This window comes from Stegodyphus dumicola, chromosome 6 (genome assembly GCF_044657685.1).
Source record: "Stegodyphus dumicola isolate Sdum_Otavi_A_Nest chromosome 6, ASM4465768v1".
In the NCBI taxonomy this organism is placed as follows: Eukaryota; Metazoa; Arthropoda; class Arachnida; order Araneae; family Eresidae; genus Stegodyphus; species Stegodyphus dumicola.
Window position 1 is genome coordinate 197726087 of NC_140773.1, and position 72089 is coordinate 197798175.

Below are 72089 nucleotides of genomic sequence, written 5' to 3' on the forward strand. Positions count from 1 at the left end.
TGTAGCCACTTGCTAGTCGTGAAAGCGCAGTCCAGAAGCGCCTGTCACATGTAAAGTTTAGATCCAATCTCCGGTCTACTACTCAAATACCAGTGATAGGCGGAGTGCGCTTACCACTCTATCATATTTTGCGACTTTTACATAAGAATAAATCCAAAAAGTCAGGACGGAGAAGTAGGAAGTAAAATGAGTACAACCCTCCTTTGCCATTTTGTCCGCTGTTTTATTGTCGTAAATATCTACATGAGATGGGATGCACTGGAGATGGACATCATGGTGCAGCGAAATCAGCTTTGACTTGTGTTATGGAAACACTGATTTTTATCGCTCACTGAGATCTAGTTGCTAAGATGCTGCAGGGAACTACGGCTATCAGATAGATAAGATCCTTAGAACGCGAAATTCTTTTTCACATAGAATAGCTTCGAGTCCTACATCAGTTGCTATAAATTCTCTTCTAAAAATCAAACAGAAATCCGGGTTACAATGGCAAAAAGTCATTCTTTCCTGAGGGGTATCAGTATAAATTTCCCTGCCTGCATTATTAGCAATTTTGCTACCATAAGTGAAGATAATGATGGAATTTTTTGGGTGTGTTGTTTATGATTTAAAAGGCTAACTGCATAAGGCAGTCGATGACAAAATCTTTTTTGTTGACAAAAGAAAGTCTAAAATGGACACCTGGGAGTCTCTCCGAGGGAGGTACTCAAGCAATATTATAGACAGTGGGGCTCAACGTCATAATTAGGTATGTGCTGAGACGCGATTTGACTGAAGGGGTTCGTTTTCTTTAATATTTTATGGTTTCTCCACTTATTAAGGTACTCTGATATTTTTTTGTGTCGGCCATAACTAGAAAGTTTGTTATAGTATTTCACAAGACCAACCTGTCTTCTAAATTGAAAAATTCAAATTCTGATTGAGTCGGCATCGAAAAGGGCAATTTTTGAAGTCGGCATCGAAAAGGGTAATTTTTGAACTTGAAGTTATGCCTCAGACCATTAATGATACGCGAAGCATTTAATTGGACTTTTTCTAATTTCTTCAGGTTAGTATCAGAAGCACAGCAACAAATTGGAAAAACGAACTCACAAATGGGTCGTATTAACGCCAAATAATGTTCTAAGGAATAGCATCAACTCCCTAGTCTCTGCCTGTGATGTATGAATGTTCAGCCATTTTCTATTTTTCATAACAATATACTCAATATGTTTGTGACTTGTAAACGCAGAATCTAAAATGAACACCAGATATTTGGGGGTGCTTCTCGTAAGTAAGTTCCCGTAGCTGTATACTACGTGATTGTCTTTTTTTTCTCTAATTAGATGAGACTGTGAAAATAATCTGCGAGAGTTTAATACTTACAAAATTACTTAACAGATTTGCACACAAATTATATACATGTACTTGTCATTTATTCACGGTAATTGTAAAAGTTCCTTTTGATATTGTTCGAAAGAATTTAAACAAAGGTGAAATTTTTTTTTAAAGATAACTTAGGCAATAATTATGGTCCTCCTAACTTTTTGTTGTTTAAGAGTTTACCTACATTTCTCACAGTAAAAAAGAATATAAATTCGCAATGATTTCCATTCCAGCCTTATTCTGCCAGATAACGAGTCAATCCACTGCGTATTACCAGTGTTGAGCCTGTGTTACATAGATAAAAGTTCTCCAAATCTTATAGTTTTAATGAAATTAATTAGAGATTGGACGAATCCAAAAGTTTCTCTGATCTCTCAAAAAGAACGCCGGATTTGAAAAGCCCGTTACTTTTATTTTTTGCTGTTGGCAACATTGCTTTTGCATGCTTTGTTATCACTGATCATTGAGGTTATGTTTTGATACTGTGCTTTTGTACCGGTTCAACAGTAGACATCAAAAGCCCGGGACGCCCTCGAAGTGGCCGGAGTGAGGCAAATGTTGCCGCTGTGCTTGATTCGGTCACTGTGAGTCCGGGAAAATCATGTCGCCGTCGTGCTGAAGAAATGAACATGTGTCCAGAAACAATGCATAGAATCTTAACGAAAGATCTATATTTACACCTGTACAAAGTTCAGTTAACACAGGAACTTAAATCAAATCAGCGGATTATGGAAAACGACGACAATTTGTGCAATAGATCCTGGAAAAAGAACGAGAGACACGTGGTTTCACAAAGCGCATCACTTTCTCAGATGAAGCTCACTTTCATTTAAACGGCTTTGTGAATAAACATAACTACAGAAAACGCAGATCAGAGAATCCAAGAGTAATTCACGAAAAAGACATGCATCCTCAGTGAGTTACGTTTGGTGTGCAATTTGGAGTGGGGGTTTAATCGGTCCTTATTTTTTTGAAGATGGTTAAAGAAGGGCTGCTACGGTGGATGGAGGTCGTTATCGTGCGATGCTCACTAATTTCCTTTGGCCCCGGTTGGATCAAATGAAGATCGAAAATTTCTGGTTCCAACAAGACTGTGTAACTTGCCACACTTCAGGAGACACAATCCCTCTGCTGCGTGAGAAGTTCTCATACAGACTAATCTCGCTACGAGGAGACCGAACCTATCCACCTCGATCTTGTGACCTGAGACCTTGTAACATTTTCCTATGGGGGAACACTACAAAAACAAAACCCGTAATCTGTTGGAACTCAAACAAGAAATTCAACGGGTTCTGAACGAAGTTGATGGGGAAATGTGTGAGCGAGTGATGGTTAATTTCATGGACAGAACGATTGCTTGTGGGCCAGCAGGGGGGGGGGGGGGGTCATACGCCCGATATTGTGTTTCACGTATAATCTCAACATCTCCTGAAGAGAATGGTGTGTTTTGTTTGCTTCTTTCAAATAAATAAATCCGATTTATAGTAGATTCAAATCCGGCGTTCTTTTTGAGACACCCGTTATATACTATCCTTTTTATATATATAACCTTATGCTCAAAAAATTAATTAATGTAAAATTTCAAATTTCCTTTTCGATTATTATTTTTAAAATTACTTCTTGTAGTTGTTAAGAAGATACAAATCGAATTTAGTAAATGAAGTTTATAATTGAACTTTTGAATCTTTAAGTTCCTTTGCTCAGTATTATTATTTAAGAAAATATATTTGAATGCAATTTTTTTTGTTTTTTCATTTCCTAGTGTTTGTGAAAATTAAAGTAGGTGCTGAGGAAGAAGACTTTTTTTAAATAACGCAGATAAACACTAAAAATGAACATTCTGTTTAGGAAGTTAAGAATGCTACATTCGGGGTTAGCACCAGAGCCGTGCCTACTTTTTTCCCCACCCCAGGAAAAGCTGTAAATGTACGCCCTTGTATACAATGCAAGATTATTTATTTACCTATTTGTGTGTGTGTGTGTGTGTGGGAGGATATATAAATAACACTAAATGATGTTTGAAATCCTAACATTATACAAACAGGCGCAATATATACGTATATATATGTAAGAAAAATAAAGAATATTTAAAGATTAAATTAGCAACGCAAATTTCCCTTCTCAGTTCTAAAAATTGCAACCTCTCTCTGCACTGCGTCATTTCTAGATTAATCCATATCATATGACTCTTACGTAATCCTGGTGATGTAAATGGAACTAAAACTCAGCCAATAGTAATTTTACAAAAATATTAACTATCTAATCGAAATGCATTGACAACCAAAACTAACTCAATCTGAATTAAGATTTCCCCCTGAACATGATGAATTTGCTTTTATCGCTTTGGCCTAGATGGACTGCTGTCTGTTTGCTGCTTCCTTCTTGCTACAAAGTTATCAAAAATATAAACTTCTTGGAAAAGGCACAATTAATGTGCCAACTTGATAGTAGCCATAAAATGTTTACTGAAGAAAAGTTGAGTTAAATATACTTCAAATGCCAAATTTCTTATTCATTGTGGATCGTCGTTTGAGCATTCTGCGACATCAAAATTCTAACTGTTCATTACGAATACAACCGCCTGCGTTCTACTACAGAATTTCTTACACACATATATATATGCATTATTGCATATATACATATAATAATACATATAAAACAAATTAACTATATTTATGAACATTAAAAGTAACTATTTCAAGTGAAAATACAATAACTCTTACAATAATATTTAATTATAACATATTCCACAAAGTAAAACATACATAATGATTAAAAATTTTCAAATGCTAAACATTAAAAATATGCTTTTTGAAAAATGGCAAATAATATTAAGTAGTATGAATAAAACATCTGCTCCAAATTTTATGGCATAACCTTTTCAAGCATATTTATAATTAAATTTTTTTTTTTTTGCTTTTTTGCAAAATCATTAATAATTTTTTCAAAATCTAATTGATTACTTAACTCTTCTACAGAGAGTATGGCCATGTTTGAAAGTTTTTTTGCCTAGTGAAGATGTCATATAGTTCTTTATTATTTTAAGTTTGCTAAAGCTTCTTTCGCCACTAGGCTACAGTAACTGGCAACGCAAAAAAATTTTAATGATGCTTCCAAATTCGGATAGGACTGAAATAAATTATAATCGTGAATTATTTTTAAAAGTTTTAAGCTTGTAGCTGCTTTTACGTCCGAAATTATTGAAATAGCACGGTTTTTAAAACTAGATATTTCTGACTGAATTTCTTCAGCGTTCATTTCATTCGGATATTTAAGTGCTAAGTTATAAGCTACTACCTTTAAATATAAAATCTAATGACATTAATCGTTCACCAGTTAGAAAGTGAAAATCGGAGGAGCAACTGAAATGACGATAAGAAAAAAAACCTTATCGTCATTTCAGTTACGAAATTAAAACGTCGAACACTTCTTTAATTTCTATAAAAATATATTTTTCTGAAAAACTACAATTTATATCAATTGATTCCTCACAATTTAATTTATTAACTTTTCGGTTTCGTTTCTCTTCAAATTCTGTGATATATTTATTCATCTCTAAAGCTGAAGTTCTACATTTTTCAAAAATGCATTGAGAAATATTTTCTCTCATTTCCTGTAATGAAGGACATAGTTTCTTTATTAAGCGTGCGACTTTATAGACAGTTGTAGTTTTCGACTGTAAGGCTTTATTTTCTTTTTCGATTTCTTGCAGTATTAAATTCCACACAGATAACAAACACAAAAATTTTAAATTGATTTGCTTCAAAATGCTGTTATTTTCAGCCCATTGCAAAGATTTGTGATTTAATGCCGTATCTTTCAATAATCTATGTACTTCTGTTATTTGTAGGTCTAATTCTTTAACAGCATTTGCTCTTGATAACCAACTTGTATCCGTATGATCTTTTAATGTAGCTTTCAAAACAGACATAAGTGCATCCCATCTACTCGTTGACGATACAAAAAAAAAAAAAAAAAAAAAAAAAAAAAATTATAAATCCTTTGAACAGTGCCAAAAAATATTAACATACTTGAATTTGTTGAAGTGGCATTTTTGCATACTTAATTTAAACTATGATCTGAAAAAGGAATATATGTAGCTTGATCATTTCTTTGACAAATAATGGCTTGCCCGCCTTTGTATTATCCAGCCATATTGACCCCGTTATCATAACCTTGTCCTCGAACATTTTGAATGTCGATACCATCCTTTTGTAACTTATAAATGATTTTATTTGCCAGTTTTCCACTGCCAGTTTTCTCTTTTGTTTCTATAAAATCTATAAAGCTTTCTTCAATAAATATGGATTCGTCCCTTAAATATGTACACGTACCTAATAATCTGACACAGTTGCTCATGATGCGAAACATCTGGCGTACAATCAAGTATCAAAGAAAAATATTTCCCTTTTTTGATCCTAGAACGAATTTCAAATCGAACATGATTACCTAAGAGTAATATAAATTCATCTTGTACTTGATTAGACAGGTAAGAAACGGATTCCTTTCTGTAATTAGCTATATGATAGGCAATATTTCTATCATAATGACTTATTAGTTAAATTTAGCAACATTCCTGCATTTGAACTGCCAAAAATTTCATGCGTACCTCTAAGAGGTGAATTGTGTTTTGCACAAAATAAAATGATGTCTAATATAACGCGTAAGATATGTCGCCACTTTTATTTTTCTGATTCTATTACTTTATGCAGAAAATCATCTATGTAACCACCTCCTTTAATTTTTTTTTCAAAGCATTTCCATCGAAGACAAGCATCACTCTCAAACGTAGAATTTTCGTGATCGGCAATTCGGTTTAAGGTTTTCCAATCTTTGAAACCTCTTTTTGGATTAGAAATAGTAGAATCTGACTTACATTTAGTAAAAAGAATGGGAAATGCGTGAAAAACAGAATGACGACAGAGGTCTTTTTTTGAATAAATAAGCCAGTTGCGATGTATTACCTCCCCATTAGAACACTTCTTAAAAAATCATTTTCTAGAAAATCTTCTGTCATCCTCTGAAGTAGATTCTCTGAAATCAGCATCTTGTCCTTGATCTGGTCCATATTCCATAAAGAAAAGTTTTATTTTGTCTGAAATTGTTGGCCATGATGGAGGATCATTGAAGTTAATCATTTTAATGGTTACTTTATCCTCCTTGTTTCCAGAAATTTAAATTAATTTTTTGCTTTTATCTGACTCAAAGTGGATATATTCTCCAACTTCAACCACATTTTCTTCTGAGCTATCTATTATTATTTTCTTTTTGTTGAATTACTTATTTCATTTGAATTTCCTGTGACTGTAAAGCGCAGCTTTGATGAACGTAATTTCTTAATTTTTTCCTTCTTTCGTATTCAGCATAAAATATCAACAATAAAAACAATAAAAAATTATTGTTGAATGAAATTTACATAATGTTAAAATTAGAAAAATATAAAACAAAAAATATTATAAAGTATTTAAAAATATTATCAGGCCATAAACTTCTTTCGACGTAGCATTTGATATTTCTGTTTGACTATGAAAAAGATTCTGTTTTGAAACGCATTTATAAACGCTTTATTTAGCTAATTATAGCGTTCCATTTTCCTCCCTCGCAGATTTTGGATCTTTTCCGTTATAAGAGAAGATGCAGCAGACATTTTCTCCAGAAAGTTATATTTGCCAACTTGATATTTTCAATGAGAAAAACATACTGAAATAAACTGATTATGAAATCAGTTTATTTCAACCGCAGTAAAACTTGTTTTTAGGGTTACGAAGTAAACGAAGAACAACGGATTGCCATACTTTAAAACATTATTCACAATGCTTACTTTGAAAACAGTAATATAGTCAGTCATACGAGATAAGAATTTAACTGTGCTAGCTGTAGAAAATTATGTCGGGTTGTTATGAAACGAAAAATATCACATACTTTAATACGAGCTATGGTTTCGTTATATAAAGTTTGCAATATTGTTTTACCACAGTTATGTTATTAATACATCAAAATCCATTACAATTCTTAATTTAAATTACTAATCCTCTGTACATTGCAATATTAATGAAACCTGAGTATGGTTATTATACTTAAACCATTTCGTATTTCTAAAATTATACGAACATGTGTCCGTCATTGTTTTAAATTCTCTTATGTGAAATGAATTTTATAGTTATTTCAATTTTTTTAGCCTTTAACGTAGTTCCACAAATAATCCTCTTCGGCATGTGAAGTAAAATTGCGACTTTCATGTTAAGCACTTAAAGAAATATTTCTGATCGCGGAAATTCTTCTTAACAACTACTAAGTAATAATTTCTACATTTCTGGTCTTTCGATTAATGTTCGCGTTTAGACGTGGCAGAGGGGTAACATAGGCAATTTGTTCAAAGAGTTTATTGTAATGATCGGATTAACTGCATTTAGTCTTCTGTACCTTGAACATCAGAACATCCTCCACGAAAGCATCGCTTCTAAAGCATATAGTGTCGCGAGCATCATTATAATAGATTAATCAATGAAATCAGTCTTTAATATTCACAGAATCTTTCGTCAGTTAAACTATCCACCCCCGACGAAAAGTTTATTTGAGCTTGAGCAGAAATTTATATACCATCTTTTTTAAATATGCCAAGAGTTTGGCTGTCAGACCTTTTTTTTCCTAACAATCTCCCTAACAATATCGCGGCAATAAAAGCATAATTTTAAAATTAAAAAGATTTTAAGAGTCTTCATATTTCATCTTTACTTTTATTGCGCATCATCAATTAACTCAAGAAACTTCTATGCGCTAAATTTCGCGACTATGGCAGGTGTTTATCATTAATTTTTATTCTCAGCAGAGAGTATTTCTTAAATTTTTTTACCAAGCAGCTTTTTAGAATAGAACAGCTTTTATATCGATCCCGTTACAGTCAGCGGAACAAAACTAATTTTTTTAAAAGATATTTGTTACGTCAAAATCAATTAATTACGTTAGAATTAGCCAGAACAGTTTGTCTTAAATCTTCCACAAAGTACTCAGTTTTAAACCTCCCTTTTTAGTTCTCTAAAACTGAAAAATTTATTTTATTGTTTCAATACAAACAATAGAATTATTAAAAAACATTTATCTTACCTTATATATTTACTTGACACTTATATATCACTTGACACTTATATATACCTTATATATCACTTGACAAAGAATAAACCAATTTGTTTAATCCTTCCACATCTGCTTCAGAAATAACTTTAACTGGAATAATCCATATAGTTCCCGCGCAACATGAGTGTGAATAAAAGCCAAAAACTTCGATTCATGCGCCTCGTTTATTGGAAAAGTTTATATAAAAAAAGTGCAGTAACTAATAATATGGTACATGCCGCCCAGTCGGTATAGTGGCCAGGGAAGCTGACTTTGCCGAAGGGCCTGGGTTCGAATCCCGGAGAAGGCATGGGTGTAACTGTCCGTCCCCTCATAAGAAAGGCGATGATGGCCCACCTATTAGGTGCCCCCATAATAAAGAGACCACCACATCCGGACTTGTATAGATTAATGGTTTGGGTTACATTTGTAATTGTTCACAATCTGCCATTGGGGGCAAAAAATAATAATATGGTACATTTCATTTTCAATCACCTTTGTTTATTCTTCGGATGCTATCCCAGAAGGCGTTTATGAAACTGCAAAATTCAGCAGTTAATCTCGCCTTCTATGTTCAGTTAGTGGACTTTGGCAAGTTTGTTATGAGTAAGTAAAGAGCTTAAGTCAAACTAATGAGAGACAGCAAAGAACAAATAATGTCAGCAGCATAATATTTTCTATGAAAGTTTAGTTTATACAATTCGTTACACAATGTGTAATTAGTTCCTTAAAGCTACTTTCAATAACAAATTTTAATGTTAGAAAATATTATATACACTACTGTGAAAGCTCATTACTTTTGATAATAAACTAATGCTATTAGTTTTTTTTTCTTTTTTTAGCTGGATTGTTTATAAGACAAAATTCTTTTAATATTCACTGATGTATTCCGAAATTAAAAGTTAAAAATCCTAAATTTTAAAAACAAATTTCTGAATTTTTGATCGAATAGCTAATTTGCGCCCCTTCCATTTGTTTACCTGAGGCAAGTGCCTCACCCTCGTCCCGACCCCGGCTACCACTATTCAAGTCTACTTAAATTGCAACAATAGCATTCTTTTTCAGTGAACGTTTCTACAGAATTTCAATCAAAATTAATCTTTCCGAAGTTTGGGATTTAATTTAGTTCAATTCGAATTTAATTCCAGTCTACAGAAATTGCTACAAGGGCATTCTTATTCTGATGAACTCTTCTAATGGACACCAGTAAAAATTAATTTTTCGGAAGTTTGAAATTTAATTTTAATTATAATTTAATTTAGCTCAATTAAAATTTAATAATTTCAAAATTAATTTCAGTATACCGAAATTACAATAGTCATGTTTTTTTTTTTTTAATGAACTCTTCCACTGAACATCTGTAAAAATAAATATTTCGAATTTAAACCGAATTTAAGTATTAGTATTCAAATAATTAATAAAGCGAGCCGATTTGAGTTTTCAATGTTTCGAATCTTTATTCTGATTTATATCATTCGAGATTAAAACATCCCGTATCTAATTTTGATTTTTAATCAATAAATTATACTTATAATTATAATAAAAATACTTACAAATTAATTACTGTACAAACTTGTACTATTATTTTATACACTTCTATATAGTAAAGCGGTTTCCCTCATGTTTAATGTGGATTTGAGCCAAATTTCCTTAAAAACCCTCCGCGAAGGCATCCTTCCCCATAGCCCTAATGTGCTTTGCCATAATCAAACAAACGAAACCGAACCTAAATCGTGGAGACATATTGTTGTATATAACCTATATCGTTCAATAACTTCGATCTACAAATTAATTTTTTTCAAGAATAACTAATGATTTTACATTTGTTAATTGAACGTCGAAGATGAGGGAAACATGGAATTATTTTTCAATTTTTACTAGACGTTAAAGCTTAAATGGTTCTTTTCAACAACGTGGAAAATCCTTCATTCTTTTGAGCTGATAAACTAGTTTCGCTTTTTTTCCGTTACAAAACAAGAGACACACTGAACAGTTTTCTTTAGAAAGAATATGTGCAAAGCTTAGACATCCACTGAGAAAACTTTTTATCATAAGCTCATTTTGACTAAATAAAAATTTTCTAAACATTTTAGTAAAATTTTTCTAAACATCAGCAATGTATCTCTTAGTTTTTGCGTATTGAAATAACTAAGAGCGAAATAAAGTGTAATGATTAAGAAACATTTTATTGACAGCATTTACTCTGAAAACTAAAACTCTGTTTAAGATAACACATTTAATGTAATGATGGCCCATGTATCTTTGTCGCATATAATCTGTCATTATCCGTTCGCACATATATCTTTCTCTAGAAGATTTGTATACCATATTGTCTTAGAAAGGCAAAGATCCCAAGTTCCTTCATCGGATAAATTTTTCATCTCTCAGGAAAAAACAGGACCCCCCCCAAAAAAAGAATACATAAAATAAAGTTATGGTCATGGCATGCATTTTATCAAAAGATTTATTTTCCCACTTTATTGGCAAAATATTGAAATCATACGCATTTTTGAAATTTAGAGATTATTTCAAGGCGTGCATAATTAATTCTGCTTTAAACTTAGTTTTTCTTTTCACCACTATAATTGCTGCTACATTAGCAAACCAATGGCTTTGTAATGTTGAAAACGATTTATGTAATAAGTTTTTAACCAAATCGTTTGTACTGATTATCACCAGAATGATCTTGGTCATCCGCAGGAATTACGCTGATACCGATAGGTGGTTGCTTTTGTTCTAGAAGGAGGGAGAAAAAAAAGAAATAAAAACATTATATCCCTTATTCATAAATTCAACAAAAATAACGCCATAAAACTGCTACTTCGCTTTTATAGAACAATTAAAAATGTACCTAATATCTGGGGAAGAACTTCCTCAAGAATGGCCACTCTAGTTTGCAAATTTTCTATGTCCAGTTTTGTCTTCTGCATGCTCTCTAACACGACCTTAATGAAACAATACGAAGCTTTGATATAATTTTTGGACAAATTGTGTTACTGCATTCTGAGTATATCATACAAGAACAATTATTTTGAGCTATATAATTATCAAAAACTTCCTTCGTATTCGAAAATGATACTTTGTCCTAATTTAATTACCATATTTTTATAATAAACTGTCCATCTGTGAAATGTATCCAAGACGTTGAGAGCTAAAACAAGTCATAAGACACAATGCCGCACTTTTATTTAATGAAATATTTATTGTTACGAAATGTGCAGGCGCGGTGGCTGGTCCGCAGTCAGGGAGTGTGCCTCATAGAGGGCGAGGTAGTTAGTCAGTCTGTGAGATTTCGATCGAGTTGACAGCCGGGCAGCGAGTGCCGAGTGTCTCTTAGTGTATCGCGGTTAGTGCATCATCGAGAGAATGTGTTAAGCTCCGGGAGCGACAGAACCGAAGAGTCGGGAGCTGTGCTCTGTGTGTCGTCGAGTGCATCGTGAGTTGTAGCGTGGAGAGTCTCGAGAGTACGTGGAATTACGAGAACGACCAAGCAGAGTCGGGTGCTCTACTCTAGTGCTTTGCCGTGAAGCTGTCTTCACCGTTATAGCCTGATAGCGTGAAGGCTGTGTCGCTGATTGTGTCAGCGTGTTTATAGTAGATCTTCGATGACTATGAAAAGGAACTTGGAGCTGTCCTGATTAATATTGGCTAAATAAAGTATGTTTCGATACTTCATCCAGTGTCGCCGTTATTCACTCCAAATCCGTACGAACTCGTGAAGAAAATAACGTAACAACTGGTGTCAGAAAAGAAAAACGCAACAATATTATTGAATATTACTAAAATTATATGCAGTAATACCCCGGAATTGATCGGAAGTTGACACAACAAAAAGTGCTCAAGTCGGGGGTCTAACTTTGCATAAAAATACGCATAAATTTTAGCTAAATTGCTCCATGGGCTGAAAAATGCTTGTTTAGAAGAAAAATATATAATAAAAGAATACAATTTACATGCAGATTTCTACGAACTAGTATTAAAATGAACATCTCAGTCAATTTTTGTTGGATTAAAGTCAACTTTTCGGTTTCTTTCTTTCTTTCTTTTTTTTTTTTTTTTTTTTTTTTTTTTTTTTTTTTAAACGTAGGATTACGTTCCTTCCTAATGGTCTGAAAAGTTTAATATTAAGAAGCTATTTAAGGTGTGCGCGAATGATTATATCTTCGAAACTACAAATATTGCTATCTAATGAATATAACTATCTAATGATGCAATCAATATAAATGCATCATTAGATAGATAAAAGAGCACTTTAGAAAATATATAAACATTTTAAAAATTAAACAAACGGTATATGTATAGAATAGCGTCAAGAATAGCGAAACTTTAGCGAAGTCAAAGCTTTGTGCTTATGCGTGACCGCGTGCGAGTGGCAAGTCTGTCTGGCAGACAACGTGCCTAGACAGTCAGCGTGCTCGGGTAGTGTTTGCTGTATTTTATTTTGCCAAGCTATTTCCTGTAGCGACTTGCAGAAATTTGGCGAGTGTAGTACATTGTGGACCAAATGAATTTACTGTTAAGTAGCGTAAGAGAATACAGGATTCATAAGCAGGCGGCATTTGTATAGTTGATGTAATTATTAATGAACAGTCAAGATATATTCTGGCATCCATATATATTCATCCAGATGCTAATTCAAAACATTTAAAGATGTTCGTGTTCAGTGCATTGATGAAATATTCTGAGACTATCGATCGATGGCGAGTTTACTGTAGATACAGATGCTCCTATTATTATCATGGGAGATATCAATGCAGACTAGTGATTTTGGTACTAACCGGCTCTGCCATTCAAGGTGAAAGCACTACCGGGACATCATATCAATGTAGACGTGAAACGAAATGAAAAGGCATCTAATTTTATGAAGCATCATTTTAATCTCAGGATGGTGGCAAGTAACTATCCAAAAATACTCGACAATTCATTTATAGGTTTAACATCATCGACCAATTTTACGTAAGGTCATATCGAATGAATAAATGTAATAAATAAAAAATAAAATATATGTGTGTGTAAGATATTTTGTTTGTTTTATTTTTTTATAACACCCTCACACTTTCGTAAGTAATTCTACGCATCAGCGGCTCTTTAAGCTAAAAGAGAGAGTCTACAGTAATTTTTTTATAACAAGTACAGAATTTTCTCAAACGTAATTACAGGAACCGGACAACGCTTAAATATATTGATAAAAATTCAGATCAATTAAAAATTTACGTACCTGCATCATAGATAGGTTATCCTGATAATCATAGTCTGGAGGTAGATCTCCTTTCCTTGGTATAAAGACTGGGTTAAGAAAGGATTAAAAAGAAATTATTAACTTAAAAGCATTAAAAAGGTCTTATACATCTATGCATTTATATAACTTTAAATTAAATTTTAAAGCAAATTTAAATATTATATTCAGATATTCCAAAGTAGAACCAAAAGGAATTGGTACAAAACAATCACTGCACAAAAGTGATATAAGTAAAATATCCTCAAAAATTAAATAATTTTGTGTTAAAATTGAAAATAAAATTAAAACTGAAAGCAATATAGAAAACACTGAGATAAAAATTTAAAGAAATGTTTCAAAAATGATATTCCAATTAGATTGAATGGATTTTACATTTCCCGACGTATCTTCATCACAGAGTTGGTGTCTCGAGAAAAGTAAAAGAAAATTATCCCGTTTCTGAGCTAACCTATATACACTTCAGAAATTTCATCAATACTTATAAAAATTTTACCTGGGAAAAACAAATTAAAGTGCATAGTAGCCCAACCCTGGCTGGATGGAATCGAAAAAAGCACTTGGCTTAAATTTAATAATACAGTAAAATTACAAAAAAAAAAAAAAAAAAAAAAAAAAAAAAAAAAAAAAAACAACTAATATGTGGTCAAAAATAGAAAAAAGAATGTAGCCCGAAGAAAAATTTTAAACAACTTTGAAATATGTATTAAAAAAAAACTTGTAATGCGGGAAAATGCACGCCATATCTAACAGTAGAACACAGTCATTAATATACCGAGATTCGTACTGAGAACAAATTGGGCAAATAAAGTTACGAAAATCTTTCAGTTTTAAATTAATTACATTTAAATTAAATTTATTTAACATTTATAGTTGAAAAAAGGATGCAGATAAAAAGGACATTTTTTTAAATCTATTTTTAATTTAATTTATATATTTATATGCTATACGTATGTTATAACAGAAAATGAAAAATGTTTCTATTTCACATCAATTGCTGAAAGATTTTCATTCGTTTGTAAATATCGATTGTACAAAATTTTAAAAGAAATTCCGGCGATTTTTCGTCTCTTTCTTTTCAGTAATTTATAAGGAAAAGTAGAGAACCAACGGTTAAAAATCATTTTTATAAAATACATAGCACATCTAATAGCACTCTTTTTCTTGGGAGGGGTCTGTAATTCTTCTATTTGATTTAAACATAAAATCAAAACTTTTATAAAGTTCGGAGTTTGTAAATACAAAAATTATAGGCATTATAATACCATTACTGATTAAAGAATGATTTCTGAAGTAATTTTTTATGGCTAAAAATTAGTTTTCATATCTTTACTGCATATTAATAAGCAAGATTTACTAGACTTTAAGAAGATGATGAAAATTTATGAAGGAAAATTGAATTAAGTCGCCCATCTTTAGAATTAAATCAGATCTCTGCAAAGAAAAAAAAAACATTTATTAACATTATGCATTGTTGAAAATTTGTTGTTATTTTTACTCTAAATAATGTATGGATCCTACTCTTAATTGAAAACGGTTGATGGTATTCTAAAAACATAATGCAAACTAGAAAAGGTTATAAAAGTTAAAAGTAACAGGAAGAATATCAGTAATCAATTTTTGTTAAATTAAGTCATTCTACATGAATGTATTTAAAAATTACCGAACAAAATTTCTTTTTCATGAAGAAGCTTTAAATTACGTACAATGAAATTGACCTGTATGTGGTAAACCTTGATCTCTGAAAAGCATTTTTGCGATTTCTGATAGAGATGGAATTTATTGAATTAGCACTTTTAATGTACAAAATTGATTCTCATATTATTATCGACAAAAGTACTTAAAAAATATTACACAGAGTGGAGAACTGGTCGATTTCATACACTTAACAGTATGTTCTAAATTTACAATCTTACAAATATGCAAATATTCTACTTCTTGCAATCAAATACTATCTAGTGTTACTCAGAATGTCTTATTATTTTATTCACATAAATCCAGAGTTTGGATTCCCTTTTTTATGCACTAACGATTGATCTTATTTTCCTCACATAAAACTGATTTACGATGGTCACTATCGTGATGTTTAAACAAGGTAATTATGCACAGTTCAATTTAAAAGTGCACATTTATGCACAGTATATTAAGACAATCTAGATCCCTATGCGCAGAGATCGTTCAGTGCCCCTACTATACCTTTTTGTTTTCATGAGATAGAATTAAGAGAAATTACAGAATGATTTTGGACCTATCAAATCCCAAGGTTTTGTAGATCTAAGCATTAAATTATTTTGGCTTTCCATGCAAAGATGGCTTCCTTAGGGGAAGCACAATATTAAAGTTTGTTCATATTCTAAGACATACTGTTCAGTTTCAGAAGTCGTTATCTACGATAAATGGGAACATTTTTAAGATTTTTAAGAAAAAGGCAATAAAAAGTATTCACATAATCGGAAAACATGATTTTTAGAACTGAAATTACCATCACTTCCTCTAGTACCTAATCCGGGTGGACCTGGAGGCCCTGGCGGCCCTGGTGGGCCCACAGGGCCAGGCAAACCATTCAATCCGGGCTCCCCGTCGTTACCACGTTCTCCTTTTACACCTGGTAATCCTGGCAAACCTTCTCTTCCTTCACGACCTGGAAAGAATAAAACAGAAATATTACTTCACATCAGTTATGATAATAGCTCCAAATATAATAGAAGTTTGCTTCACGATCTAATGGGACGAAGTCATTTCGGATAATCTATTTAAGATATTTCCGACAATTAAAAATAAATATTCAATACATTGTTTACCTCAATAAACTGAATATGTATTCGCTCAATATATTGAATATTTTTTACTGTATTGAATAACAGATCGTTGTGCATATGAAGAATACTGTTATTCTAATATGTAAATAGCGGCTTGTTTTTGCTTAAGAAAAATCAAAGAACTATGCAAATTCGACACGCACAGGCTATCATCGGCATTGCGCATATTAAAGGACATATATATATTATATAATACATTAGCGCATATTAAAGGACATATATCTATTATATAATACATTTATTATTGTTATTACAAATTATTTTTTTCCGCAAAGCTTCAGGTATCGTTACGTATTACCATCATCTAGCTAGATTTTACTCGAAAGTTTATGTTGATACTAAATAGGCTCTAACAGAAAAGTAGCCATTGCACTTCTACAAGCAAGTAATATATGTCAATTACCAGTAAAATAAAAAAAAAGTTCTGAAATTTAATTTCTTTAAATCTAAAATTATAAACTATCAGAAACATTTCAATACGTAAAAAATTAATCTTAATAAATCTCGCACAAGCACAATTTTATTATCGTGTATATTATCATTTGCTTATTGTAATAAAAATCATATGTATTATAAAACTTGTGTATTCTATTTTTATAACAGTTATTCTTAATTCCGAAACCCTTTCCAATCTTGTTTTCCACTTACAACTCCCTACCAGAATGAGTTTTTAGAATCGTGTTGAATTAAATGAGTTAGGAGTAGTATTTATAGGAAGTTCAACTAACTTCGAGAGAGAGTGTTTAGGAGTCTAGGTTGCGTGTGTTAGCTTTCTTTCTATTTCCTGTTGTTGTTGCTTATTCTCGAAAGATCTGGCATATGTCAGATCAGCTCCAGAAGGTTGCTGACGGCCAAAAAATCAATAACAGAGAGGGGATCGGACAAAAAGTCCGATGCAACCCCGTATGTGATCCGGTGAAGCTGAATGGTGACAGCATTTTTTACAATCGGGGTGGATTTTTTTGCCACTGTCAAAGGAAAGACATTTAAGATGGCCACTTGTTAATCTAGCCAGAGCAGTCTCATTTGACACGGTCACATTTGATTTCCAGTAGGGAGCCATGGGATAGTTCCTGTGGACCACTGGTGCGTAGGTGGAATACGCCATATAATATTAAATTTAGATCTTTCATTTGAATAAAGTTCTTCAGGGCCAGGCAAACCCGGATTGAATGGTTTGCCTGGCCCTGTGGGTCCACCAGGGCCACCAGGGCCTCCAGGTCCACCCGGATTAGGTACTAGAGGAAGTGATGGTAATTTCAGTTCTAACTTGGTAAGTAAGTGAGAAGCCAGTGACCATTTCACTTTCACTACCCTCTTTTGCCAATTTATCAGCGACCTCATTACGACTAATATTAACATGTGATGGGATCCACTGGAGGTGGACGTCGTGGGTCTGAGATATCTTCCTCAGTTTGAGCAGAATAGATATGCTGGTTTCATAGTTTGATGTTGCAGTGCATTACGGCTGTCCGATAAAATCCGTAGTTCCCCAAAATCCCAATCATAAGACAAGATAGCATCAAGCCCCACATTAATCGCAATGGCTATTTCCTTCTTGAAGCTATTAAGCTCGGCCATATTATACGTGCCTGTTGATAATCGTCGGCTAATTTAAATTAAGGGACAACTACGTTAGCCAATGCCAATGATTAAAAATTGCGGAGTGCCTATGGTTCAAAACCATGTACCTCCTCATCAGAATTACATAAAAGCGAGCAGAAAGAGGAAAATTACATAAGTAGTAAACTTCTCAATAGAGGGAGCCACATGGCTCGAGAAAGTTTAGAGATAGCGAGAATTTATAAAACTTAAGGATACATAATTTTTTTTTGTAAGTTTTTAGATTTTTAATCATTTTTTTTTAAATTTTGATTTTTTATAATTTTTTCGTATAAACACGATACAACATAAAAGCATAAAGCGGAGAGGAAAGATTTTACGATTAATAGGCCCATTGGCATGTGGCATACAGTGAGAGTGCAAATAATAAAGTTAACGCGAGAAAATATTCAAGGCAGAATTAAATTCTGCGGGAGATGTGATTGCAGAGGGAACAGAATGATAACTTTGCATAATGTTATCATTATGGCCGAACGCAAAAAACTGGTCGTTGGGTACAGGGTTCGAGCTGGCGTGTAACGTGATTATGAGCCAATTTCCCTTAAAAAGAAGACATTTACGGACTATCCCTCCTTTCCCGTGTAGCACCTAATGTCGGAGGATATAATAAATTTTTTAAAAATATTTCTTTCATGCTTACTTTCAATTGGGATTACTCTTTTGATGCCCATTAGCATAGATTTATTACGATACCTTTTAAAATATTAAAGTATAAATAATACCACACTTTTTAAGGCAAAAGTACTAGAGGTGAAGATAAATATTGGGTAATTTCAAAAGTTCTACCCGTTTTCATTACCCATAAAGAAGACCAAATGAACGCAAAATAAACAGTACCTATTATTGTGCACAATTCCCATTGTTATCTATGACTTCTTGTCATCTTTCTGGTAAGAGATAAATCCCGCGGCGGTAAAATTCCGGCAGTTTCAACTCAAATGATGGATGGCAGTTTTCGCAGAATCAAGTTCATCAAAGATTTTCTGAACTCAAGGAATTGTTCAACGCACGAAATAGGTAATAGACAGTTGGTGCCAATTCAGGAGAATAGGGAGGATGGGGCAATACCTCCCAACCGAAGCCGAATAACTTTTGGCGAGGGATGATAGCAGCATGTGGTCTGTGGTCTGGCGTTATCATGATGAAGGATAACACGGCGACGATTGATAGGACCTGGCCGCTTTGCTACCAAGTTTGAATGCGGCTTGTCTAACTGTAGAAGGTAGCAGTGATAGTTTGGTTGAGTGGCAGGAGCTCCTTGTGAATTATTCTCTGCACATCCCACCCCGCACTCAATAACACCGTCTTGGAATGAAGTTCGGCTTTCGAAGTCAATGCAGGCGGGTCAGAAGGGCGACACACACTCCTACGACACTTTATGTTTACGGTACATAACCCACTTCTCATCTCCTGTCACAATTCATATCAAGAATGGGTGTTTTTGTACCGGGAAAGCAAGGAAACACAGGTGGTGATTCGGTCATCTCGTTGATTAGCTGTCAGCTTATGTAGAACCCAACGATCCAACTTTCTCGTAAAACCCAACTTAACCAGCCGTCTCTCGACCGTTGTCCTGTGTACGTTGGAGGTCTCCGCTAATTCTTGCACGGTTGGGTTCCGGTTGTTAGTTATGGCCTGGGTCAATATCGTCTTCTACAACGTGTGATGGTCGTCCACTCCTAGCCTGATCTTGGCAGCTTTTCTCTCCTTTCCTAAATTTACGAAACCATCGACGACGTGCTTTCTACTGCATTCTCCCCTTAAACTTGACAAATATTGCGACATGCTGCGGCTGCCGTACTCTTTTTTATCGAACTCATATAATAAACAGTGTCTTATATGCTCCTTCTCGCTTTCCATGTTACACCTGCGATTTTTTTTGTTTTGTTTTGAGATGATTAACTCTGCGAGACACGATGCATTTATATGTGAGGCATCCACACGTTTGATTGGCCGACGATTTTCGTTATTACAATGTCATGTGTGACATCAATTCCATTGCAAATTTGCATACCCAAAGATGGGTAGCACTCACCCAATACTTTTATAATAACAACTGATATAATTTATTCAAATATAATATCTGTTATTCTAAGTTTAATATATTGTTGCGTTTTTCTTTTCTGACACCAGTTATTTTCTTCTTTCACGTTCGTACGGGGTTTATGTGGATTTGGAGTGAATAACGACCACAGAACTTGATGGAATATCGAAACACACTTTATTGGCCGGTATTAATCAGGACAGCTCCAAAGTCACGTTTTACAATCGTCGAAGATCTACTATAAACTCGCTGGAACAATCAGCAACACAGCCTTCAGGTGATCAGGCTATAACGGTGGAGACAGCTTCACTGTAAAACACCAGAGTACAGCTCCCGTTTCTGCTTGGTCGTACTCTCGAGACTCTCCACGCTACAACTCGCGATGCACTTGACGACACACAGAGCACAGCTCCCGACGTTTCGGTTCAGTCGTTCCCGGAGCTTAACACACTCTCTCGACGATGCACTAACCGCGATTCATTAAGAGACTATTCGATGCACTCAACGACCAACTCGGCGCTAGACTTCGAGGCACTCCCTCAATGATATCACTGACTATCAGACTATCAGCTCGCTAGACGAGGCACACACACACACACTGACTGCGGACCAGCAGGGTTTATATAGCTTTCGGCTTGTGTTCGAGAACATTCTGGGCTAAACCGGTAAGAATTCGTTCCAGAAGGTTCTCCATCCGTCCATGGTATATCGGTAATTTTTTCGCCAAATGGGCGATTTCTCGCGAAATGTGGCAACACTGACTTTTCTTGCATTTATGGCAACCCTAGAATTGCTTTGCGGGGAAGCCATCTTATCGCGCCTGTGCATTTCGTAACAATATGTTTATCATCCCTTGTCTTATTCATCAGTAAGGTTACCAGCCATTCTAATGGAAAGCTATGGTTTTATACGCAGCTGTCTAATTGCTCTTAAAGATATAATGGAAAAAAAAAGTGCAAATATCTCTCTTTCTAGGTAATACATTTCTTTAGAGTATTCTTTAGAGATTTTTCATTCTTCATTTCCATTCATTAAAAGGGAAAAATAGTCATCTGAAACATTCTATCTTAGGTTCAGAGTAGTAGTTTCAGTTACAGCAAAGTTTATCATAGACGAAGCACTTCCGCTGTGAGACAGCTTTTTGGTGAGCTGAATAGAATCATTCTTTAAAAAGAAAAGAAAAAAAATAATCAACTGCATCAGAATGTGCATAAAAGTTTCTTTACAGTGCAGAAGGGATAAATTATTGACAGCAACAGCGTTTGTAAAGCAATGGCATAAATGTTATGGTTACATTCAGTGAAACATTATTATAGCATTAATCAATGAGTTCATATCTGCTGTCATGCTTATATTCACTACTCTGTTTACTCTGCAATTTGGTAACCATAATGCCTTTTTCTCTAATTTCAATGAGTGGATTTAATTCAGATGTTCCGTACATACCCCAGATTACGAACGTAATTATAGACGCCGATTTAATAAATGCAAAAAGAGTTAAAGATGATCTCACCTGGTCTTCCTTCTAGGCCTGGTAAACCCGGTTCACCAGGAGGACCTCTGGACCAGATCCTAGTATTAGTTGAATCTGTGGGGAAAATACTAGAACCGGGTTCCCCTCTAAGCCCTCTATCTCCTTTGTCACCTTTGGATCCTTCTTTTCCAGGAAATCCAGGTGGACCACGCGGGCAGCGACATTCATTTGGTTTGTAATTTCGAGAATCGTCTGCAGGAGAGGTAGGTGGGAGAAGTGGGTAATCTCGGGGAGTTTCTGGATTAATGTCTCCTCTGTTGTTCCATTTCGCCTAATAAAGTAAAAAAACAAATAATGCATTTATAAATTCTGCGCTCTCTAAACATGACTTATGTATCCGCAGCACATGTTAAAAGCATAATCTTAATAAGCGCTTTTAATTTCATGTTAATTTTTATTGTATTAGGTGTTGATATGAATATTTTCCCATACGATATAAATAATTGCTTACATAATGCAATACAAAATTAGCCAATATACTACAAGCATATAAGACCTTTTTTGCTCTAGAGACATTTTACCTCAAATAAACTGAAATAAATAAATATTTCCCCGAGTTCTCTTCTATTCAGGTTCTGCTTTTGCTATAAGCATATTTTACTGGTCTGGTAGAATTAAAATTATTTGAACTCATTTTATGAACTCAGTTTCATTCCGTAGATCATATTTATGCTTATGTATGTGTCAGGTCTTCATCAGATTGCACATTCATTAAAATGCGTGTTATATTTTGTTCTTACTAGACTTTTTAGATATTTTTTTTCATTCAAATCTAGGTATTCAGCTTTAAAGGATGTTTGAGAGATTATGTACGAGTTTCAAAAGTTTGACAACTTTTTTTTTTGTTTATAAAAGGCAAGAAGTTGACAGTCAATTCGTGATTGAGCGTTCTAATTTTTAAATATTAATTTGTAGTTATGTATTTTAATTTTTAAATGCCTCTTTTGTTGTGACCACTAGGTTTTTCACAGCAATTGACTTATGTTTATCAATTTAAAATTCATTAAAAATATCCATTAAGATGGATATCTGATTGATCTTTATGAAAATTCCAGAAAGGCTTAGACCAGACGTTCCCATCCTTTTTTGGAGCTCCGTCCCCTTTGCGAGGAGAAAAAAAAAAAAAAAAAAAAAAAAAAAAAAACAGCGCGTGACGAATATTAAAAGAAAGCTAATCCGCGAATTCGCTACAATCAACAAGAGCAGTTTTCTAAACAAACTCCTAAAACATCAACGAGCTAACTAAAATAACTGACTACGAACTGAGAGGTTTTCCTCCTTTTATAAGATTTTAAAATCGCGCGCGAGAATTTTCTAGTACTTTCTTGAAATCAAAAAGAGATATCTATTAAATGTTACATGCACGCGCTCTTGTATTTTCAATTTTACGGCTTAGCTTTCTTTTAATATTCGTCACGCGCTGTATTGCGCGAGAAATAAAACCATTTAATTTACAATTCGTTGAATTGTAACATTAGCTGTTTTGAATTAACTTCTGTTGAACTTTTGAGTAGTTGAAAGATAACTACTGTGAAATATTGTAATACTGAAAGAATGTCTGAGGGAATTTAAGCATTTTTATTGTGATAATAATAAAATTTTGTCTATTTTTCATCAGACTTTTGCATTCATTTCGTAACGAACCCGTACGCACGCAACAGTATCTCTTCTTATTTCTAACAGCAGGATAATTTGATAACATCTGATCCAGGCGGTCCACTCCTTCCATTTTGTTGTAATCTTTTACAATTATTGGTTCTTTTACAGTTCCTTTCCGTGTTTCAACATCAATCATCGAGTTATTATGGACTGTGCTCATTAAACGTATATCCTTCTTGTCTTTTTCTGCTGAGTAGACGTTGAAGGGCATCTCTCACTGTCTTGTATCTTATGTAAAATGGCGCGAATATTCATAAAACGCGGGGAAAATTCAATTAGAAATAGAATTCCTGATTAGTGCAGCCTTCTAGGAGGTATTAGAGCAAACAAAAATAAAAACTCAAACAAGTAAACATTTAGAAAGAGTTTTAAACGTTTAAAAGTTTTAAAATGTAGAAGAACGCTTGAAGCCCGTTACGGCCGTCCTGCAGAAGTTTCACTTGAGCGAGCTAGACGCGTTACGGACGACGAAGAGGTTAATCAAAAGTTCGTTAAAGTTTTACAAAGCGTGAAATCGATAATAGAACAAACTCCAGATTTCGAACTCGGGCTTCCACATGCTAGTAGGATTACGTCATTCAAAATTCGATGGCTCTATGTACCGTTTATCACTATGTGAGAAATATACATACATTTATGCCGCTTTTTCATTACTTAATTTCTTTAAATATAATGCAGGACTCTAACATTTGGTGGCAACAGTTTCAAAAGTGAAACGGACATTTATACTGAACAATAGTCCTTTAGGGACAAAGCTTCTTTGGACTAAAAAAAAAATTTCCCACACTCCCCCTTATATTATAGTTAACTTAACTATATTATTATTATATTTTAATATTTAGTTAATTTAACTAAATATTAAAATATTCCTGCATATTATATATCATATATATATATTTATATGTATATCTACTTATTAAATATCATAAGGTAGAAATTAATTAAAAGGATGATCAAATATAATAATAAGTTGTTTACTAAAAATGTAAAAATAAGCAAAATCAATAAGAAATAAAAAAAATTACTTAAATGGTTAAAGGGAGTGAAATTTTAACAATTTGTTAATGTCGGGTTCCGACTTCGTTAACATCAGTCGCAAATTGACATATTCAGTGATACGCAGTCTGTTTTTGTCAGAACTTTTGGTATCCATTTCTAAATTGTACTTTATTAGTTGTAAGTTCTACGAGTTCTGCTAAATTTGATGATTCTGTTTATCTGCATCTGCGAAAGGATCTAAAATCCAGCTCAGCATATGAATTCTGTCACTTTCACTCACAAATATAGATTATTAGTGAAGCACACAATAATAAGACATTCCTAGATCTCTCTCTCTCTAAAAGATTTGATTTTGTGCACGCATCGATTTGTATGTTTTTGCTTATTTGTGATGCCAGTGATGGCTTTTGATGATGGCTCAGTAAAAAAATAATTGCATATTTTTGTCGAAACTTGCTTGATGTGTGAATGACATCTTTGCTTACCAACGTGCAAGGACTTGTCACCGACAATAAACCGAATTAGGTATACGTACATTTAATGCTAAGTAAAAATTTTTAATGCTTCTTTTTGTCACAGCAAAAAGATAAAAAATTTAGATAGCTAGATAAAAATGTTTATTTACGGAAATAGTAGGTATTTTCAAAGTATTTTATTATATTAATTTCCCAAATACGTAGGTATTCCATGATTATCCCTTTTAATTGTCTTAGCGCCGCTCTTTGCCTCTGGACCTGCTACCGCTCTCATGGAAAGCTTCAGCGCCCAATGGAGGGGTCAGTACTGCCCCGTTGGGAACTAATGGCTTAGATTTTGTTAGGAACAACATGATTTTCTATTTCTTAAGTCTTGAAATGAAAGAACTATTTTATATATTCTATAGTAATAAAATAAATTCACGAACTGAAAGTTTAATATTCATTTTTTAATGATTAAAATTTGTGGTAGAGACGATGATTTCAGAAGAAAAGTAGAAATGAGTTTTGCAAGAACTACAAAAATTCATTTAATATTTTGCTGTTTACTTCAGATTACCATCAAGTATCCCTGATAGTCTGATATATTTCCTGATAGTCTGATCCCTGATAGTCTGATAGAATGATAGACCGCTGTACAAATAGATATTTAAAAACTAGTGAAGCTTCTGATTTCGTTAAAAATCAAAACATATTGGGATGACTTTACTTTGACACTCAAATAGGGTCACAAACCATTGAACAGTTTATCAAGTAATGTTCCTTATCTCAAAAATAATTTTTTAAAAGAGGATGAAATAGAAATATTTAGTCAATAGACATTACTATGAGGGGAAAAAAGAACAGCAGTGCACGAATAGTTATCGTTTTGACAGCAGGAAAAAACGGAAAAGGCTAAATTGATAAACACCCTTTTGTAACAAGCGAAATTTTACTTCCTTGTACGAAGTAAAGGAAATATTGCAATCGAGAAAATTTCGAGTATCACATTTCAGTGGAAATATCCATTCTGACAGTTCCCAAATCCCTTTTGATTATTATTAGTCCAAAGGGACTTTGTTCCTGAAGAACTATTGTTTTCGTTTTGCGATTTTGCGTCGATTCACTACAAACGGCGAATCACTTTTCAAACTGTTGCCACAAGTATTATCGCCCTGTGTTATAGTTAAAGAAATTAAATAATGAAAAATCTGCAAAAATGCATGTATATTTCTCGCATTGTGATAAAACAACGGTACATAGAGCCATCGAATTTTGAATGACGCAATCCTCCTACGAATATGGGCACGTGGAAGACCCAATTTGAAATTTGGAAATTGTTTTATTATCAATTTCCTATTTTGTAAAACTTTAACGAATTTTTGCTTAAAAAACTCAAGGATTTCAAAGCGAGCAATGTTAACGTTCTACAAAGAAAACATTTTTATCTCCACCGCGTGAGTCTGTGTATCGGAAATTCTAAAGATATGCTCATTTTGAAACTATTTTGCGATATTGTTGTTGAACTGAATTTTATGGTTTAACTGCGAAGAACGTGATATTTAATAAATAAATGTAACACACAAAATGTTAAAAAAACGCCCCTTTGGACGTAATTTAAAATATGAAACATTTCAGATTTTCTTCTTCTTCCTATTATTATTATATTTGCAAAAAACTCGCTTCTCGCAAAGCAGATTTAGGGTTCGAGAAATTGGCAAGGAAAGGCATGGTTGCCAGATTTGGAGCGAAATCGCCCATTTGGCAACAAAATTGGCGATATGCCATAAACGAACCGTGAACATTCTAGAACGAATTCTTACCAGTTTTCCCAAGAATGTTCTCGAAGGCAGTTCAAAAGCTATAAATACCCTGCCTGTACACGGAGTAGCAGTTTAACGTGAAGAATATCTTGAGCGTGTTGAGTTCAGTAGTGTTGCTTTGAGTTCAGAGATTAGCTTGAGAGCGATAGACAGAGTCGGGAGCTCTGCTTTAGTGTTTTGCCGTGAAGCTGTCTTCACCGTTATAGCCTGATAGCCTGAAGGCTGTGTTGCGGATTGTTTCAGCGTGTTTATCGTAAGTTTTTGACGACTGTAACGCGTCTTTGGAACTCACCTGTCTAATACTGACGAATAAATTGTATTTTGATTCTTCATCATGTGTTGTCATCAATCACTCCAAATTCACGAACCCGTAGAACGCAACATTATTATTATTATTATTATTATTTGCGAGACATGTGTCCGTACGGACACTAAAAAGACAATAAAAAAATGAAGTCATGGAGTGAGCATTCTAAGCTCGCATTTAACCCAAATAAAATAAGCGCCATGACTATTAAAAATGACAACATAAAAGGTAGCAGGACACCTATTATTAAATGGGATATGAATCCCATACAAGTATGGAATCTTTCCGCTATCTGGGAATGGTGTGGGACTCATGCCTGACCTTTCAAGCACACCTGAATGGGGTGAGGAAGCACTTTTCTGACACGAGTCAAAAACTCATAAGAACACCCAAAGCCTTACTGAAAATGATATATTTGAATGCCACAGAGAGATATGCAAATTTCGGCAGCGGTACATAGAGCCCATGCCTCTCAAACTTCAAATTTAGAGAACGGCTTACCTCCACTCAGTTCGCGCCCCTAAAAAGAAAAGCGTACAAGCGTGTGCCCACACTCAGTACGCAAGTTCTAGCAGGAATATTCTCGCTATACCTGGCGGCAACCAGAAAGTTTGTAAAGCTCAAAATGAGATCACAGAACAATCTCGTAACGGTAGCTGACGCCACCTTCGATGCACAGGACCATGAGTCCAAAGTTGATCTCTGGCAAGAACATCCAGCCATGAGAATAGCCATACCATTCAGTCTGAAAAAGCCGAATGGAGATTAAATGGAAATCTATAAAAATGGTTCGTAGCTCGAGGGACGTATTGGGGTGGCTTCCGTAGTACTCTGTTAAAGTGTGGTGATCCATGAGGAAAGTTTGGGAGATTTTAACACAGTCTTCCAAGCACAACTCTTTGCCACAAAGATGGCTTTGGGGTGGTGCTGCAGCTCTGCAAGAGAACAAGAACGTCCATTCACACGAACAGTTTGTCATCACTCTATTCGTTATCAAATTCTAATCACCGCCACTTCTTGGTAAATGAAATAAAATCTATAACGGCAGGCTTTACAATCACAGACGGTTGAGCTAAAATGGATCTTACGAAACAAGGCCATCACGAAAACAAGCTGGCCAATGATCATGCGAAACGCGTCAACTTAAAAGACGAGAATGATGAAAATCTTCTCATCCCTATCACGAGATTCACACGGAGATTGAGGGATATAGTTTTCGAAGAATGGCAAATTCGATGGGAGTCGTCTGATACAGGACGACTTTCCAGTTCATTAATAAAGTTAGCAGTACAGCTTTATATGGCAACCACTATATCAACCGGTAACAGGTCTCCACTATTTAACACAATGTGAATTTACACAGAATACGTGACGAAACTTGCATTTCGATTCCAAAAATCTGACCACTTTAATGATGGAACTAATCTTCCATATTTCGAGCAACTTACAAGAGAAGTGGAAGAGTCCATTAGGTACTATAAATATTCATAACCATGAGGCCGATAATTATCGGCCAGGAAAGGTTGCAACACACTCGTATATTATTACATTACTATAAATGCTCATTCCTGATGTCACCATAAATCCTAATATACAAGTAATTGTGCACAGTGGGGATGATACTCCAGACCTTTGTACGTATGGACAGAATAATAGAATCTTTATTCCAAAACGGATAGTAAAATGGACTTTTCTGTAATGTCTACAAATATGTATGGATATCGCATAACTCAAAAACGATTAACTGTAGAATACTGAAATTTGTGTATGGGATTGCTAGAATATCTAGTTGTGCACCACCCTCTTTTACTGCAGTCGTCAGCACCATAAGTATATATATATATATATATATATATATATACATACTTATGGTGCCGACGGCTGCAATAAAAAAGGTGCTGCACAACTCCCTCTCTCTCTCTCTATATATAATATATATATAACAATTCTTTTGAAAACCAAATATATATATATATAAACACCCACCCCTCTTACTCCGCTTAGAAGTTCTTACACGGCCTTTATTTTCACACTTATTGGTTGTAGTCATAGACTTCCAATTACACAAGTTTTTTAAATGATGAAAATACTCATGTTTTGCCAAATATTTTGGTCAAAAAATATTATATAAAATAATGTAATATGTCAAAGAAAAAATTATTTTGGACAAATAACGAAATCCAAATTTTAACACGTTCTCCCGGTTCCTACAGTTATGTTTGGGAAACTTTTATACTCATTATAAAAAAATAAAATTGTAAGAAGCTTGACTTCCGTACGATAAAAATGACTGGGATATTTAATTTGAGAATTTGCGATTTTTTAAATAATTTTCAACTTGCCATGAGAAATCGGTTAATTAAATTAGAATAATTCGAGAAGATAAGTTTAAATGAAGCACAGCAAAAAATGTATATAATTTAATATGCCATACTATAAAATCAGGTGGTATCTACAATATATTTTTTCTAGCTGCGATTTGGATTGCTAGTTTTCCATTGATCGGGGGCTATTGAGCGCCAGACACAAACGTTCGTACGAAATCTAACTGCCAATTCATCATGTTAAGGAAGCGAAAATACAGAAGAAAAAACTTCTGGGCTTGACGTTCATTTTTCTGCTTTTTCCCCCAACATCATCGGAATGTTAATCAATGATGCGTTATAAATAGGTTCAAAACTTTGAGTGGGTGCACATTTGGCGATTGTCTCTTTCGTTAACTGAAAAGTACTATAAGCTATAAGGCTGCAGCATAAAGAAAATTCATAAAAACCATAGACAAACTTTTATAGAAAAATTTTAGTACAGTATTACAGTATATTGTGTAAATATTACAGTATCTTGAGAATTTACTTACGTTTATCACCTTTCGATCACCTTTTTTAGGGAATTCCCCATTTGTAGAGTTAGGAGACTCTGTAACAAAAGAAGAGACCGAAAAGAAAATAAGAAGGAAAATTTACATAATTATTAAAATATAATTAACAATAATGCAGTGACTCATGCTAATGCGCACTTCGAAAGACTAGAGTAAATGTCGAAAAAGCAGCACATCAAATTATTTTAAGTACTCGACAAATTATTTCTTATTAAATAAGATTTTGAAGATTTCTGCAATTTTTTTAACTAACGGAAAGAAACACTGTGAATTACAAATTAGTAAGAATTCAACGTATACTGAGTTACAATTGTAATAAAAAACAGAAAAATCCGTAAATCGTGAGATTTCTGCAATTTTTTTAACTAACGGAAAGAAACACTGTGAATTTCAAATTAGTAAGAATTCAACGTATACTGAGTTACAATTGTAATAAAAAACAGAAAAAACCGTAAATCGTTATTCATCCACTTCTGTTAAACGCTTTGAAAATAAATGTAACAGCATATTGCATGGAAATTACAGCATATTGCATATAATAAAAAATTACAGCATATTGTATGGAAATTTAACGGATGTCATTTGCCCCAAAGCTTTAAATTTTCAGCAGCGTTAAATTACTAGAAATTTTTAATCTAGAAATTTTGCATGCAAAACAGAAAACTGTACGTGTAGGGAAAAAAATCACGATTTTTGTCATGTCAGAAAATATTACAATAAGGGTATATCTTGTGGAATTTTAGTTTGATACTGTTTGCCATGTCAATGTGGTTTGCCATATATCGGCCAAAACTGAAAGAGCGCTGAAACGCCTCGTCAGGGTACATGAATCGTACTTTCGAAATGGAGAGATAAATAAAATTTTGTTAGCTAATCACAATTGATCACTTAAGAATAATTTTGAATTTCAGTCTGCAGAAATTTTCCGTAAAGCCTCTTCAGTTAGTAAAATAGATTTATTTGAACCCCTTCACATTAACGAAAATATTTTTTCTTTAGTTACTGACATCAATTTTTTAACCCTTTCAAAATTCTAATATCTTAGTTTTTTCAGGTTTCATTACTATTTTGTCGATACAGCACATCGTTCTCGTTTTGCTCCAGTCATTTTTTTCCACATAAAATTGTTCCGATCCCGTATCTAATTGCTCTCAAAACTAATTTCAAAATCTTCGCCGAAACAAGGTTGCTTTTTGATCATATTTTAAAATCTCTAGACTCTTGCATTAAATAAAGACAAAGATGTGGTATATGTCCATAAACCTCCTCGTTGAGTACCTTGAAAACAGCTTTTTGTCAGATAAATATGGTCAAATTTTAACTTAACACTATTTGAAACATATTAAAACATTGTCTCATGTTTTTTGATCTACATGTACGTTATGTGCTGTCGGCTAAATGTCCTTTCAGTTAGATGTTCTATCTGACATGTGTCCTGTCGGCAAAATGTCCCTGTGGTTAAGTATCCGTGTCGGCTAATTGTCTTGTTAGCTAACTATACATGTTTGCTAAATGTCCTGTCAGCTAATTGCTGTCGACTAAGTGTCTTATCGGCTATATAATTTTTAGCTAAGCGCATGAGACCACTTATTTAAACAGTGCATAAGAAAATGTTCTTGACGCAAGTCACATTAGCTTCTACATGCCATGTTAACTTATAAAGTATCAACTCCTCAAATTTAGTAGCGGCGTACTGATGGCTAGTTTCGCCGTCGCCAAAGGATTAATTATTTGTCGTTTCATTTATTTAATGTTATTTTTTCTGTTTATTTTTCTTCTTCGTTTCTGAGGATTTTTCTTAGGGCTTTTGCTTTTCCAGTTTTAGCAGTTAAGCCCTGGTTAAAATAGCGTTCACCTAAATTACTATATAATAAACTCAAACAGGCAATAAATAAATAAATAATAAAAAAAATTGAAAGGTTTCAGATTTTAAATTACATCCGAAGGGGCGTTTTCTTAACATTTTATGTGTTATTTTTATTTATTAAATATCATGTTCTTCGCACTTAAACTTCGGTACAAGAGCAATATCGCAAAATAGTTTTAAAATGAGCATATCTTTAGAATTTCCGAATACACAGTCTCGCGCGCAGGACATAAAAATATTTTTTCTGTACAACTTTACCATTGCTCACTTTGAAATCTTTGAGTTTGTTAGTCAAAAATTCGTTAAAGTTTTAGAGAATAGGAAATAGATAATAAAACAAATTCTAAATTTCAAATTTGGCCTTCCAGAAAATTTGATTTCTCTAGGTACCGTTGTTTTATCACAGTGCGAGAAACATGCACACATTTATGCAGATTCTTCATTATTTAATTCCTGTAAATGTAATACAGATCGATAATACTTGTGGGCAACAACTTGAAAAGTGAAACAACGCTTTATTGAATCAACGCAAAATGCCAAAACGAAATTAATAGGCCTCCTGGGAAATTTGCCCCTTTGGACTAACAAGGCTCATTGAGATGTATAAGAACAGAGAATTATACGTAACGAATTCCTGTCCAGTGAGCAGAATTTTACTACATTTAAATAAGATGATCTAAAACACAAAAACTTATCGTGTGAAGCCTGGGTAACCAGAATAGCATAACCGATTTCATATGCCCCTTGTAAGGATAAAAAAAACTGATAGCTTTCTCACGAAAAATGTACCCCTTATCGCAATGTTCGAGAAACTGGTCAAAAGAATGTGCATGCATTTTGTCTCGGCCTGCTTTTCATCGGACTGAAATCCGTCTGATTATTTTCCGTTTCCCAAAACCGTAACACGGTGGAACGTCGGATCACGAACGTCTTATTTCCCGAACAAATAATCTGAACAAAAAACGCCTTAAATGACGGAAGGTATCTTGAGTTACACACATTCCAATTAATGTTTCAAAGCCTGGTAACAAGCAAACATCATGAATTCGGCCGGCTGGATGGGTTGAAGACAGAGACTTTGAGCGCTTTAACGCTTAGGATATTTTTGTTATCTGATATTGTGTCTCTGGTAAATCCGTAGGAGAACTAGAAAGAAAATTAATAATGAAGGTTTAAGCTTACTAGAAGACTATAAAATGAACTCAACAACTAAGAACTACAATATAACTTCGGAAGCAGCAACAAGAGGCAATCGCAGAAGAAATGTCTTCAAAAGAAGAGGAAGAACGAAAAAACAATCTTAGTTCTCTAAACAGCGAAATTTGAGCAAAATGGGTTAAGATGCAAAGTTTCCCCGTAACGATATCATCCAGCTAAAGCAGTAGCAAGCTACAATACATGCTTTTTCAATGAACATTGCCTTGTCACAGTTAAGAAGCATTTTAAACGTGCATAATAAATTGCATTGGACAAATTATAAGTGAAACAAAAGCCCAGTGCACCTCAAACAAAGCGGCGCTTAGTAGCAAAGCAAAGATAAAAAAAAGATAAAGACTGTCACTTGATGTTTTTAGTATCTTCATCATTTCCACTTACGCCGTTCCCTTTCTTTCGTACATTAGTATAATTAAATCAAATTGTCGTCTATTTTATTGGTTTAATATCATTTTATCTTTTTATTTTATATTAATGATTTACATTGGTTCTATATTACAAACTTGTGCAGAGTACTATTATAAATTTAAATAAATAATTATCTGTGGTCCAAGAACAAATGGATCCATTTTACATGAATTTCTACGAAAAAAGTTTTTCGGTTTAAGAACGTTTCGGTTGATAAACGGCTTTTAGAACAGAAGTAAATTCGTGAACCTACGTTTCACTATCTTTTAAAAGGTGCTATTTTAAGAGTGTGTCAAATATCTAGGAAATTGACGAAAATTTCGAGCAGTTTTACGTAGTGCTTGTCAGCAGTCATTCTCTGGATAAGCGGTGCCCATCAGCGGCCGAGCGGTAAAATCGCTGAACGCTGGTAGTTCGGTCCGAGGTTCGAATCCCGCGAACGGGCTGGCTGCATGGGCGTTTTTGTGGTTTTCCCCATGTGTAACGTGTATACGAGCCAGTTTCCCTTAGAAAGTCCTCCACGAAGGCATCCCTCCCCTTAGGCAAATAGCCCTAGTGTGCTTTGCCGTAATTATATACACCAACGCCTCTGGATAAGTAAAACAATGGTATAGATATCAGAGGAAACAGCTTTGAACAAACTGAAGTTAGCAGTTTATTGTACACTGCAGTGGTTTCCGAAACAATTTTATGCGGCACGCGAAGACCTTTCAGCTATGTATTTGTCGCAAATATGTATTGTAAAGATTTCAAGTTCGAGTTTATGTTATTTTCATTACCATTAAAAGCGAACATAAGTAACAAAGCAGGAACTCTATAAATTGAGCTATATAATTTACAGTGTAAAATAAATCTTATACGAAGAAATAAAATTTTTGTATTAAGAATTTTTGTATAAGAATTAGAAGACTAATTCGCTTTGTTTGCGAATACACTTATATGTGAAGCAAGTTTCTTCATAGCTGAAAACTGATACGAAAAGAATTCGATTGTCCGACGAGCATCTACAGTTTGTGATTAAGATAATTTCTAGTAATTTATCTCCAAGGCTACAAACTATACCAGAACCGAAACTGCATCAAGCGTCAAGCTGTAGTGAGGAATAAAGAAGTTTACAGTTATTTTTATTTACTAGCCGAAAAAAAAATTTAATAAATAAGAGAAAGAGACTATCTCTGCATTATTTGTCCCACTTGCAAAAATTTATCAAAAAACTTTATAACTTGTTGTTTATTTTTTTGTTTAAATTAATTATTTAAAGACTAATTAAACGTGTTAGAATTATTTGAAAGAAATGTCAGTCTAAGAATTTAATATTTAGCTGTCAATACATATAAATTACTAAAATTTTAGTTTATTTCATTTATGATATTATTGTTGTTTGTTATGTTTTGATATATGTTTAGTGAGTAAAATACAAAATTTATTAAAAATATATTTATTTTGCTGGAAAGACTTTCCATTATAGGGAAAAAAAAAATGCTAATGATAATTCTTGCCCCAAGTAGTATACGATGTTGCAAGTCCGAGAGGTTGCAAAGTGGTCGTGGTAACTTTTACGACTTTACGTTTCAACGTCTTTACAACGTTGCATCTTGGCAATTTGCCGATGTTGCTGAAACGTCATGATATGACCACTTTTAGACGTGGTTGTTTTAGCATTTTTTTTAGTTCATCAGCATTATTTTTAGAATGAAAAGAGACTAAATCTGCCCTAACAAGAATCTGAAGTACACATAAGATTTACTTTGCAATGTTTCATTACTTTATTTCATCTAAATATATTAATATGATAGATTCATCTAATAAAATGTAAATTTAATATAAGTACTTTTGATTTATTAAATTTAATTAGCACTAAAAATACGTGCTAAATAATTGTTTAAAATTTTGTTAAAAAGAATTAATACTTAAAATATTTTTTATATCTATTATAGCAAAATATTCAAAAACGAAACTAATCTATAATGTAAGTTATGCATTTTATATACTTTAAAAAATCATATTTCCGAAATGAATGCAAATCACATGTTAGCAATTATTTCACTACTGAAATATGACTTTATTTCTTATTTCTGAAGTAAGGACGAATTCACGGTTGTCCAATATATATGGCGGAAGGAGAGCAGACCTGCACATTATTTACTGGATGCTTCTATAAACGAACATCTCGAGATTTGCGCGCTTTGGCCAGCTGCCAGATTCGAACAACTGCGCAATTAATTCAGATTCTAGCAGTTCTTTTTTCTAGCAGTAATTTGGTAAAGATGCCATCTGTAAGGCGTTTGAAAAGACTTACTTCATGTTTGAAATTGAATCAAGCAATGACTGATATAACTAATATTGCTTATATTAAAAGTAAATGCAATGCACTGTCAGTCAAAGAACACATTGTGAATCTTGTCATTGTTCTGTATCTACTTGCTTCAACTGCCTTCAGCGAGTGAAATTATTGTGAGAATGCTGAATTTGCGCTTATTTTGTGTGTGAATATCTGCTCTACAAAAAATGCCACAATGCTAATCGTGAATCTAGTGTTCGTGAAATAGTCTCTCTGGGGTCTATAGTGGTCTGTGGAATATAGTGTTCGTGAAATAGTGTCTCTGTAGTTCGTGAAATAGTGTCTCTGTGGAAATAGTGTCTGTCTCCAGTCACTGTGGTTCAAGCGGTGCAATATTTGGATAAACTTACTAGCTTTGTGCTTCGGTTATAACGTCCTGTTGGCTTTCAGAATTACATATAAAACCAAAAATAACATACAACGGTAAGCCACTCTCTGGTTTTGCTGAAAATGCAATCAATACAGCGAAGCAGGTCGTTTCGACGCCGACGGTTCGACGCCAATGGTTCAACACCAGCGTTTCGACGCCGGGGCAGTTCGACGCCGTACGTTTCGACGCAGGGGCAGTTTGACGCCATATTTTTTCCCATTTTTATTTATTTTTTGAATAAATATGAAGTGATATAAATAAGTAATATGACTGATTTTTATTTATTGAATTAGCGATTGTTTGCATACATATTTGAAATAAATATATGTGTGTATATGTGTGAAAATGTTCTAGATTTTTGTTTGTGTCCCAGATTAGTGAGAAGACCCCTCGCCAACGTCAAGGCCCCGGTACATCAGGGAGGATTTTTTTTTAAATTTATTTATTTCACAAAACAGCATCAAAAAGGCAAAATACACAAATGGTAAATAAACATATGGTTACAAAGTAGTTATATTATATTGCTGAAAAATATAATTACAGATAAATAAGATTACAGATAAATAATATTATGCATAAATAAAATTAGAGATAAATAAGATTATATCACAGAACTGTTATTATACTAATCCATTGCAAAATTATGGGCCACACCTTTCAGGTATTCCATTATTTCTCAATTTTCAAAATTTTCAACTATTACTTTAATTCTCATATCAGCTCGCAGATACCTATTCCGCTTGTGCGGCGGTTCATCTCCACGTACAAATTGTTCACAACATAGATCAATTGATTTTTGAACACGCCTGAGACCATCTATGAATTCCCATAATGTGAGGTGTGAAACACCAAATGATGATGATGCAAACTTATTCTAAAAATAAATAAAAATACGAAAAGTATGGCGTCAAACAAAAGCAAAAAACGTATGGCGTCGAACAGACCCCGCGTCGAAACAACCTTGTGTAGAATTGACCACAGGTCGAAACGCTGGCGTGGAACCGTTGGCGTCGAAACGTTGGCGTCGAACTGACCTGTACCGCAATACAGAAGCAACAACAATTCAAGCTGTTATGGTATGTTCATTATTTTCAAAATACAAAAAAAAAAAAAAAAAAAAAAAAAAAAAAATTATTGGACTGGTACCAGTATTTAATATTACTACTGAAGATGAATTAGATATATGTATAATATAAGCAATTATTTAATTATTAAAATTAATAATAATGCACATTCTATAGTATATTGTCTTTTGTACAGTATGCAGAAAAGGTTAATGATTTTAAAGTGTATGAAATGTACGATAGAAAAACTAGTGTTAAGGAAACATTAGCATTTCTATGAAATATTGTAATCTATAATTACGTGATATTTAATTGTGTAATATTAAAGAACACTAAATATTTTTTATTGATTGCAAATTACAGTTTAATTATTTTTGTTTGGTATCTATTCTTCCAAACACTGTGTAATTCGCGTTTTTTTTTTTTTTAATACTGCCGTTATGTATGTTTATTAGATTGTCTAAATAAATGAATGTTGGAAATCAGGTTTTATTTTTTATTAAATTTAAGTATATTCTATTTTCTTCGCTTACTTTTTATGTGCTTGTGACAATAAAGAAATTCATAATAAATACAAACAAAAAGCTTTATCGTGTGCTCTTTAACGAAGAGCTTACTTTAACAAAGTACTTAGCTTACTATCGTATACTATATTATTTAAATTATTTCTGTACAGTAACAAAAGGAAAGTTATTGATTATAAAAAGTGCATGAAATTATCATTGTAATCTACCACTATTCTAAAATGTAAAAACTAAAAATAAGTAAATACATTAACATATGATCGAAAGAAATGGTGTTAAGAAACATCAGCATTACTAGTAAATACTGCAGTCCATAATTATTGCACTTTTAATTGCTTACTATTTAAAAAACACAATTTTTTTATTAATTGGAAATTTTAGTTCTGTTACCTTCCTTCTGCTATTTATACTTTCAAACACTACTAGTTAATGTTTTTTCTTAAATAATGCTGTCATCTATGTTGTTTGTTAGGTTATTATTTCATTTTAGATATGAATATGGGAAGTTATTAGATTTAGGTATATTTTGATCACATTTATTAACTACTTTATACTGTGTGTCATTTGCATATCTTGGAGATATAGAAGTTAATGGTTATATTTTTTACCGTGAAACGCGAATAAATTTATTTATACCTGAGTTCAGGTGAAATGCTAATTATGTTACCTTAAGAACCGCTTCCTAATTTATCATGACAGGGGCAATTTTCAATGTTTCTGAGATTTAACAGAAATAAATGTGATAATGCTGTTATCAGAAACGCTCATTTTTTTTTTTTTTACCCACATATATTACTTTTATTTATGCCTAATTGAGTTTTATTTACTTAAAACCTACTATTAATGTTATATATTTATAATAACCACTTTCATAATTACTCTCAAGGCAAAAAAAAACTGATGAAATCTTAAACAATCGTAACTTAGAATTTAAGTTATTTAAAAAATATAGTTTAGTAAATAAATACCAAAAATACAGTTGTTAAGTACTGAAAATAATTAAAGCTTTTATTAGTTACGCATATTTAGTCTAAAGAGAAATTTAAAAACTATAGTTTAAAGTACTGAAAATAATTAAGGCTATTATTAAATATGCATATTTTGTCTAAAGAGAAAAAATTGTATTATCTTCTGTTTTTCAGGAAATGATAAAATATTTAAACTTTAGATAAATACAAGGAATACCAAATTTTAAAAAAGAAGAAAAATATATTAATTATTAAGCTTATTTTTCTGCATAAATCAATATGCCAAGGACAAATTAACGACATTTTCACAACTGTTGCAAAAAGGTGAAATTTTGCGAACATTTAGGCGTCTTTAAGACGTTGTGATACGATGTTTTCACAACCAAAAGACGCAATAACGACCCTGCGAAAGACGCAATAACGACGTCTATGTGACAAAAATCTCATCTGCAAAGACGTAATAAAGACGTCTTTGCAACGGTTGCAAAACAGTGGATGTTTGCGGACATCTGGGCGTCTTAAAGACGACATATTGCAACGTTTTTGCAACGACATTCGCGACGAGTTTGCAGACGTTGTTGTGCTACTTGGGGCCAGTCAGTTGTTTTCAGATCGTGAATGTGGCTAGCGTGCATTTTGAGTTTGGAATACTGTATTTATTATTTTATCATTAGTTTGATCTAATTCCTATTTTCAGATTGCCCCATTGCAATAATAAACACAAATATAATTGGACAACTCTACACGATGTGAAGTAAAATGAAATATTTTTATGTGTGGAATCAACTGCGAGAAAAAGTTCAGGCCTTCTGTGCAATTACAGTGACGATTGTAATGGTCAAAACTATAGTTTTTTCTACCGACACGCACATAGAGTTTTTTTGAGGCGCTCTGCATTATCTGTAGTAGGAAATTTTAGATCTAGAACTTAAAAAATCTGACGTGGTCTATCAGATAAGTTTATTTGACTTGCTAATCTTTAATTACAGAAAAATTAAGCTAACTAGTTACCAATTCTCAGATAGCTGTTTCTTTTTTATAGGAAAGGAACGGGGGATATATATATTCTGGGAAACCGTTGCAACTTTTTTCTCACCTGGTTCACAAGTTGGTCCACGATAACCAGGACAGCATTTCCAGAGTGTTTCGGTCTTCACTTTGTATGCAGTAACGTATTTCGGTCTCTTCATTACTCTGCAAATTAAAAAATGATTAAAACATATTACTATAAGTTTATTAAAATATCAAAAGACGTTTCATGACCAAAATGCAAAGATTAGTATTTAATAAAAGCTTATAAAAGCTCAGCTAGCTTAAAAGAAATTCCAGAAAGTCACGTAATTAACATTTTTGCATTGTTCTTACTATAAAAGAGTGTGTGGAATTTCTTTTATAACATTAGGAAATTTCAAAACTTTAACACATATTTTTGGACGATAGAATTTTAAAATTCCACAAATTCAGAAAATCAACCCTTAAAATAAAATCAAGATTTAGATAAAAATTATGAAAAACAAATAATGAAATGAAATGCGGAGAGTAACATATAAGCTTTTGAAATAGAAAAAAAAATTAAAAATGGCGCGGTAGTTTTCAGAATGAAGCAGTAACATCATAACCTTGGCATGTTTCCCAGCAACGCTTACGAAGAAGACCTTCTATTTCACACTGTAACATTTTTTGGAGGGGTGGGGGAGGAAAATAGAAAATCGCGTAATTAATAACTATTTTTAATCATTAGTTTGTTTAAAACAAGAATGATAAAAATATTAATTACGCGATTTCCTACATTTAAAAACGGGTTTAATAGTTTTTTCCCTGATCTGTGAAAAGTTCAAAATTTTGTAACCGATACATTTTTAGGAATGGAAATTTTAAAACCATAAACGTCAAATAGTCGAAAATACCTAATGATTTTCGAAAATTTGCCAAAAAGCCTGAAAATGATGTCAAAATTTTGATAGAGACTTCACTTAAAAGATATTTTTCCACTCTAGCCAACAGTGCAAAGAGATATTTAGTTTGTTCGTTAAACGAAGATACGCGCGAAAAAACTATTATTAAAAAAAAAAAAAAAAAAAAAAAAAAAAAAAAAGCGTAAATCAAATTTTGAAAAGACCACTTCACTGCTCATACACAAACAAAAACGTGCCCAAAAACTGAACTTGATAGAACGTTTGGCCATAGTGACAAACACCATGAGTGAACTAAATAAAAGGTAATATCAGAATATTTTATACAAATTTACATCATTTTTCGCTATATATGTGAACAGTCGAAAAAGCTGGCTACACATATCAGTTTCTTAAATATTTATCTTGGATATGTACTTCCAGTTACAAATTTTCTTAAAGGCATTCTGCCTTTAAGAATATTTAATTAATATTTGGTTTTATGAAAATAATATTATAAGCGGAAAGAACTTGCAAATAAAAATTAAATCTAACTTTTCATGACGTCTTAAAAATTTTCTTACTTTTGCAGGAAAAATTTGGGGAGGTATTAGAGAATGAATTTTTGCTTTTTCATGTCTGTTACTGAGTGAAATTTATACAACAGGAATAATACAAGGTCGCCGAGAATGATTGGTGGTGCTTCTCGTGTGGTTTGGTGGAAGGGGGAAGCGGTGGGAGACCCTCGGACCCGTACCCCCTCCGGGGTGCTCTCCATCCAAAATTGGGAACGGAACCGTACTGTTGGTGTACTGTGATGTGCTCAAGGCTGTTGCCAACGATAGGCATAATCTTGCGCTCCTTGTTACAAGGAATTTCGTGGGCTTGGGCTGACTACGTCAGACAAGCGAGCATAAGTGACAACAACAGATATTACGCATTTTCAAGATATTTCACTTCCGAATGTTGGTCCACTATGTCTCTATACATGGGGCTCAAATTAAGCATAGTAGTCGATAATTTTCCCCCACTCGGTTTGATCAATTTACTTTAAGTATTTTAATTCAGAACTGCAAAATATTACACATTATACCTTAAAGACTCAAAGCAGAAAAGAGTAACCCATGCATAAATAAGAAAGGATGAACAATACAAACCTGTAAGATCCACCGCATGTTTCACTGTATGGCCAGTACCAGCAACGTTGAAACTGCTGTCCGACGAAAGTCTCTGTTCCGTTTATCTCCTTACAAGATACTAATTTGGTAGCTTGGTAAGAGCACCAGTTTTTGCTAAGAGAATAAAAGTAATCAATATTGAAATTTTAAAGATTTATTAGAGATCATATTTGGTGTTATTGCGATCAGTTGTAAGGAACAAGAGATATAGTACACTGAAAATAGTTTTTAAATTTTAATATACAAGATATTACGGAAATTTTCACATTACAATAATCACGGAAACACGCAAATGTGTTCAGTTTCTCTTTCTTTTTCGGGTATATAACCTATTTTAGGGACTACGCCAAACAGATGGATGGATAACAGCTGTATGATACTTTACAGAAACTGTGTAAGTCTCAATAATCACTATAGCAGTCGTACTGCCTTTGCTCGTAAAGGTTCTATGCTCCAAATAACCCTACAATAAAAAATGAGAGAATTAATTTTGGGGATACTTACGTATTAACGCCACCGTAGCAGCAGATTTGGCGGTTTTTAAGTGCCGCCAATCTACACCTAAAATTTTTGCGACAAATCATAAATTAAAACACTTTATTTAAAATCAAAGTAGTCAATCGGATTTCGGTGGAAAATGGGCGAAATAGAGTTTAACATAGATTCAAAAACAGTCTCTATTTTTTTTAACCTGATGCTGTCGCCTCTCTCAATGAACTCTGCTAAATAAGATTCTAAATGATGTATCACTGTCCCCCTATATCTCTTGTTCCTACATTTAGCACTGCCCCACATTCTCTCAACTGTTTGTGTATGAACTCCTGTATCTGGATCAATAAAATTGTATTTATGATTAACTTTAGCATGTAGGAATCCTTCGTTTTCTATTCTATTTGTTTGGTAATCATTCCAACTGTCAGAATGAATTGTGCTACCAATCTGCAATGTTTTCAATAATTTTATTAAGGAGGGTATAGCCAATTCTATTAGGAACAGTGACAAAAAACGAATCTTTTGTTTCTCTACATATACCACCAAACACCCACTGTTCGGGTAATACTCGACCACAATTATTTTTACGCTTAGTAAACAAACTTTCATCAATTTCCACAATGCAATCTGGTCCACCTACCTTCTTGTTTGGTTTATTCTCCATAGCCAAGACACATAATTCCCGCATATAATTGTTCCAATCTATAACAGTTTTATCCGATAAATCAAGTTGCTTTTTACAAAATTTAATCGACGTCAACTCCTCGCACCAGCAGTATATGAATCTCAAAGCTGAACAATCTCAAAGCTGAACAAAATGGAATTTTGCTTCCATCAAACCAGTTGTCTTTTCTAAGTCCCACTTGCTGATCACACTGTCCAAAATTTAATTTCATAAATTACATTTCCAAAACGTACGCTTACCAAAATAAAGTTTCATATCATGCGAATTGGTACATTTCGTTTTTTTGGTAAAATATTTCGCTCCTGAAAAAATAAAACTGAAACTTCTTCTGTGTTTGGTAAATCCCAAAGACGCATTTTCGTAGCACTAAAACTGGCGTCAAAAATCAGCAAACAACAAGGCAAAAAGGAATCCAAAAGATAACTGCGTGCGAACAACAGGATTGTTCTTTATTAGCGCATCAGCGCAACTTCTGCTGCGGTGGCGTTAATACGTAAGCACCATATTGGGACTTTGTGGCAATCATACTTGAAACAATCTGGTTTTCAATTAATTGGATTTCTTAAAACGTCACATTCTCTCCGGCCGTGGAAAGTCACATTCCCTCCGGCCGAAGAAAAAATTTATCCTATCACTGAACAAATGAAATCACTTTCTGCTGGACACAATTAAGCTTTCGCACTATACGCACACTTCACATCAATATTTCACATTATTTGGAAAAAACACTGCACTTAACACTTCAGGATACATAGTCATTACATTCCTAAATTTGTATTATTCTCTGAAGTACTCATGCATTGTTACTCTGACTAACATACCACTAGAGATGTGATTCCAGTCAATAAAAAAAAATTTGCACTTGACATATATAATTTATAACTCACATGTGATACAATATTCAATTAATCGCTTAAATTAATGGCATTACATTATCAATTTTGATGTTACACTTCTTAACCAATATTTACATTACCTTATTCTTTACAATCTAGGATCCCATTCACGTTTACATTACATAGTTAATTTTATCATTTGATCGTATACATTTCACATATACATTTCATATACCAATATGTCATGACATTTTTGCAAACTACATTTGTATTAGATCAATTTCTAAATTACATGCCTTTACTTTGATTCATCAGCATGACAAAAAGATATAAAGCACTTTCTTTTTGAATTTGTTACCTAGTACAGTTAATTAGACCATGCATAGTACAACTCGATTCTAGACCAGCCAACTCTACCAAAACCGTGCAATTAGTGCTTTATTACATTAAGTTAACTCATACCATACATAATCATTCATAAACATGCCTATCATAACCACAATTTCTTTACACCTTTTTTTTTTTTTTTTTTTTTTTTTTTTTTAAATTTAATTCGCTGATCTACAATTTGCAATAGCGTTGTTCTTCTAATCCTTATTTTCTATCGAATCTATTCTTGAAGGCTTTTGTAAAAGCCATTTGCTTTTGTTATCTAATTGTATTATATAATTATCATTTCGCAGCCTTTTAATAGTTTCATATGTGTCCCCTGTGATGATGTCGTGTCTATGACAAAGTGCAATTATATAGCTTCGAAGCTGTCAAAGACAGCTTTTGCAACCTCGGCAACTCTATCAGTATAAAGTAGGTCCACTGGGTCTTCAATGCCGATGTTAAACAGTCTAGCCTGGATTGCTGGGCAACTGAAGATGTGATGGCGAGACAGTGGGATGTCATCTGGGCAATGAGGACAAATGTTGGTGTAACTACGCTGTCCGTCTGCAGAAATCCTCATCCCTTTTAAGTGATTTTCCTAAGTCTGGTTATGATAGTCGATATAGCTCTGTCACAGTTCAATTTCGGGATGGAGTTTCCTTGAACTTGACCGATTAGTCTTTGGCTGGCAACTGCATTGGCATCAACGAGGGTTAGGCAGTTGGATGGCTGAGGAGAATCACGGGATGCCTTTGCAAGCTCATCGGCCTTCTCATTACCAAAAACATTTACATGAACCGGTATCCATTGTAAGATGCAGGATCTTTGGGCAGCAATGATTTTGTTTGCGAGCTCAATGATCTGATGACTGAGTTGACCCTTCTGGATCGCTTGTAATGCTGATCTGCAGTCAGAGAAGATGATGATGCTCTTGGAACTCTGGTCTTCTTTAGAGAGATAAATCTCCAGAGCACTTTTGATGGCGACGAGCTCGCATGTATAGTTGGAGGCGATTTTCCCAACAGGAATACTGTGGCATTTTTGCACTCAGTCTGGTCCGAAGAAAAAGACTCCCGCTCCTCCTCTGTTCAGATTGGAGTCGGAAGAGCCGTCTGTGTAGGCGATCGTCAGATCTTGAATTAAGGTCGTGAGTTCCTCAATGGTATGGTCACCCTTTTCTTTGATTATTGCAGTGGGATCTTTCTTGGTACAAGGCTGTAAGAAATTTAAATAAATTTTTGTTTGGAGAAGGTTGCACAGAATGTTGTAAGGCTCTTTGGAAATTTTGAAAGTCTCATATTTGAAGTTGATGTCATTTCTGATATCTTGGTCATGTTGGAGGGTTGATGATCTCTTGAGCCTGCAATTATCACTCCATGTCCTGAAGGTTCTACTTGAGATATGATGTTCAGCAAGGGTTTGTATTTTGTTGGTAAATTTAATTGTTATTAATTTTCTTCTGCTCTCCAAGGGGGCTAGGCCGCATTCCTTTTCAATTTTGATGTTATTCGTTGAAGAAACAGCTTCAGTGATGATTTTAGAGGCCCTATATTGAACAGCGTCGATCTTTCCTTTAACAGTGGCCTTGCCGATGCTCATATGGGTGCTGCGTATTCGAGAACAGGCCTGACGATGGAAGTGTAAGTATTTTTGAGGGTTTTTGGTCTTGATCTGCAAGAGGCACCACAAAGTCTTTTAAGGATGTTTAGCTTTTTTATTGAAACATGTTCAAGGTGTTTAGAAAATCTCAACTCTGCATCTAGGGTCAGTCCAAGATACTTGGGGTTAGAAGTTTGTTTGATTTCAGAACCTAATAGCTTTATAATATATGGTCTCCTGTATTTTGGATATAACACCCTTCTATCAGTAAATACTTGCATAAAAACTTTATCCCATGATTTCAATTCTGGAATTTTTCTTCCCTTCAAATATTTTTTTGCACAATTAAAGTATTCATCCTCATTCCCTTTTACTTGTTCCTTACCTCTACTTAATTCCTGGAAATGTTCTGCTAGTTTAAGAGAATCATTGTTATTTATGGAAGTATTTAACGTTTTACCAAAAAAAAAAAAAAAAAAAAAAAATTAGTTCTGCTGGTGAAAATTGAGTTACGAAATGTTTAGCATTATTGTAATACAGTTTAAATATCAGTATTTTTTGTGACCATTGAAACATTTTGTTTGATATTGCTGCAATTGATTCCTTCATCACCCTGTGTACTCTTTCAATCAACCCGTTTGACTGTGGATAATAAATCGAACTTTTTCTGTGCTCTATTTTAAGTGATTTTAAAAATTGATTAAATTCTGTGTGAACGAAAATAAAAATCGTTGTCTGAGAACAAAATTTTAGGAATGCCACATCTGGCGGAATAATCATTTAAAGATTTTACAATGGACTGAGAAGTGCAGTTGTTTAATGGAGCTGTTTCCAAATTAATGATCAATGATAGTGAGTACATAAAACTTATTATCTATGGATCTTAGTAGTTTACCAAGTATGTCTATAGCTATTATCTCTCCAGGAGCAAGATCTTTCTTGGGAATTAGACGTGGCAGAGTGTTGTGTGGTCTAGACTTATTTTGTAAGCAAACTGAACAATTTTCTACAAAACTTTTGGTATCGCTATACATACCTCTCCGATAGTATTTTGCTTTCACAAACTCACATGTCTTTTGAATATCAAAGTGATGTGCATGAACTGTCTGTAATACATTTTTTACTAGTACCTTAGGTATTAGGATTTTATTCTGGATACTTCTGTCCTTCTTTCTAGCACTTACAGGTTTTATCATTAATACATCTGTATGACTATCAATAAAATATTGTTATACACTATCTTTGTGATTATCCTGCATTTTTTATAATTGTTTTTATGTATGGATCAGTTTGCTGTTTATTAATTATGTTTTCAATAGACAAATTATCATTAGTACTAAATATATTTACGTTGTTTACTACTACACCATCTGAAACTGTTGACAAGTTATCTGCTGGGTTTTTGAAACCAGGAATATGCTCATCGTGTATTGAAATTCCTGTAGATATAACAACCAGCGCGCTACAGTATCTGGCTGCTTGTCAAGATTTATATGGAAAGTCAGCGGTTTAGCATCCGTTAATATTAGAAATTTTTTTCCAAACAAATGTTCATGAAATTGTTTTACTGATCTGAAGATTGCATAAAGTTCTCTCCTAATTGACGGATATCACCTTCAGCAGGTGTTAAAATTTTTGAGTAAAATTGTAATGGGAAAAACTTATCATCATTCTTTTGCATTAATACGCCACAAATGGCTGATCTAGAAGCATCAGTTATTAAATACAGAGGTTTATCATTTTCCATATTTTTTATTGTGGGTTTTCTAAAATTAATTCTTGTATTTTATTCCACACAAATGGTATATTCTTTCTCGTTAAGTCCACATTTGGCTTTACAATTTCTGCATAATTAAAAATCAGGTGTCGAAAGTAATTTATATGCCTATGAATCATGCCTATGAATGTTTGAACATCTTTCACATTTCTTGGCCTAGGAAATTTAGCTACTTTCTGAATATTCTCCTCTGAAGGAGCAAAACCATTCTTATTAACTGAAAGACCTAAATAAGTAATCTTTTGTTTACATAACTGCAATTTGGCTGAGTCTAAAGTTAAATTAATTTTTTTAACTTGTCAAACACCTTTTGTAAAATAATTACTAGCTTATTCATACTGTTAGCTGCTACAATTATGTCATCTAAAAATTATTGTAAATTTGGACCCTGCAGTTCACCTAAACATTTTGATATTAGAGTATGGAAACAAGCAGACGAATTTTTTGCACGAAAAGGTAACCGAGTTGGTTGAAAATTGCCAAGTTCCGTGCAAAAGGCTAGTATCTGATTTAATTTAACTGAAAAAATGCCGACTTAAGATCTAGCACACAATCATAAGTTTTACCTGCTATATTATGCAAAATGGACTTTCTATGACAGGAGGACTTCATGGAGGACTTTCTATCAGAATCTGGCTCGTTACTCATTACACATAGGGAAAACCACGAAAATGCCCATGTAACCAGCCCGTTCGCCGGGATTCGAATTCCGGACTGAATGACCAGTGTTCAGCGACTTTGCCCCTGATGAGGCCAACAGCGCGAAAGGATTATTCAGTTATAATACATCTTAAGGACTACTTAAGCAAATTAAATATTGCGGATAAGTCAGATTAACGTTTTACACCAAAAAATTACAATTACGTTAAAAATTTACACATTTAACTTAGGTAACTGAATTTTATCACAATGTTCCCCCCCCCCGAAAAAAAACAGTTACAGTAAAATCTCTCTCTTAACAGCCATCCAATTAACCAGCAACGTTCAAAAAGCACTCTGAGCATATAAATTCAAAAATTCAAATCTGAAATTTAAGCCCATGAGATTATATTGGACTAATTTTTAATTGTAGAAATCTGTGTTGTGTTTCTGCCACCAAATGTAACAAGCCTGTCAAATCAATGGATCTAGAAATTATCTAGACCAGGGGTTCTCAACCGGTGGTATGCAAGTAAAAAATAGGTGGTACGCAAAGAAGCAAAGTGTTTCTAACTATTAAATCCAAAAATTAAAACCTCAACATCCTGATTGAGTTTTTTTCTCCAACACTCGTATATTTACGCGATCTGAGCTTTGTTCAAGCGTGATATTGCTAGAAGTACTTTGTTGCGTTGCTTCTAAAGATTTTCAATTTTTGTTTATATGCTACGCATTAGTCAAAAGGTTGAGAACCGCTGACCTACAGTTTTTCGGGGACGTCGGTCGCTGCCCAGCTCTGGACTCCTACGCTGCAGCAAATTAAAAATGAACTTGATCAACTCAGCCGCGAAAAATATAATTAGGTTTTGGTAAACAAATACCCTTTTTTAGAAGCCAAAATCTCCGCATACAGAGACGCTGAAAGCACGCTAGACCTTTCGCATGACATTCCCATACTGAGTTAAGGTTCGACGCAAGAGATGCATTTTACGAGGGATAATTTATATGAGACTCACATTCTGAGTTTGGAACACGGATCGCTTCTAGTGATGCAACCCCTCGGAATATAGTCTGGAAACACAGTACCCTATCCCAGCCCGAAGTGAAAAGTACTCGAAGAAGTCTAACGGTCAGAAAAATTTTACTTCCGCAAGTGAAGTATTCGTACGACGAAATGGACTTTAATTATTACCGTGGAATGATTAATTCCGTAAACCAAAGACCGTGTATGCATGACCAAAGACCGTGTATGAATCTGTTCACGGAATAAATTTTGGTACAAAAGAAGACTCATCATTCCAACGTTTGGTGAAGAGGCAAGCTGATGTGCTTCAGTTTTTTTAAAAAGTTCAGAAAACACATTTCCGTGTGTTTTTGCAAGATTATTGGTGAGGGGTGCAACACGAGTGCTGGATGAATTAACCATGAGCCTATACAAACTTTATACATTATATTAGGTAGTATATGTTAAGGTGGTTTACGAACAGTTAAGCTCAATTTAGTCATTGTCCTAACTTCATTTTTATTCATGTCACGTATATTCGCACAAACCATAAGGATATGAAAATTAGCACAAGGGGAAGAACGTTCAAAATCTAGAAACGTGTAACTGAAAGCAGAGCCGTCGTCAGAGCTAGTGCAACCCGTCCAGCTGCACTGGGCACAATATATTTAGAATTTTAGATATGCATCGAAACACAAAATTTAGGAATGCTAAACTTTTAGAATCTAGCGAAACAAACTGGTCAATGCGAAAGTTTTAGATTTTGGAGAGCTACCAGGCAGCAAAGACTCATAGAGATTGCACTCGACCCCAAAAATGCTTCTCAAAAATGCTTCCAACTGTCCTGACTTTGCGAAGATTACATTATTTTTATTAATAGCGATTTTAATATGCCACCCTTTTCTGTGTTTACAGTACTTTATAGTTTAATTTCGCCGTTAGTTATTATTCTAAACTTATGTATTTCAGCCGGGATACTGAAAATTTGAATGAAATAATTCAATCCTAAAAAAGACATTAAAATACTTATTGTTATTAATTATGCAGAAAGGTTTGCAACAAACAAAGATGATTTGTTGACGAAATTTTCAACAGCTTTCTGCATTTTTGAAGTTTGTTCTTCGTAAGAAAGAGAAAAGTATTGTTGGAAAATTCATTTTAACAATTCACTTCAAATAAAGTTTTATTTTCTTTCTGGAGTGAACTGCTTTTAGAAAGTGATTTATTTTGCTAACTTAAAGCTTTACAGGAAAGCTATTTTGTAAGTAAAAACTGCTTTTAGGTGGTAAGGGTGAGCCGTAAAACGACGTCTGCTGTGCATAATGCATGGACTGTTGAGTAAAATAACTTATACCTTTTTGTTCTTGATACCGACAGCAATTGCTGTCTTTGTACCAAACAATGCTTTGGTTCCTATTGTTTTTAAACATCTTGGATTGCAGGCAAGTTGCATGGTTATTCTCTTTTATATGATAATTATTTTTGTAACTTTTCGTGCACGTATGGTTAATGCAAATAATCTGAAACCTAATGAAAGTGCATATTTTGATGTAGACCCTAACGTTATCGATATGTCAATGTCGCCAACTAACAAAACTATCAAACCAGAAAATGATACTGTCCTTTTGTACTTCTCCACAGAATTTGATTTATATTATAAAGAAAGAATTATCTCTCACGATATTCTACTTCTAATAAAAATGAAAACATTTTTCAGAAGATAGTCGGTATGACCGAAACTAAAATTGGTGAAAGTGGAGATCTAATTCATGTTGATGCGAATGATGGTAGAAGAAGAAGAAGTATTTTAATAAAAAGTACAGAAATACTTGAAGGGCGATATAGTGACCAACAAAGTTTGGATGAAAAAAAATCAGGTGTACAATGTTTGAATCCATTCGCGTATTACGAGGCAAGCGTGAACAGCGTCGTCAGTAGAAACATGAACCAACAAAATGACATTAATTTAACATATCTGTGGAAAGAATGTGTTGAAACTGACTCCTTTGCAAACAGTCAGGTTCTTCTAAAAGATACAAACTGGTCTTCGGAGGTAAAAAAGATTAAAGAAGATATCAGACATGAGTTTTCTTATCAAGTACTGGATTTGGATCAAAATACTACCGATGGTGAAGGATTGGAGGATAATTCCTGCGCTGGATCTGGCTGTACTGATTCAGAACAATTTGCTGATGTACATGCAGAAAACAGTGAAGCATCTGATAAGCAATTCATAGGAAATGAAACCTCCTCTAAGACTGAATTTAATATCGAATGTAAGACCCCACCTAACGAAAGTGAGAAGAGCATTAACAGAACCAGCGTAAATTTGCCCAAAAAAAGATGATTGTAACTTAGCCTGCCAATTGACAGAACATTTTGAAACAGATTCCTCTGACACCAGTCAATTTGTACCAGACAGTGGAAATAACTGAACTGAAAGCAATACAGTAACACTGAAAGAAAACGTCGCTCACGGAATTTCAACTATAAATGCCGGATTCTTTAGAAAATGTCATTAACGGTTTCGAACAGGAGAATAATTCAAGTGAATATGTCGAAACTCACTACGAACTGAGGGATGCAGAACAAGAGGAACTTTTATATATGGTTTTAAATATCTATAAAGAAAAAGGATTATGCAAAAGAGAAGACGAAGACGTCACTCTTATTAAAACGAATTTGGAAAAACTCAAGTCACCTGTTTTTGACCCTAAAGACGATCCTCTTGATGTACTCCTTATCAACGCGTTAGTGAATGAATACACTGAAAGAAAACTAAAAGAGAATGAAGAAAAAAATAACACGGATATTTCTGCTGAGGGACCAGCACAACAGCCAAATTTTGAAGTGCCAACAACAGGACATAAAGAAACTCTTAAAAATCATTATTGCGCTTATCGTATTAACTCTCTTATTATAAAAAACGATGTCACGTAAAGCAATAGACGGGCATCCGTCTTCTTCTTTCTCTATTTATCACTGGCATGTGTGCTGGATATTGCATTGAAACTTTGTTGAAGAAATGAAACGAATTTTTTTATTGCCTTTGTTAGTTCGGGGAAAAAATATATAAAATTAGACTGGAAAAAAGCGAAAAAGGAACCTAAGATTAACACGTATAGTATTATTTGCATAAAATGAGTGTTGGTGTACAGGTTTAATATATAAATCTAGTTTCCTTAAATGTAAATATGGCTCGATAGCAGCTGCAATCTTAATTATTGTACTGGAAATCAGTTTAAGATATATAGCAAAAGGAATACAAATGTAAAAGTTTATGAATATGTTTTTCGTTGTAATTCATTGCTACCTAATATTGTTATAAAATTTACTTCGCCAGCGATGAACGTACAAAACCTTTGAATTATAATTTACAAGAATACGTTTTCAAAATTTGAAAGAGATCAGAATAAAAGCATATTTTACTTTACTTGGAGAGTGGTTTCAATTATTTGTGTGCCTTATTCTGTAGAAAATAAGTTTTCATTTCGTTAAAATTGTACTTTAGAAACCTGACTTGGCATGGAAAGCGGAAAGACAGTTGATGTGCAGCTGAAGAATTCGCACCCCCTCTTGTTAGCCAAGAACGGTTTAGTTTGGTTTATTTAATTACGCAAAGCCTCGAGGGTTATCAGTAGGTAGAATACAGCGGTTTTGGGCAATGTGGCGCTGTTGCTGTGTGGCGCACACGGGCGGAAGGAATTTACTGAGGGGCTCAGGGGAACGTGTCGCTGCTAGGTTATCAAATACATGGCTCAACTGTATCCTGTCAGACACATGTTTCATCTTGTTTATGTTGTAATCTTCCATGTACACGTTTATCTATTGACGCAGAACTCACCCTGCTCTGATGTCATACCGTATCCGCCATTTGATTGCAACATTTAGAAACATGCTAGAAGTTCCTAGTGCAGTCTTTCTAGTTCAGCAACGGCCGTTACAGGGCAGCAATCCCGTTCAAGACGCTTTCTGATTGGTTCTCGTGGATCTTGACCAAGGCCTGACCAAGCATGGGTTATTTTATATCATTTCCGCCTGTGTTTCGCTCCTGCTTTCGCTCTTCCTGTTTGAATCAAGACGATTGTACTTCGAGGCAGTCACTCTGAACGTTTACCATACTCACTATGATTGAAAAATTTGATGATCAATTAATACTGTTCTATTTTAAAGATTTTCATGGCAAAGAAAAAGCAGATTCCATATTTACGGAATTGTGGCCTTATCCCTTCCAGCCTTTAAACCTGAATATTTATTCCCTGAATAATTATTATTTCTGGTTCAAATTAGATTTTAACAGTATGTCGGTTAAAATGGAATATCGGATAATCAAGAATTCAGAAATAAATTTTTAAAAGTAGAATAATCGAAACTCTATCGTAATACCAAACAACAAAGCATTAATGAAAAACGCTTCTTTTGCCTTTAACCTCCTGAAATTTTTAATGTAACAAGTTTTATTTCTATTTGGGAAAATTTTATTTCTATTACAATTTTTTTTTTATTTCTATTTTTATTTATTATATATCAAGTTCAATTTAGCATTGTTATTTAATTTAAAATTTTATAGCTGAAAAAGACATGTGAAATAGAAAATTAAGAAAATAAAACTTACAAAACACTGCAAATGCTTTTGTTCTGATTTTAAAGTTGCCGTAATAATAAAAGTAAATCGCATGAAATTCTCTCAGGGTATGTATGTTAATATATGTGATCAATTGTTTTACACGATTTTGATTCAGTAAGGTACAGAAAGAATCAGGATCGCTTTTTATAGATCTATTTTGGTTTATCTCTTTCACATGAGAGGAATTTATACATTTTGGACAATTTTTATAGTGCATTTGCTTTGTGAAGACGGAAGTTACTTTACGTCTTCAAACTTTGTCGAGTCATAAAACCCTTAGAACTACTAGATTTCTTCGAGGAGCCCTATCCCACCATCAGAAAAATACATCTTAAAATTATTTAAAATAGATCAGTATGTTGTAGGTACTTTATTTCTAAAAACAAAAGAAAGTATTTTATTTTTTATTAACAAATTTTTAACATAAAATTAATGTAATTTACCCATTAATAGTATTACTCTTGCATTATATTTAGTGACAAGAGTGTCCTTGCATTTTTTTATACAAACTGCTCAAGTCCAGATCTCATAAATGGTATCTGCAGTCGCAATTCCTATTCTGTAGTTAATCTGCTTCTATATATACTTTATTTTTGCCACATACGCTGAGAAAAAAACTTCCATTTAAATGCGTTGTTTCAAACGGCAGTAAAGTTTTTTTTTTTTTTTTTTTTTTTTGTTTTGTGAGAGGCAATCTGCATGAATCTACAAAAAATTTAGGAGCTGATCTTGCTTAAATGTAGATTTTAACGTCGAATCTGTTGATATGTCGGTAAGATCTTCACTAGCAAGCCTTCTGAAGTACTTGGGATGATACTAATCATACTAATTTATCGAATCACACTATTTTTCTCTTGGGAAATTTTCTGTTATAGTTTTGTTCAAGAAAAAGGTGCGGCACTTTATCATATTTAACCTTTTGGTCTAGATTCAATTAATTTTCCATTAGAAACTATTTAGTTTTGCTAACCATTGCTCGACATTCACTTTAACATAAGATGCCCAAATGTTAAGTTTTAAAACTAATATGTAACTAAATGTAACATTATATTTTACAGTTAATAAATAATAATCAACAAAGTGCTTTATAATTTTCGTTTTAGTCCAAAGAGGCAATTTCCCTAGAAGGACTATTAACTTCGTTTTGGCATTTTGCGTTGGTTCACTTTTCAAGTTGTTGCCACAAAATATTATCGCCCTGTATTATATTTAAAGAAATTAAATAATGAAGAATCTGCATAAATGTATGTATGTTTCTAGTGATAAAACAAAGGTACCTAGAGCCAACCAATTTTGAATAACGTACGTTTCGACCCGAATACTAGCATCTGGAAGCTCAAATTTGGAATTTGGAGTTTGTTTTATTATACATTTCATATTTTGTAAAATTCAACGAATTTTTGATTAACAAACTCAACGATTTCAAAGTGAGCAATGGCAAAACTGTACGGAAAAAAAATTATCTCCAGCGCGCGAGATTGTATATCGGAAATTCTAAAGATATGCTCATTTTAAAATTATTTTGCGATATTGCTGTTGAACTGAATTTCATGGTTTAAGTGCAAAGAACATGATATTTAATAAATAAAGGTTACACAGAAAACGTTAAAAAAAGTCCCTTTGTACGTAATGTAAAATCTGAAAGCTTTCAGATTTTTAGCCCAAAAGGTGAGTTCAGAAGGGCTCTTATTTTGTTTTGGCATTTTGTGCTGGTTCACTATAAATGTCGGTTCATTTTTCAGATTGTCTAATTTTTATTTTGGTAGGCGGAACCCCGGATTTCGGTGGAACACACATTGAAGACTACTGCTTTACTATATGCACTTTGATATGTTAACACTGTCAATTCCCTTTTGATGGGGGACAAATTAACCGGGCGTTCCCTCCGATAAAAAGGGCGAAAGAAAAAAATATTAAGTTTTCTTTGTTGCGGAACAAAGGTGAAATTATAGTCACAAATCACCGACGTAAAATAAATCGTGTGCAGAATATGCAAAAAGGAAGGGGAAAATTAAACGGATAACGGCAATTAAAGCAAAGAGCAGTTCTGGAGTTGTTTTTGACCACTATAGCACGTAATTTAAATGTTAACGTAAACCTCGTACAGAGGAAAAAAAACAAAAGTTCTAGTCAAATTTTTAAGCGAATTTAAACTGGATGGCTTTATTCAGGTTCTCTTACAAATATTGTTCTTTGATATTTATAACACGCTACCTTTATTTCTAACGATAAAATTGTTTCAAAATACAAGTAAATTATTTGTAATATTTTTCAGTTAATTATAACATAGGTTATTCCTCTTTGCCAAGTTTTCTTTAACAGCCCTCGAATTAATAGTGGACGTCGTCACAGGTATTATACTCGCAAATCAGTAGCTGACTGCTATTTTTACAAATTAAAAACTTAATTGAAGTGATCTAAAATTCAAATTTAAAGGATTTCATTTGCTTGAAAATATGTGATTTTTTATAGTTACAAGAATTACTTACGAACATGATTTTTTCGGTAACCTACTTGCCATACAGAAACAGAACTGGGCACATCTAATAATTCAGTAGGTCTCCTTGTTATATATTTCTTCAACGTTAAAATTAAACGATAACAGTAAAACCAAACAAAGTTAAACGATAACAGTAAAAACAACCAATGTTTTAAAGCGAATTTGTTTATAAAATTCACTAAGTAGGAATACATTTACTTGATTTCATCAATATAAATTTAGAACTCATTTTTGAAACAAGCAAATACTATGAAAATCATTAACAGTATTTTAATTATTGTCGATGTAAATTGTAGTCGGAAAAACTGTGCAAGCTTACCTCTTCCTTTGTAAAACATTGGCATTTGATGAAGCAAACATTAGAATTAATTGCAAACATAACAAAATAACCACTAATAATTTACACATCCTGTCAGCCACCACAAAAAAAATTTGTCTTGGAAAAACTTAAGCTTCCTATATGGCAGTTGTTAATACCACTCCTAACGCTCGAGAGCTTCTAACACTCACATTCTCGCCTTCGCCTTTTTTTTTTTTTTTTTTTTAAATCTTGTTGCCAGTTTGATTTCTCGGATGAGCAGACGATTTTTGTCTTAGCGTTATGCACTTAAGTGAAAGTCAGCCACTTTTGATGGGCATCATAAATAAAGCGAGGTGGGGGTAACATAGACGTTCTTGTGGAGTACTTTGGAGCCGGGTGCAACGAAATGCTGCAGACGATTGGTCTGAATCTTTCGAGGCCACGACACAACTTGGAATTAAAGAAGGGGGAAAAAAAAGAACGTGTGTAGAGAAATGAAGATCTATCGGCTACTCTTGACCCATGGATTGACGCATCATGGTCGTTAGCTCATGGAATAAATTAGTAGAATAAAAAAAGTATTTAGATAACTCATTTTTTATATGTGGAAATTTTCATGCTTTTAGGGCGAATGAATGCTATCTAATTTAGAAGAAGTAATACTTCATTTTTTATATGTGGAAATTTTCATGCCTTTTAGGGCGAATGAATGCTATCTAATTTAGAAGAAGTAATACTTGCACTAATGGACAAACCAAACCTCTCAATAAGGTTAAAATTTTTGGTTGAAATTTTACTTGGACCAAAATTTTTAATACAATTTATAATCGCAAAATTTCTTTTCCATGCTTGTGGTATACCCGCTTGGAGTACAGTTTGATGGACAGCTCGAAAAATAATTTGCTTATGTATGGTCTTTTTTTAGGTAAATATATCATTTCGTTTCGTCTTTCTCATCTGAGTTTGCAGTTTGCTAACATGCTCTTAAATTCCAGCTAAAACAATTTTTCCTATCTTTTTAACTTAATCAGTAAACATCTCTTTCTTCGCAGTTACGCCTCATAAAATTCGCCAGTAAAGTCGCAAATTTCTTTATTTTATGCCTTCACTGTTGTTTAAAAGCAGCATATTTTTAGATTTTTCAGACATAGTGTTAAATATTGCCATACATTAGACTACGTTTTTCAGTCAAACATTTGTCAAACATTTTACTAGTATTTTGCTTAGGTTTTTCACAATTTACTGCTTTATTTTTTAGGTTTTCTCATTTTATGAAATCTATGTTTTCTTAATAAGGTGACTTGTACAGTTTTGTTCGTCTTTTTAACTTTATTATTAACCATCTCTTTCTTCGCACTGACGTCATATAAAATTCAACAGCAAAATCGCAAGCTTTTTAAAAAACAGCATATCTTTAGAATTTTCGATATGGGGTTAAGTGTTGCCATACATTTTTTGTCAAGAAGAGCTATTATTCTCGAATCTCACTATTGTGTCGTATCATTTTTGTTATCCGTTTCACTTTTTAGCTAATTAGCCGCTGCTCAGCCAGCCGCATAGAATAGTTGCTATAAAAATGTATAATGCTTTTAATAAATCCAGTTAGTATCATTTCACGGTTTCAACTGGTAATTAATAAAAGATGTAATGAACTGCGCGAATTGCTTTTAAATTTTTTAGTTTGTTAATTAGTGACTGGGAAATTAAATTTAAAAGGAAAATTAAATATCTTATGCTTTACCAAAAGGCAACAAACTGGTGCGTGAATGTTTAAAATATTTCCATATCGACTTTGGATTGGCATTAGTGACTACCCCTGTCGACCCTGTCTACCCTGTCACTAATGCCTGTGCACGAGGCACTACCCCTGTCGAATAATTTGTTTTTTATGAATCATGTCAGTTCAAAGACTGTACATCATGGTAATACCGTAAGTTAAAAGTTTCACAGAGTTTTACATACTGATAGTAGATATACAGGCGAGTCATAAAAACATTTTCTCAATATATGAACCCGTTGTGGTCTATACGTTCAGCCAAATGAAATGAAATTTCAGATATTGTTATGTGAAGCTATACGCTTGAGATTGTGATAACTTAAATCAACAGAGCTCTTACTGTTACGGTTACAGCGAACAAATTTCGAAATTTCCGAAAGGCAACACGCATTTTTTTTTCCCTTGCGCAAACTAATCAGCACTTCGAACTACCATGGCACTGGAACGATGCATGTGTGACAAAAACTGTCGGCCTAAAACATTTGCAAAGAACAGAATTATAGAGGACCAATGACAACACTACAAGAGGAGAGGTTATGAAATTACAAGTTTTCAACGTGAACAACTTTCCAAGATAAAGTCATCTTCCGTTACTTTGCGAAGGTGGCAATATCCTTTTATTTGTGTTGACATATATTTTTTTATGAATGCTATATTATTTCTTTAAAAATAATGCATAGCGATAGCATTTGGTGGCAATATTTCAAAAGTATTACGGACAAAAAGTAAGTGAAGTTTGAGACACATTTGGTACTAAAAATAAGCTGCCGTGCTCATCTGTATTATTTTATTAAATAATGATGGATTAGTAGGTATAGTGTGAAAACAAAAGGGGGGGGGCAGTTCTATATATCTCCCGTTCTACTGGGCCGATTGACAAAATTCAAATTGCGTTTTTCATGTCTCGAAATCGCGACTTAGGATATGTATATTAGATTTACATACAGCACTATTCTAACATAGGTTTTTTGACACAAAATTGGACTTTTCTGAAAACACATACCAATTTTTTTTTCCAAATTTCCATTCTACGACTCAAATTATGCTTAAATATGAAATTTTGTAAAATTTGGTGCGAAATTTACGGAGAAATTCACAAATTTATGCTGGCTCTTTTTTTTCAGTCGCGCCAAGAACCTGGCGAACTTCTTAATATATGGCAACCTAATTTTCCTTTCCCGTGAGCGGAAAAAAAAGTCACAATCGTTCCTTTTTTCAAATAATGTTCTTTATATTATATTTTTAATTATAATTATAATAATAAATTTTCTATTTACCCATTCGAACTTCGTAGTTTAAATAAAAGGTGCATCGTTTATTTTTTTCAAATAGTTTTCTTTATAATTTATTTTTTGTCATAGTTATTATTTTAGGTAATTTTTAAATTTTTAGACTTTCATTTTAATTGTTTGTGTTGCATTGTCTCTTCAGATAATTGTTTTAAAATTTTCTACTTAATATTCTATTTCGAACTAAGCATTTTAATATATTTATTAATATAAATTTTCCAGGATATAATTTTATTTATTTAAATTGCGTTTCTTTCGGAAGATTAATTTGTGTCCCAGACTACGATGCATCTGAAAACTGAATATATTAAAAGAGAAAATACAGTAAAGCACAGTTAACACGCCTTTCAATTTTCCGTTCAAAAAAGATATTAAATAAGAGAGATGTAAAACCGAAATTTTAACATAAGATGACTTGCATGTATTGCTTTAAATAGCTGTAGAGACATTAGGTATTTTTTAGAAGCAGAAGAGATGAAAAATTAGCAGCGACTTCTCCGGGAATCGAACCGAGGACCTCTCAATTACGCGCTGAGTCTGCTGCCCACTACACCACGAAGGGTCGATAAGAAGGCGGGAGAAATACCTTATATAGCTTTAACATTGTTCCCATTGCTTTACACAATTTTATCATCCTACATTTAGTTTCTTAAACTGTTATTCATATTTTAGTCACATATTTTATTTTTGAAATCGCAAGAATAAAATATCATAAGATTAAAAGGCTCTACTCTTATATGCGCCCTATGATCACCAAATGTGGCGATATGTGTTTTGCGTTGGTTTTTGGCGCGATTCCGTTCTGTAGGATGGTTTGGTCAACGATGCTGTTTGTATGGCAACCCTTTAGATGTTGAAACTTGGTGGCAAGATTTCAAGCGCGTATTTTAGTTTATGTGGAAAGTAAATTTAGTATAAAAAGGTACGATGTTGGAGTTCTTAACGAGTCTTTTGTTCACCTGTGTGTTTATGCAGATAGAAGTGCATTTTTGGAATTTCTGTGGGAGTCAGGACTTTTAAAACGGAGTTTGGCGTGTCCGAAATGCGGAGCTGATATGAGAAGTCGGACGAAGAATGGTGTTTCTGATAGACTTGTGTGGATTTGCAGTCAAATGGTCGCTGCTAAAGTATGTAGCTGTCAGCGGAGTTTAAGATTTGGATAATGGTTTTTCGTGTAGTAAGTTAACTTTGGAGGAACTTTTTATCGTTACTTTCGAAATTCTGAATCACAGAAAGACATGTGATATAACAAAATCGTGGCACTTTTGTTGAAAGACGTTGTGTGACTGGCGAAATTTTATTCACGTATGTATTATGGTAAATGCATTTTATTTTATTGTTTTTATTTTTTAGAATGTTATGTTCGTTGTTTTTATTTCCTTGTACGAAGTAAAAAGGAAGTATTGTAATCGCGAAAAGTTTCAGGCAGCATATTTCAACGAAAATATCCATTTTGACCGCTATCGAATGCAATTTAACGATGTCTTTGCATGATATTTGTACGTAAGGACGGAATAAAATACTCTTTTCCTTCAAAAAAAATTATAAAACTGCTTTAAAATTAATTCTGAAGAGAATTTTTCGTGGCGTCTGTACGAACGCATGTATGTACGTACGTATCTCGCATAACTCAAAAACGAGTAGCCTCAGAACGTTGAAATTTTGTATATAGGACTGCTATAACATGTAGATGTGCACCTCGTATTTTGGTTGCAATCGGCCGCACCAAACGTATATAAATATATTTATATACATATCCACTCTGTTACCCGGCTCAGTGATCTCAGTTTCTTTACTCTTATATGTTGGTAAATTGTACATTTTTCGCTTTAAAAATGATTGAATTATGTTGTTTTTATCTTCCGTTTAAGGATTTTATGCCTTTAGTAAATCTGTGTGCAATATTTTTAGAATTATCAGCAATTTTAAAGTTGTTTAATTGCCGCTAAGCCTTTTTTAATGGCGGCCATTGATGTTTACATTTGAAACAGGAGACTAGTGGATTTGTTGCCAATCTAGAGAAACTTAGCTTCGCAACAACAAAGATAACGCCTTCATTTATTATTTAAATCACGCTTAATCCGTTTTGGAATTTTTTCGAGGAAATAAGTGTTATTTACTTCGTAATTTTTAATATAGATATTTTGAGTTCTTATATATTTTTGCCTTCTCGCAAAGTGAGAACTGAATTAATTAAATGAGAAATACTCAATCGTCTGTGAAAAACTGTTTCTTTTTTGTTTTGTTTGCTTAATTTCTTTTATACATCATTCTAGCTTTATTATAGTATTTGAATAGAACATGCGGCAACGATTAGATAATTCTTTTCTTTAAATGATATAAATTTTGTGCATTATGAGTTATAATATGAACGAAATATATAAGTTAACTGTTTATATAATTATTGGATTATATAACAGTTAACTTAGTTTCCGTTATAAAATTATTATATAAGTTAACTGTTATATAATTATTGGATTATATAACAATTAACTTAGTTTCCGTTATAAAATTATTATATAAGTTAACTGTTATATAATTATTAATACTGTTAAGTGAATCTAGCGCCAGAGTGTCGCTATCGTAAACAAGTACTAGAGTGAATTTTAAAGAATGCATTTATTCTATTGTGGTTTATGCGCTGTCGGCGAAGTAGATTTAATTCAATCCAATAAATTTAAATGAAATGCAAGAAAAAATGCGTATAATTTAATATTCCAATTTAATATTCTAATACAAGGAAGTCATGTGGTGTACACATCAGATTTTTTACTATGAATTTCTGTCGTTATTTGAATTGTTTGTAATTTATTTTAGTTTATTTTGTTGATTTTTGCGCAATGCCTAGATTGTGCAATTCATAGAAGTTTTTTTTAAATTTAAACAGAATGCTGCGTACATAGTATTCTTTGAAATTTATTGTTGTTATGATAATTTATTAAAGCGAGGTGTGCATAGTTCGTAGATTTTTTCGCTGCCTACATTGTGCAATTCGTAGATTTTTTTAAATTAAAACATATGTGAACATGGATTCTTGTCAAATATTTTTGGTTAGAAACTTTATGTTTTTGCTATCTAAATTTTTTGTTTTTGTTTTGGATTTTTAGCTTAAATTGTGCGTTCAAAACGTGGTTTTTGCATGTGCGAAAACCGCGTTTTTGGAGACATTTTAGGCTTAAAGTTCGAACTGCAGACAAAAAATTTAGATAGTAATATAGTACCGGAGGTTTGGCGAGAAATTTCGCGACCTGAGGGCGCATATAAGATAGTTCCGATAAAAAAATTTAAATTGAAAAAAATACTAAATTTTATGCAAAAATTTATTTTTTTCTTCTTATTGGCTTGCTCTTTTTCTTCAGGCATTCTGCAAGTATATTAAAAGCATCCAACTTTTAAAGCATCTTGGTATTTCTGACATTCATTTTAAATAAAGTTCTCGTCTTCCATTTCAAAAAGGCATACAAACTGCCGAGTGGTAAAGTCGCTGAACGCTGGTAGTTCGCTTCGGGGCTCGAATTCTGGTGAACGGGCTGGTTGCATGGGCGTTTTCGTGGTTTTTCTCATTGTAACGGGTGTACCAGCTGGTTTCCCTCAGAAAATTCTTCACGAAGGCATACCTCCTTTTCGGCAGATAGCTCTTCTTTGCCGTAACTTAATAATCCAATTCAATCCATTTCATCAGTATTTGGTCAGAGCCTTTATCAGTGTTTAGAGGCTAAGCATTTTGAAGGCATGAGATGAAAGGAAAGACTGGTTTCATCAAGAAAGAAAAGGTCTTTAGGTGATATCCACATACATCACTGGATAAATTACTGAATATTCAAATAATTCGACTAAGAAATCATGGGATTCTCCGTTTATGATGATATGATGTTTTATAACGTAATTTAAATTTCTACAAACATATAGTCGAAAACCAGTCGCTCTTCACTTTAATCCGCAATGATATCGTTTTTGTCTTTTCCGTTAGCACAAGCTCAATAGATGGTATTTGCTGGTGTACGCGTCCAAGTGTTTTCTCTTTGAATACCCAAATTCATCTAAGTATTCTGAAAGTATATTCAAAAGCATCCAACTTTTCGAAATACCTTGGTATTTCTGACCAAGATTTCTAATGTAAAAATTTATATTTATATATATAATGTTTAAAGCTGGGACATGACCCAAAATTTCAACGTTCTGTTTGCTTAAAAACATTGTGAAAATAAACATCAAACGAACTTTCTCCGTTTTAGACAATTCAATTTAAATGCAGTAAAAGTAAAGTAGCAGATGATAACACGGTGAAGGTAAAAATTTACTCTTACAAATATTAAAAAAAAAAAAAGAGGAAGAAAGAAAGAAATTTAAAAAAAAGTTAAAAATTTGAATAATATCACCTATAATTTAAAAAAAACTTTTCATATAGTATTCACAAATATTTATTACGAATCACTGAGGGAAAAAATTTCATATAATTAATTCTCCGTAAAAATTTATTTGAAATTTAAGGTTAAAACAAACTGTGGCAATTCACTGTACAAAAATCCATAAACCACATTTGGCGTCATTATCGCTCAAAAGAAGGAGACCAAATTTCAATACGCGAAAATATGTAAATTCGGGTATATCTTAGAGAATTTTGAATAAGAAAATTGTAATTTTTTGCAGGTTTGCTTAGAACTACCCTTGCTTTTAGATGATGTTAAAAATTTTATAGGTTATAATTCAAAATTTTTTTCGAAAAATTTATAAAAACTATTTAAAAACTAAAGCACAAGAAATGGGTGACTTTTATTTGGAATGAACCTAAATTTCAAAATGTGAAAGGAAAAAATTAAAAAAGTTTAATAAAAAAAGGGTTACAGCCGAAAACATCGCGGACGAAAACCTCGCGGAGAAAACAACGCAAGGCGATAACATCGTGCTACAAAACATCGTGGGAGAAAACATCGCAGTCCTAAAACATCGTGGTACAAAACATCGTCGTCGAAAGTAAAGCGGTTTACAAACTTCGCAGTTTAAAAACATCGTCATCGAAAATATCGTGGTAAAAAATAAGGTATCTGCAAATCATCGCAGGCATGCTTTTTTCAGGCTTGATTAACTATAAATGGATATTCCCATAATGATTTGTGAGCGCAAGATGGAAAGAAGGATAATTTTTACTTTCATATTTTTTATTAGCTAATAAATTTTTGCTGAGAAAATAAGAAGGAAACTTAAGCATAGAAAATTAATGCAACTTCGAGCACTTATTAGAATTTTAAACCGACATACTTAACTAACCATTAATAAATAATTTTTTTATAAAGTTTTTACTGGTAATTTTTCATGAAAAGTATAATCTATAAGTTGTATTTAATTTTCTATGCTTACGTTTCCTTCATACTTTTTCAGCAAAAATTTATTAGTCAATAAAAAAAATGTGAAAGTAAAAATTATGCTTCTTTTCATCTTGCGCTCACAAATCCTTATGGGAACCATATTTCCATTTATAGTTATTAAAGCCCGAAAAACGCATGTTTGCGATGTTATCGTCATGCGATGATTTGTAGATACTTTATTTTTTACCATGATAATTTCGACGACGATGTTTTTAAACTGCGAAGTTTTTGAACCGCTTTATTTTCTACGACGATGTTTTGTACCACGATGTTTTAGGACTGCGATGTTTTCTCTTTGCAATGTTTTCTCCCACGATGTTTTGTAGCAGGACGTTTTCGCCTTGCGTTGTTTTCTCCGCGACGTTTTCGTCCGCGATGTTATCGGCGGACACCTAAAAAGAGACATATTAATAAATATATGCCAAATTCAATTAACATTGAGGAACTAAAATTTTGTTTTAGTTCCAATTTTTTAATTTTTAAAAACTACTCGTACGATTTTTTAAAAACTACTCGTACGATTTTTACAAAACTTGGCACTGTGGCATAATTTATGTAGTAGAATCGAAATATGGAAAAAAAAAAAAAAGTATGTTATTTCAGAAAAGTCCAATCTTGTGTCCAAATACTTATGTTAGAATAATGCTATATATAAATCTAATATATATCCTAAGTCGCGCTTTCGAGACATGAAAAACGCAATTTGAATTTTGTCAATCGGCCCAGTAGAACTGGAGATTTAGAACTGTCCCATTTTTTTTCGCAGTGTACAGTATGGAATGAGAGTTTAATTCTGTAACATTCATTTGACTAAACCAAAAAAAAAAAACCACTTATTTTATATTTACTGTCACCTCTACTTTCGTTGGTCTTCACCAGAATGCAAATTAGTTAATGTATTTAAACACATATAAGGTATTTTTCCCGCCTTTCTAGCGTGCCTTCGTGGTGTAATGGTCAGCACACTGAACCGGTATTTCAGATGTCTGTGGTTCGATTCCCGGCGAAGGCGATTGCTAATTTTTCATCTCGTCTGCCTCCTAATAAACCTAATGTTATACACAGAGTTCAAGAGACAGCTTTTAGCTCAATTTTAAATATTTTTACTGCATTTTAAATTGCTGTATTTGACTTAGAAATTTAAGGCCAGACGATAAGTTATCTTACGGTCTTGTTTACGAGTTCAGAAGTTAACAATTAGAATGGAAAAGATCTGTACATTTTTATGTCAAGACCTCAGGAAATAAATCTTCCTGTATAGATCTGCCGTGTCACAAAGTGCCGTTGCATGAAACATCTGTGCATGTCCATAGAAATTGGAAAAAAAATCAAGTTTTCATCTTATATCTGCATATATGAAATAAATGCATTACAGTATTTTCCTTTATGTAACCGTTAATTTTAATTTACCCCGCACTTGAGAAACAGCTGCAAATTCAACAGCCATAGTTGAATAATTCGATTTGTAGACATCTTGGATTACGTACCCGACGCAGTGTTTATGTATTTCAATATGAATTGATGAAAAGTTCTTATGATTCGAGGTTTAGATTTTAAAACTTACTGAATATTCCAGGCATCTCAGGATTCGGATATTTCATTCTTAGAAAACCTAACATATAATCCATTTCGCATCTAATAAATTTATTCAATGATTTAAAGTTAGATTTGATCTCATTATGTTGGTACTCATGTTAATTGGGATTTAAAACTAATTATTAACTTTTATGCGAAAGACTGAAAAGTTAATAGCTTATTTTAAAATAATTTTTCGTTCACAAATAACAATTTCTTCATATGCTGGCAGTATCATATCACTTATCAAAGGCACCGGTAGTATTATATCACAAAGCCCTCTTGGGCTATCGTTAAAATCTAAACCCTTTCAGATTTAATTATTTGTGAAATTATACTAGCTGGAGGATAGGAAATTACCATAAGTGGATTCATTAAAATCATTATAAAATCTTTTTTTTTTTTCAAATAATAACTGTTTTAGTCGGTTGGCAGCACAAGCGTCTAGTATTCCAAATTTGTATGTTACCTAGAAAGCATTTAAAAAAATTTTTACTAAGTAAAAGATTTCTTTTATCTTGTTATTATACTCGCAGTTGACAAGTAGCGACCAAAAATGCTGTGGCGTAATATATCGGGACTGACAATTATTTCATCTGTCTAACGATAATTGCTGTCTACAAGCGTTAAGGCTTCATTGTGCGAAAACATTGCCCATATGGCATATACCGGAAATAGAGGGGAGCTCTCCATCAAATGACCTACGGATTTATTTCAAATTTCCAAATATCTAATATTATTGACCCAAGAATTTGATTAAAAAAAAAAAAAAAAAAAAAAAAAAAAATCAGAGATTGAAAACCTTTTTTTGGTATAATATTATACCTAATAAAAATTTATAGCAGTTTTAGGACAAGCGCACTGCAGAAAAATTTTAAATATTTACAAAAGTTTAAAAAAAAATCAGCATTTATTATTAGTCCAAAGGGGCTTTGTCCATGAAGGACTGTTGTTTTCAGTTTGCGATTTTGCATAGGAACCCCATAAACGGCATATCACTTTTCAAATCGTTGCCACCAAATACTGTCGCTCTGTATTAAATTTGAAGAAATTAAATAATGAAGAATCTGCATAATGTTTTACATTGTGATAAAACAACGGTATCTAGAGCTATCCAATTTTGAATGACGTAATCCTACTGCGAATATGGGCATCTGAAAGCCCAAATTTGAAATTTGGAATTTATTTTATGATCTATTTCATATTTTATAAAACTTTAACGAATTTTTGTTTAAAAAACTCAAGGATTTCAAAGCGAGCAATGGCAAGGCAAGGGGAGGGAAAAAAAACTTTTTATCGCTAGCGCGAATTTTGCATCGGAAATTATAAAGATATGCTTTTTTTAAAATTATTTTGCCACATTGCTGTTGAACTGAATTTTATCGTTTAAATGCGAAGAACTATTAGAACTGTTTGTGTTACCTTTATTTAATAAATAATATTTTTATTTAAAATTTATTTAATAATTAATTTAATAAATAATGGTAACACAGAAAACGTTAAAAAATGCCCTTTTAGACGTAATTTAAAATCTGAAACCTTTCAGATTTTTTTTTAAAGTTTTTTTTAATCTTTCTTATTACTAGCAAAGTTCTTAAAAAATGATAGAAACAATAAAAACTCAACACCCTGTTGATGAAATATTGGCTTTTTTAAATATTTATGGCAGGCTTAAAATCAGCCGAAGCGCTAAGAACCCTAAATAAGATGAGTTTCAGGATTTTTTGCCTAAAAGGAGCGTTAGTCCAAAATGGGATATGAGTCTAGAAACGGCATTTTGCGTCGTCTACTATAAACGGATAATCACTTTTTAAATTCTTACCACCAAATATTGTCGCTCTGCATTGCATTAAAAAATTAAATAACGAAAAATCTCCATGAATATATACATGTTTCTCGCATTGTGAAAAAACAACGGTACCTAGAGCCATAAAATTTTTAATAATGCAGTCCTTCACTGAACATGCACACCTGGAACCCCGAATTTTGAATTTCGAGTTTTATATTTCATATTTTGTAAAGTTTTAATGAATTTTTGATTAACATAGTCAACGATTTGAAAGCGAGCAGTGATAATTTAGGGAATAAAACGTTTTTATCTATAGCATGCGAGATTGCATATCTGAAATTCTAAAGACACGCTGTTTTAAATATTTTGCGATTTTGCTGTTGATTTGAAATTTTATATGGCATAAGTGCGAAGGACATTATGTTTAATAAATAACGTTAACACACAAAACTTTAATAATAAAGAGAGGAGAAAAAGGTTTTGCAAGCCATCTCACTAAGAAAAATGAATATTGTAATGTATTTTGCAGTAATTGACGAAATAATCTTCTTAGTAGAACATCAATTTTATTTTTAGTTTACAGAGATAGATAATTTGTACACAATTCTTAAGTGACAAAAGTTTCATACATCTGCTAGCTGGTCAAACTTCAGAATATAATATTTAAAAAATTTCTTTCATTGCTGAGCAACGGTTACATCAAACAAACATGGCGTTGCCACTTCAACAATAAATACAGTTATTTGATAAATAACAAAATATTAAAACCTCTTCTCCCTCCAGATAAACTTTAATTTATATTTTTATAATTTCTTTTTCATTATAATTTTTTTTTCAAAATAACAGAATATCAACACAATACATAATTGAAATACTATATATAATATAATATAATAATATACAGTAAAGAAGAGAGGAAAGAACAAAATATTATTTTTTATCTACATAGGGAAATAAATTATTTAATGAGGCCAGCGAGTACGACTTAATGCGTCTACATTTTTATGGTTTTTACCACTTCGATGAACGACCGTGTAATTGTAGGGTTGTAGTACTAGTGCCCATCTCATAAGTCGTGGATTTAGACTCACATTATTTTTGAGACAAACTAAGGGATTATGATAGGTCATGATGAGGAATTTAGTATGCCCGTCTAAATAACATTGAAGTTTTTTTACAGCAAATATTATGGCGGCGCATTCCTTTTCTGTGGTAGAGTACTTTTTTTTCAGTTTCTGTAAAATTCTTACTGAATTATAATACTGGATGTTCCTTGTCTTGTTCATCTTTTTGAGCTAAAATGACACCCATACCAGAGTTTGAAACATCAGTTTGCAAAATAAACTCCTTATTGAAATCAGATGCATGTGGTATAGGCCTTTGAGATAGTTTCTCCTTTAGCTCTTCAAATGCTTCTGTGCACTCTTCTGTCCAATTTATTTTCCCTTTCTTTAAGTTTTCTTTCAAAGTTTCTGTTAAAGGTGCTGCTATAGATGAGAACATGGGAATGTAATGATTATAATATCCCACTAATCCTAAAAATGCTCTGACTTGACATTTTGTGGATAGCACTAGAAAATCAAGAACAGCTTTTACTTTCACTTCAATTGGCATTCTTATACCATGACCTACAAAATGTCCTAGATATTTCACTCTATCTTAAGGAAATTTACATTTTATAGGTTTAATAGTTAAACCAGCCTCCTTTATTTTTGTCAAAACGGCTTTCAGATGACTTAGATGTTCTTCCCAGGTGTTTGAAAAGATTGCCAGGTCATCTAAATATGGAACAGCAAAGTTTTCACAACCGTAAAGGATTTCGGCCATCATTTTACTAAATGAAAATAGGGCATTTTTAAGTACGAAAGGCATCCATAGAGGTCTAAATGTACCAAAACTTGTAACGAAAGTGGCTAATCTTTGAACATTAGGTGTTAAAGGTATTTGCCAGTATCCCTTTGTTAAATCCAAAAGAGTTATATACACTCATGTCCATAAATTAAGGATAATGTAAAATCAGGCAAAGGAAGAGTTAGAAGCCAAACAAATTTGACTTATTTGTAAAGCTTATTTATTAAACAAAAGGTAAAAAGCAAAAAAAGATGCTATATGCTTGATATTATTAAAAAAATTAGCGATTTTTTCTCCCTGAAGCAAAAAAAAAAAAAAAAAAAAAAAAAAAAAAACTTATTTACAGAAAACTAATATTACATGGTTGGGATGATTGTTAATACATTGTATGTCTCCCAGACGACGCAATATAGTCCGTACAACGCCTAGACAGGCTGAGTATCAAATTATCGATCTGATCTTGGGGGATATTACACCACTCAAAAAGCAATGCTCTCCGAAATTCCGGTAGACATGTAGGAGGAGGTTGACGGGCTGCAACTCGTCGGCCAAGCATGTTCCACACGTGCTCTACTGGATTCAAGGCCGGTGAGAATGCTGGCCAGTCCATACGGGTGATATCCTCCGATTGAAGGCATTCGCTTACGATGTTTGCACGGTGAGGACGGGCGCATCCATAAACACAAATTGTGCGCCCATGGCGCCCCGAAACAAACGTACATGTTGTTCCAGAATGACGTCCCGATAGATTTGGCTTGTCATGGTTCCAATTTGAACATGCAGGTCAGTTCTGGAACCCAGAATAATTCCACCCCAAACGAGCACTCCTGCACCACCGTAACGGTGTCGTTCAATGATGTTTTCTTGGTGGTAACGGGTACCTGGAGCTCTCCATATGAAAGTCCGGCGAGAATCAGACTGTAATCTAAACCTGGACTCGTCGGAAAACATCACACAAGCCCACTGTTGCGGTGTCCACAATGCATGCTCTCTACTCCAGGCTAACCGCAGGCGACAGTGAGTTGCAGTAAGTGAAACGCATCTGACAGGTCTACGAGCATATAGACCAATCTGCCCTAAGCATCTGTACACGGTCTGCCTTGAAATTGTCGTACCAGTGGCTGAAGAGAGCTGACGAGACAGGTCTGAGGCTGTGTTCCGCCTGTTTCTTTTGGCAGCAACTACCAAATACCGTCCTCATTCGGCGTTGTAAGTCTGGGGCTACCTGTGCTGTAACTTCTACTCACATTACCATCATCTTGGAATAGTTGCCAAGATGGAAATGACACTCTGGGCAATTATAAGTTCGTCTGATACTGCCAGTTGGGTACGCCCACATTCCAGACGGCCGATAATTCTAGCACGTAAAAAATCATCCAAATGCGTCCTTTGTTTCATAACTATTCGGTTATTGCACTGAAATGCTTATAAAGCGCCTGCGAACAATTTTACTTCTTTGCCTGTATTCCTTATATATCACTCTCTTACACTCTCGTCATTGTGATGTATACCATCGGTGTCATCTGGTCACTTCCTGAAATTTGCATATGATTCTTGAAGATGTGTGTAGTGATTTTACAGGTGATATATTTATTTTAGAGTTCGATTTCCGCGTGACTCCGAATCATCCTTAATTTATGGACATGAGTGTATTTTGCGCCTGCTACCATTTCTACTCGTTGTTGCAAGGGGAAGAATTGCGTTTTAGTCAACTTATTCAATTTTCTATAGTCGATACAAGGCTTGGATCCCTCCCTGATACTTCCACTAAAATCATAGAAAAAGTGTAATCTGAATGTCCTATTTCAATTATTTTATGCTGACGCATTTTAGCAATTTTTGTTTTTAATATATCCGTTTGTCTAGGAGACATTCTGTATGGTTTACAGTGGATTGGGGTGTTTTCTGTCAATTGAATATCATGCG

The 72089-nt window shown here is 33.3% G+C and overlaps 1 protein-coding gene across 1 annotated transcript; it reads right to left on the minus strand.

Moving 5' to 3' along the window:
* Positions 1-10924: 10924 nt before the first annotated feature.
* On the minus strand, positions 10925-56899 carry LOC118188984 (uncharacterized). The gene is made up of 9 exons (XM_035359509.2): positions 56535-56899; positions 41662-41796; positions 39709-39806; positions 29835-29893; positions 21714-22005; positions 16197-16355; positions 13697-13764; positions 11330-11423; positions 10925-11214 (listed from the first exon to the last, which is right to left on the minus strand). The coding sequence occupies exons 1-9, from the start codon at positions 56621-56623 to the stop codon at positions 11126-11128; spliced, it is 1083 nt and encodes a 360-aa protein (XP_035215400.1). The 5' UTR covers positions 56624-56899; the 3' UTR covers positions 10925-11125.
* Positions 56900-72089: the final 15190 nt, after the last annotated feature.

Bases quoted from the DNA above. Each gene is read 5' to 3' on its own strand.
- LOC118188984 (XM_035359509.2), bottom strand. From the start codon at position 56,623: ATGTGTAAATTATTAGTGGTTATTTTGTTATGTTTGCAATTAATTCTA. The intron at 22,006-29,834 runs GTAAGTAAATTC...TTACTTTATTAG, and splicing joins GTGATCGAAAGGTGATAAAC to GCGAAATGGAACAACAGAGG. The intron at 16,356-21,713 runs GTGAGATCATCT...TATTCTTTCCAG, and splicing joins AGGCCTAGAAGGAAGACCAG to GTCGTGAAGGAAGAGAAGGT.